Consider the following 72,089-nt stretch of genomic DNA (forward strand, 5'->3'; position numbering starts at 1 on the left):
CAAATAAAAAACAGTGTGTGAGTCCTTTCTAAACACACAACAGCTTTGATATTTCCACAAACAGGTGGACGTACCCCTAGGCTGTAGCTGCTTTCACTGATGTTATTAATGTGTCACAGACAGTAGCTCACAGTCAGCGTGTCCTCCATATTTCCAGCTGCTGGAATGATGTGTGTGTACATACCTGTTGTTGGTAGTGAGTGACGCAGGAACATCCCCTCCACCCACACTGGTCCTTTTTTTACACAGTGGTCACCAGGACTGTTAGCATCACCGCTAACAGGAAGGTTCTGTCATTTTAATGCTTCAGACTTCCACTCCAACCAGCCCGGCTCTCAATTCTGGTGGAAATCAGCTGAGAAGGATGTGACGCCTGCATGAAGCCAGCATTCAGAAAAGAAACAGAACATGTATCAATACCAAAGAAATTAACAGCAAGCGTCTACAGGTGAGCTCTCCTCTGACTGGCATACCTGTGGGTATCTTTGAGTTACATATTTAAGCTAGTTTGCTAACACAGACTAGCACTGGCGTTTCCTTACAGCTCTTGGACAGGTTTTTTTTTTGACGGGGGTGCTTCCTTTGCCAGCAGCTCCTCCATCTCCATGGTTACAGATGTTTCCCTCCTCCTGTCTGTGGAGACACCAGATTTAAAACTTCAGTATTCCTACAGAAAGACTGAAGCTGCACCCCGATTATCTTTCTAGAAACTAAAATAGCAGCACCATACTTTAAATGGAACCTTCCTCCAAAGTGTGAATTATTACTTTATTTAAACCATTTCCTTAGAAGGAACAGACGTGTGGCCCAGAGAGACTCTGCGGTTTACTCCAGAGGAAAGGCTGTTTTTAAATTTTCTCTCACACAGTCTGATCATTTTAATTTACCCTGTATTAATCCAGGAGCCAGCACCTTATCACCCTGCAGACGGCCTGAAAAACAGCACCAACACCTCTGTTCTTTGAATTCCTGTCTCCCTGCACAGCTTACTGCAGAGGAGACAGCAGCATCACAAAGCTGTGAGTAAAACACACAAGATCTTTACGTATTTTCCACTTGTTGACAGCAAGCCTGAAGCTCTGAAGAAGAAGAAGAAGTTAACAAACCAAATAAACACTGGAAACATGGAGGACAGAAACACAGACGGGAACAGGCGCAAAGAGGAGCGCAAGACCTAAATACATGATACAGATGAACAAGGGTTAACAGGACACAGGTGAAACAATGCAGGGTGGGAGGAAGGAGGGAAAACACCAGGAAGTAAAACAGACAAGGATACACAAGGAAGCAGGACAAATTTTAGTGTTTGAATGAATTTTATTTTTTCAGGTGAACAAAACTTATGACCCCGATTTGGCGCCATAGGAGGCGGTCCTTGAACACACCATGAGAACCGCGGAGACTCAATCCAAGGCAGCTCCTCTGCAGGCTGAATGTTCCGCTCGTGTTTTCTGTGTGTGGATGAAAGAGTCCAGATGAGTGTGGGAGCAGCGCTGCAGGCCGACAGTGAAGGAGCTGCTAGCGGACTGTGTCTCTTCCAGTGACCAGTGTCAGTCCATCTGGAGATGGACTGACACTGGTCTACGGACTATCCGGACCAGAACTCAATGAGCTGTAAGAGAAAAACAAGGTGAGAGGTGAACTGGTTATAGGAGGGACCACTGTAATGCAAACATGTGATTTGCTGATTCTGGTGTTTTTAGGTTTTGATTTAAATTCCACAAAATCATTTATTTGCATTCAGTTATTTTTGATTGTAACCATATATAATTCATACTTCTGTCTGTGTTCTAAGAGTCTTAAAATATGTGGTTTCCTTTTTATTTACAGTGTGCATGTCATGTGACTTATGAACGTACAGTTTGTGCATATATATAAACAGTTTGATTTCCAGGTTGATGCAGCAACAGCTGCTGCTCTGACACCATTGTTCATGTCTTCCTCTCTCTGCACTGTGTTAACACACCTGAATGCTGCAGAGCATCTTCTTCTTTCCTGCTAAATAAATAATGGCCCTGTGGTCTGGTGGTGTCGGTTCACCTTGGACAGCGATGGACAGGAGGACAGGAAGGTCCGGCTGCTCTCAGCTGGGACCTGTGTGTGTCTGGGTGCACACACACCTGCAGTCTGCCCACAGTTACTGACGTAGCCACTCCGTCACACCCCAGCTGACACATGACCGCACCAGGTGGCTGCTGCTATGACAGATGGTGGTTGTCAGCGATCCTCGTTAGTATAGTGGATAGTATCTCCGCCTGTCACGCGGAAGACCGGGGTTCGATTCCCCGACGGGGAGAAAGACTTTTACCAGCAGATAGGATGATACTGACCCTGTACATTGCTGCTGCAATAGAAAACATTTCCCAGTTTGGGATAAATAAAGTATTTGTTCTGTTCTGTTCTGTTCGTCTTGTGTCTTGTGAGCTTTAGATTATATTATTTCTTGGGCTCTGTGCTCTAAGTGTCTTAAAAATATGTGGTTTCCTTTATTTACAGTGGTGCATGTCATGTGACTTTACTTATGCAACATGTATGATAATGTTCTGTCTCCTCTCATTTCCAGACGTGCAGCCAAAAACATGTGCAGTGATGATATGTGACGGTATCATCATGGTCTCAGAGAGAAGAGCTGAGTGTGTCTGTTCTGATCTTTGTTGTGTCTCTTCTCCTCTGTAGTTTCTGCTTGTTGCTCCGTCACACGCCCTCTGCTGGTGAGCCGCGTCATTACACACAACCTCTGCTGCTGTCAGACTGTATAATAACCACTTCTGATAGGAGCAATATTCACACACCACAGTGTACAACACATTATTTATTTAGTTTCTGATGCACTATGTACAGTTTTCTTACAGACCACTTCTCCCTCCACTCACCTGTGCAATAACTGTTCATATGTAAACTGTTGATGATTCTATTCTATATTTTATTGGTAGTTTATTTTATCATATATATCTTTTCTTAACTTATCCTTTGCTGTCTGTACCTGCTGTTGCAAAAATGCAATTTCCCCATTGTGGGACTAATAAAGGTTTCTTAATCTTAATCTTAAGACTGTCTGGAGGACACACAGAGTGGACATGGGTCACAGAGTGCTGCTGCTGTTTGTGTCTCTGCAGCATGGGCAGCTGCTCCTGCTCCACTCGTCACCGGCTGATTGTTCACACCTGTGATCAGTCATCAGCCAATCCTGCTGCAGCTTCCATCTAGTATATGTGTCCAATGGAAGCTGAGCAACACGTCAGCTACACACATAGAAACACTACACATAGTTTGTCATATAAATAACATGGATTGAATCATGTTGTACAGTCAATGGAAACAAAAAGCACTGAGAGTGGTGCTGGTAGTGCAGCAGTGGATGGAGGCTGAAGTGCTGCCACCTAGTGTCAATATTTGGTATTAACTCTGACTACATATTCCACCTTTAACTCTCTGCCATATATACTGTGCCATGTGTGAAGTGATAATAAAATGTGAATGTGAATTTATTGTAAAGAACTTTACTTATTATCCCTGTTACAAGCAGTGTGTGTTGACCTATTACATACATATTTTATAGCTTTTCATATTTTAAGCTGTTTGGAAGCCGCTCTGTTGAAGTTACTCCCTCTCTCCCTCTCTCTCTCTCTCTCTCCCTCTCTCTCTTTCTCCTCTCCCTCCCTCTCCAGCCTCATCTCCTCCGTTATCTGCTCCTCCTACAACAAAATGACAACAGGCAGAATGACCGTTTGATATAATAACCATAATATTGCTCCTCACGTGAACTATACTTTATACTATACTACAGTAAACAACAAGAAACAACATTCAATCAAAGCGTTTAGTTTACAGCGCCTCGTGTCAACAGGACATCATGTTTGTAAATATAAAACTCATTTTTTTTATTGCCACTGTCACTACTAGCATTTTAAAAATCCCTCGAATTACTGCCCTTTACTTACATTTAAATGTGAATTCGGCACTCCTGCCGGTGCCGGTGCCGCTGCTGCTCGCTTGGTCCGTCATTGTACTATTGGACAAAAAGTAGATCCTCCAAATTCAGGCAAAAGGAGGACGCATTTGGAGGACGCATTTGAAGGACCCAGCCTTTGCGCAGCGTTGTGACGTACGTGGCCTTAAAATGTGTCCCTTAATTGGGACACAGCTTATGAAACCTGTAGTAATATACAAATGGTCCACCAGAGGGAGCCAGCGTGAGTATATATATATATAGTGTCCACCAGAGGGAGCTACATATTAATTCTATGAGAAGGGCCTACTATGAAACCTGTAGTAATATACAAATGGTCCACCAGATGGAGCCAGCGTGAGTACCGTATTTTCGCGACCATCAGATTTATAAGGCGCAGTGTCTGTTACAGGGTCTATTTCTGTCCTCAGCACATACACAAGGCACATCGTATTATAAGGCGCATGCTACGCTAAAACATACCAGTACGTAAATAAAAAGGTAACAGGAGCAAAACAGTGAGTTAAGTTGAACTTTATTGTTGTGAAGGAACAACTTTGTATATAGTTTGATTACTCGCTGCATATAGCGCTGTAGCTCGCAATAATCACATAATACAGATGCAGCGGTTTGTTACTCACACGTTATTCTGCATAACAATTTGAAATGTGTATGTACAATTTTCTGTTTCACATGCCGCGCCTGTGTGTTTTTCTTGTTGTGCTCTGAGCTGCAGTGACGTACGCTCGGACCCTCACATCTCAGCTTTTAGACAGAGAGTTACGCTGTGCTGACTCATTTGCATACGGACGCTGACAGAGCCGTTGCTTGACACTATAGGGGCCCTAGGCAAGAAGGTAACACTGGGGCCCTACGGGCTACTAGATTCTATAGAAATGCCGCCCCAAACACAAAGACATGTACAGTGATGATTATATAAGCAACCTTTTATTTAAATAATGTGGAACACACATATGAAAATATTATCTTAAGGAAACATAACAAATAATCAAACATAAAAAACAATCAAAATACATCATAGAAATATGTACTCTCTGAAGACTGTCCACAGTGGTGGAAAGTAACTAAGTATTTGTACTTTGTTACTGTACATAGGTAATTTTTCATGTATTTTTTATGTATCCCCAAGTTAAAAAAAACAATCCTTGAGTCCCGTTGCCTTGTTTTAAACTCTTGGAAATTGAAAGTAAGTACTTACGACTTTGGTTAAGTAGGATCATTGATGTAGCACATCTACTTTTACTTGAGTATATATTTGGCTGGGTAATTGTACTTTCACTTAAGTACTAAACATCAGTACTTCCTCCACCACTGACAACACAAGATATGATGACTAGTATTGTTATTATTAAGTTTGTCCACAGTGCAGGATCATCAGTGAGACCTGGACACCTTGGAACCTTCCTCTGTTACCAGGTCAGGTGCTGGAGGAGCAGAGGAAGGAGTGGAGGCTCTCAGGTGTTGGACTGCTGCTGGGACGTCCTCTGGAGTTTCCTCACAGGGCTCCACATGACCTGTGTGGTATAAGACCATAATGATCAGCCTGATAACTAACACTGTAAATAATCCAGATTATACCTTCATCTGTGGAGGCTGTGGCATCTTCATGAGGAGACACAGACAGGTGTTTAAGCACAGCACCTGATGAAAAACATTTAAAAAAGCCATAAAATAACACAACTATATGACAATAATTCACTAGCTTGTCCTTTACAGAGAAACACCTGAGCATTAATAAACACTAAATAGACTAAATACATACATTAGTTTTTCCTGCTGTGGTTTAGAGCTCATTAACTCTAACAGTAAGTTGTAACAGCAGCACTTAGCTTAATGCTAAACAAGCTAAAGTAGCATTAGCATAGCAGCTACACACTGTTGCTGCATGAGCTAACAAGCTACTTTACAGCTTCATTCACGTTTTTATACGTTTACGTTTTATATCACGTCATTATATTGACGTTTGTAACTCATTTAGCAGACGTTTGTACGCAGAGCGACTCAGTGAACATTCAGGCTGCAGCATGAAGGAGGCTGTAGTGACGTGAAGCCTGCGTCTCTAAAAGTGTTCTGTGATACAATGTGAAAAAGACAAACAGTGGTGCAGTAAGATGAGGCTGAGCTGTGTCACAGACTCTTCCCTCTCTTGTTTTGTCCTCTGCTTCTTTCCTTGCAGCCTGCAGAGTGTGTGCTTCCTCCTTTATTTTGAACAGCCGCTCCGCTTCTGACTTTATGTGGAGGAGGATTGATTTTGGAATGAGGAAGCTGCAGCCTGCAATTCCACCACTAGATGTCAGCATTGCACAGCATTGGTGGTTCAGTTCAGATTGAGAGAATGCAAAGAGTGTGCAAAGCTGTCATCAAAGCAAAAGCTGGCTGCTTGGAAGAATGTCAAACATCAAACATATTCTGCTTGGTTTAACACTGTTTGTTCACTACATCATTCCACATGTGTTCCTTCATAGCTCTGATGTCTTCAGGATGAATCTACAATGTAGAAAGTCATAAAAACAAAGACAAACCACTGAGTGACTTTTGACTGGTACATTTAAAATGTCATCATATGTCCTAACCAGCAGGGGGAGCACTGATCATAAACTCTCTGTCTCACATGTTATTGTCATGTGTTTTTATGGAAGATGATGCTGACTGTTGTTTTCTTGCTTCTCTCTGTAAACAGCTTGTAAACAGCAGCTTCCCTGAGGGGAAACTCAGCTAATAAATGATGCTGTAACCTCTGGGACTTGATCTGCTGGGTGGGAGTCCACTACATTATCCATCCATCCTCATCCATCCAGCTACACCCTCCCTCCTAAAATGCAGGCTGGAGGATGCAGGCATCGATCCCGCTACCTCTCACATGCTAAGCGAGCGCTCTACCATTTGAGCTAATCCCCCTTGTATAAAGGGTCAATTGCAAGTCAATCAGGACTCACTGCACTACATGAAGTGTACTAGTGAAGTATTGGAAGCATCAGACTTTTAATCTGAGGGTCCAGGGTTCAAGTCCCTGTTTGGGCAGAACACTTTGTACTCCCTCTTGCTTGTACACCCCTTCCCTCTCTGTTAATGTGCTTGGACAGAGCTCTGTGAACAGCCAGCCTCTTTGTGTCTTGCCCTCCTCGTGCAAGGTGTCAATGGTCGTCTTTTGGGCAACTGTCAAGTCAGCAGTCTTCCTGTGGTTGTGCAGCCTACAGAACTAGACTGAGACCATTTAAAGGCCTTTGCAGGTGTTTTGAGTTCATTATCTGGTTAGAGTGGCTCCAGGTGTCTTCAATATTGAACCTTTTCACATATTCTCATTTCCTGAGATACTGAATGTGGGTTTTCATTGGTTGTCCGTTATAACCATCAAAATTAAAAGAAATAAACACTTGAAATATTTCAGTCTGTGTGGAATGAATGTTTGCATTATACAGCTTTCACCTTTTGAATGGAATTACTGAAATAAATCAACCTTCTGATGATATTCTAATTATATGACCAGCACCTGTAGTGGTGTTTTGTTGCAGCCTGTGGGGTCACCATAGAAACCAAGCTATTTTTTATTTTGCTTAGAGAGCACTTGAGAGCACTCCCTAATACTTGTTCTAGTTTCCTGAGTAATGAGAGAGTAATGAGTACCCTAATTAAGACACCTGTGTGATTCTCCTTTCACTCCTGTCAGGGCAGATCCCATGTATTTTAATGGGGGTTGCACCCTCCGAACAACTTCTCTTTTTGTCCAAACCGAAGCCTTCATACCAAAAATAAGAACACCGTCAGAATCACAAGAAGTTGCTCTAAACACAGTATAATTTTTATGTGTGTGATGTCAAAGATGTGGAGATGGTGGTGAGTTACACAATATGGCTGCTCTGCTTCTCTGTTTTTGGTTTTACATGATGTCTTAATGGAAGAATGACCGGCACTCTTGCCAAATAACTGGATCTACAGGCAAAACGGTTTGGTGTTCAGTTTTAAGAGTGACACCATCAGAAAGCTAACTAGTGTTCCTTCGAGCCGATATACAAATTATCCCAGTTATCTCCACATTGAGGGAGAGGTTGTGGTCTCTGCACCACTCGGCCAGAAGGTGCATCTCATTCCTGTAGTTTGTTTCATCTCCACTGGAGATGTCGTCCACAAACTTTAACGTGCAGTCATGGGTCAGCAGAGTGAAGAGGAGGGGGCTCAGCACACATCCTTGGGGAGTCCCGGTGTTCATTGTGATGGTGCTGGATGTGTTTCTGCCGACCCGCACTGTCTGAGGTCTCCCGGTGAGGAAGTCCAGCAGCCAGTTGCACAGCAAGGAGTTCAGCCCCAGCTGGTTCAGTTTGTTGATGAGCTGCTGTGGGATTGTATTCAGACTTAAAATTACGCATAATTATGAGCGTTGGCGCTTGAGCGACAGACGGTTGCCATATCACAGCACGAGTTTCTTGCCCGCCCCCCCCCTAAACTCAGCTAGTGCTACCCCTCTTTGTCCGTGAGTTTGAGTTTTGGCGGACACAACGCTGCCAACATGGCAGCGATCAGAGTGTCCCGGAGCCTCCCACCGAACAAACGGGTGATGTCACGGAAGCTCTGTCCATAGTTTTTACTGTTGAACTTAAAAGACAACACATGCGTCTATATGTGTGTGTGTGTGTGTGTGTAAGAATGTGTTATGTGTGTGTTTCTGTATGTATGTTTGTGTGGTGTGTCTGTAAGAGCGTGTGTGTGTCTATATGTTTGTGTTATGTATGTGCGTGTGTGTCTGTGTGTGTTATGTGTGTGTGTGTGTGTGTGTGGTCAGCCTTCATCCTTCCTGTCAGCAGAGCAAAGCTGTATCAGTGTCTCATCCAGGTCTCAGCTCCTCAGGCTTTCTTCAGAAGAGCTGTCACTGTTGGAGTATCTGTTGCACAAGTGCTGCACATATCTGATCTAAGTTCTTTCTGAATCCTCACATTTAAAGTTACAGAGAACTTTTACAAACTCCCTTCTTGTTGGCTGCTACAAGCCTCCACACATCAGAGGCCTGCACACCATGAGCTTCCTGCACTTCCTGCTGTTGATGACAGCTCTCTCTCCGATTGGGAGATTAGACTGATGTGACTGTGACATCATGACGTCACTATTCAGAGCCTGCTGTTTAACATGGTGCTCACAGAGAGACAGAGACAGCAGCAGCACTCTGTGAGCCAGGTCCACTCTACTTGGAGGAAGTAAAACAGCCTCATTTCATCAAGATGGAGACACTGAAAGAACACAACCAGCAGCTGTGACACATCAGCTTTTCCTCTTAATCTACTCAGTTCATGGATGTTCTGACACACGTCCTGCCTCGTGCTTCAACAGGAAGACTCATCAAGTTGATAGCAGCTTCAAAATAAGTGTGTATAAGTATTAAAACACTAAACTGTGACTTCAGTGAGTCTCCTTTATTTGAGCTGATTCATAAAATGATCATAAACACATGACAAATGAAATCTATTCAAACTCTGAAGTTCACCTCATCATATCCCAGTGGCAGACAGAACAGGCCCCCTGAGTGACAGCAAAGCAGTGAGCCCTCTGCTGGTGATCAGCTGCATGTACCAGAAGCAGACAGAGATTTCTGATATGATGTTAAAGGTGTCACAGAGGAGGATCCGACTGTCTGACCTCTGATTCTTCTGTCAGCATCAGACACATCACAGTTTGATCAGTTTTCAGATCACACACAGCAGCATCAGTAACACTGAGCAGACATTACACACTCCATCAAACACACACACACACTGCTCACTTATAACAGGGATAATAAGTAAAGTTCTTTACAATAAATTCACATTCACATGTTATCATCACTTCACACATGGCACAGTATATATGGCAGAGAGTTAAAGGTGGAATATGTAGTCAGAGTTAATACCAAATATTGACACTAGGTGGCAGCACTTCAGCCTCCATCCACTGCTGCACTACCAGCACCACTCTCAGTGCTTTTTGTTTCCATTGACTGTACAACATGATTCAATCCATGTTATTTATATGACAAACTATGTGTAGTGTTTCTATGTGTGTAGCTGACATGTTGCTCAGCTTCCATTGGACACATATACTAGATGGAAGCTGCAGCAGGATTGGCTGATGACTGATCACAGGTGTGAACAATCAAACCTGCGAATGAAATGGAAAACAAGTAAAGGAGCACCAACACCAAACTGGACAGGACAAACTGGACAAGACCATGCACTCATGGACAGAACCAACCTGGGTCGTCAGACTCTTCATCGTTACCTTTTGCCGGTTGTTGTGGCCGAGTGGTTAAGGCGATGGACTAGAAATCCATTGGGGTTTCCCCGCGCAGGTTCGAATCCTGCCAACAACGGTTCTTTTCATCTCCAAGATCACTTTATGCCCCTCCATCGTTTACACTTAACAAGTCTGATGTGTTAACAACGAGCTCTATGAAAAAGGTCATCTTGACCAGTCAGAGTGCTGCCATTTATATTGACTGTCTGAGGACCAAACCCTGGCACAGTCCATCTGACACTTCCAAAAACTATCATTTTAAAAACGCTGGACCGAGAGCAACTGGTGTGCAGTGAGGAGGCAAAGGATAAAACGTCCCAGCACATTTCAAACCCAGTTTCACCCTGAGGCAGAGACTGCTTCACCTTAAGGACAAAACACCTGGGAAAGGCAGATCTCAAGGTACTACAATAGTCAGAATGATTCATCATGTGGTGACCAGATGAAAAATCTCATCTCTGGCTCAAGACTTGTTGAGATAGCATAGACAGACACACTCTGAGTCTGTCCACATCAGTGTCAGTGAAGATTCAGATTGTTTATTAAGTATTCATCCTTGAGATTTTCCAAACTTGTTGTGGACAGCACGCTTTTCATGTCAGGATGGCCGAGCGGTCCAAGGCGCTGCGTTCAGGTCGCAGTCTCCACTGGAGGCGTGGGTTCAAATCCCACTCCTGACAGTTCTGTTTATTTCCTCTGGAGGGGAAATAAGTAATCATTTAAGACATTGACTGACTTAGATTCTAACCCAGACCACAGAAGCCAATTGGATGATTTCATCTGATATGATGAGACATTACACCAAACCTACAGGGGTTCTTCCTGTTTTTTCTTGCCACTGTTGCCCCTAAGGAGGTTCAGTCTCTGGCTCTGATTGGATGACGTCACAGGCTGCTGTCAGGTTAGGGATTTAAGTCCGGAATTTTGTCTACCATTCTGGAATCCTGTCTACCATTCTGGCATGGATGGATGTCTATTCTGGTATGCTGCCGCTCGTTCTAGATTTCTGCCTTTCAATCTGGAATGCTTTTCATTCCAGAATGCTGTCTTGCTGACTTTTGTCCCGGAATGTTGCCTTCCATGTCGGAATGCTGACTTCCATGACGTCACAGGCCGCTGTCGGGTTAGGGGTTTAACTCCGGAATTTTGTCTACCATTCCTTAATCCTGCCTATTATTCTGGAGTGGGTGGATGTCTATTATGGTATGCTGCCACTCATTCTAGATTTCTGCCTTTCATTTGGGAATACTTCTTTTATTCTGGAATGCTTTTCATCCAGAATGCTGTCTTGCTGACTTCTGTTACGGAATACTGACCTCTGTTCCAGAATACTGACTGTTATTCGGGAATTCTGCCTATCCTTCCGGAATACTGATGTCTATTCTGGTATGCTGCCACTTATTCTAGATTTCTGCCTTTCATTGCGGAATTTTGACTTTCATTCCGGAATGCTGTCTTTCATTCTGCAAATGTGCTCTTCATTCTGTTATGCCGATGTTTGTCCCGGAATGTTGCCTTCCATTCTGGAATGGTAACTTCCATTCCAGAATACTGGACCTCATCTCAGGGCATCACAATAGTCAGAATGATTCATTATGGGTGACCATGAATGCAGATGAAAACTCTCATCTCTGGCTCAAGACTTGTTGAGATAGCACAGAGACACTCTCAGTCTGTCCACATCAGTGTCAGTGAAGATTTCAGATTGTTTAAATAGAGAAGCAAGAAAACAAGTCAGCCTTATCTTTCACAAAAACACATGACAATAACATGTGAGAAAGAGAGTTTTATGTTCAGTGCTCCCCCTGCTTGTTGGGACAATTGTAGAGCACCTTCCTAATAAAGTAAACAGCGTAGAATGGACAGTGAAGGCTTGTAGTCTCAAACGACCATGTGATCGTGAACACAGCCGCTTGGAAGCAATTCAACTTGTGCCATGTTGGCACGTGAGTACTTGCTCAGCTGTCGGCAACTTCTGTGATAGCTGTCTGTCAAACGGAGACTCTGGTCGGCGCAGATTTACCTGCGAATGAAATGGAAAACAAGTAAAGGAGCACCAACACCAAACTGACAGGACAAACTGGACAAGACCATGCACTCATGGACAGAACCAACCTGGGTCGTCAGACTCTTCATCGTTACCTTTTGCCGGTTGTTGTGGCCGAGTGGTTAAGGCGATGGACTAGAAATCCATTGGGGTTTCCCCGCGCAGGTTCGAATCCTGCCAACAACGGTTCTTTTCATCTCCAAGATCACTTTATGCCCCTCCATCGTTTACACTTAACAAGTCTGATGTGTTAACAACGAGCTCTATGAAAAAGGTCATCTTGACCAGTCAGAGTGCTGCCATTTATATTGACTGTCTGAGGACCAAACCCTGGCACAGTCCATCTGACACTTCCAAAAACTATCATTTTAAAAACGCTGGACCGAGAGCAACTGGTGTGCAGTGAGGAGGCAAAGGATAAAACGTCCCAGCACATTTCAAACCCAGTTTCACCCTGAGGCAGAGACTGCTTCACCTTAAGGACAAAACACCTGGGAAAGGCAGATCTCAAGGTACTACAATAGTCAGAATGATTCATCATGTGGTGACCAGATGAAAAAATCTCATCTCTGGCTCAAGACTTGTTGAGATAGCATAGACAGACACACTCTGAGTCTGTCCACATCAGTGTCAGTGAAGATTTCAGATTGTTTATTAAGTATTCATCCTTGAGATTTTCCAAACTTGTTGTGGACAGCACGCTTTTCATGTCAGGATGGCCGAGCGGTCCAAGGCGCTGCGTTCAGGTCGCAGTCTCCACTGGAGGCGTGGGTTCAAATCCCACTCCTGACAGTTCTGTTTATTTCCTCTGGAGGGGAAATAAGTAATCATTTAAGACATTGACTGACTTAGATTCTAACCCAGACCACAGAAGCCAATTGGATGATTTCATCTGATATGATGAGACATTACACCAAACCTACAGGGGTTCTTCCTGTTTTTTCTTGCCACTGTTGCCCCTAAGGAGGTTCAGTCTCTGGCTCTGATTGGATGACGTCACAGGCTGCTGTCAGGTTAGGGATTTAAGTCCGGAATTTGTCTACCATTCTGGAATCCTGTCTACCATTCTGGCATGGATGGATGTCTATTCTGGTATGCTGCCGCTCGTTCTAGATTTCTGCCTTTCAATCTGGAATGCTTTTCATTCCAGAATGCTGTCTTGCTGACTTTTGTCCCGGAATGTTGCCTTCCATGTCGGAATGCTGACTTCCATGACGTCACAGGCCGCTGTCGGGTTAGGGGTTTAACTCCGGAATTTTGTCTACCATTCCTTAATCCTGCCTATTATTCTGGAGTGGGTGGATGTCTATTATGGTATGCTGCCACTCATTCTAGATTTCTGCCTTTCATTTGGGAATACTTTCTTTTATTCTGGAATGCTTTTCATTCCAGAATGCTGTCTTGCTGACTTCTGTTACGGAATACTGACCTCTGTTCCAGAATACTGACTGTTATTCGGGAATTCTGCCTATCCTTCCGGAATACTGATGTCTATTCTGGTATGCTGCCACTTATTCTAGATTTCTGCCTTTCATTGCGGAATTTTGACTTTCATTCCGGAATGCTGTCTTTCATTCTGCAAATGTGCTCTTCATTCTGTTATGCCGATGTTTGTCCCCGGAATGTTGCCTTCCATTCTGGAATGGTAACTTCCATTCCAGAATACTGGACCTCATCTCAGGGCATCACAATAGTCAGAATGATTCATTATGTGGTGACCATGAATGCAGATGAAAACTCTCATCTCTGGCTCAAGACTTGTTGAGATAGCACAGAGACACTCTCAGTCTGTCCACATCAGTGTCAGTGAAGATTTCAGATTGTTTAAATAGAGAAGCAAGAAAACAAGTCAGCCTTATCTTTCACAAAAACACATGACAATAACATGTGAGAAAGAGAGTTTTATGTTCAGTGCTCCCCCTGCTTGTTGGGACAATTGTAGAGCACCTTCCTAATAAAGTAAACAGCGTAGAATGGACAGTGAAGGCTTGTAGTCTCAAACGACCATGTGATCGTGAACACAGCCGGCTTGGAAGCAATTCAACTTGTGCCATGTTGGCACGTGAGTACTTGCTCAGCTGTCGGCAACTTTCTGTGATAGCTGTCTGTCAAACGGAGACTCTGGTCGGCGCAGATTTACCTGCGAATGAAATGGAAAACAAGTAAAGGAGCACCAACACCAACTGGACAGGACAAACTGGACAAGACCATGCACTCATGGACAGAACCAACCTGGGTCGTCAGACTCTTCATCGTTACCTTTGCCGGTTGTTGTGGCCGAGTGGTTAAGGCGATGGACTAGAAATCCATTGGGGTTTCCCCGCGCAGGTTCGAATCCTGCCAACAACGGTTCTTTTCATCTCCAAGATCACTTTATGCCCCTCCATCGTTTACACTTAACAAGTCTGATGTGTTAACAACGAGCTCTATGAAAAAGGTCATCTTGACCAGTCAGAGTGCTGCCATTTATATTGACTGTCTGAGGACCAAACCCTGGCACAGTCCATCTGACACTTCCAAAACTATCATTTTAAAAACGCTGGACCGAGAGCAACTGGTGTGCAGTGAGGAGGCAAAGGATAAAACGTCCCAGCACATTTCAAACCCAGTTTCACCCTGAGGCAGAGACTGCTTCACCTTAAGGACAAAACACCTGGGAAAGGCAGATCTCAAGGTACTACAATAGTCAGAATGATTCATCATGTGGTGACCAGATGAAAATCTCATCTCTGGCTCAAGACTTGTTGAGATAGCATAGACAGACACACTCTGAGTCTGTCCACATCAGTGTCAGTGAAGATTTCAGATTGTTTATTAAGTATTCATCCTTGAGATTTTCCAAACTTGTTGTGGACAGCACGCTTTTCATGTCAGGATGGCCGAGCGGTCCAAGGCGCTGCGTTCAGGTCGCAGTCTCCACTGGAGGCGTGGGTTCAAATCCCACTCCTGACAGTTCTGTTTATTTCCTCTGGAGGGGAAATAAGTAATCATTTAAGACATTGACTGACTTAGATTCTAACCCAGACCACAGAAGCCAATTGGATGATTTCATCTGATATGATGAGACATTACACCAAACCTACAGGGGTTCTTCCTGTTTTTCTTTGCCACTGTTGCCCCTAAGGAGGTTCAGTCTCTGGCTCTGATTGGATGACGTCACAGGCTGCTGTCAGGTTAGGGATTTAAGTCCGGAATTTTGTCTACCATTCTGGAATCCTGTCTACCATTCTGGCATGGATGGATGTCTATTCTGGTATGCTGCCGCTCGTTCTAGATTTCTGCCTTTCAATCTGGAATGCTTTTCATTCCAGAATGCTGTCTTGCTGACTTTTGTCCCGGAATGTTGCCTTCCATGTCGGAATGCTGACTTCCATGACGTCACAGGCCGCTGTCGGGTTAGGGGTTTAACTCCGGAATTTTGTCTACCATTCCTTAATCCTGCCTATTATTCTGGAGTGGGTGGATGTCTATTATGGTATGCTGCCACTCATTCTAGATTTCTGCCTTTCATTTGGGAATACTTTCTTTTATTCTGGAATGCTTTTCATTCCAGAATGCTGTCTTGCTGACTTCTGTTACGGAATACTGACCTCTGTTCCAGAATACTGACTGTTATTCGGGAATTCTGCCTATCCTTCCGGAATACTGATGTCTATTCTGGTATGCTGCCACTTATTCTAGATTTCTGCCTTTCATTGCGGAATTTTGACTTTCATTCCGGAATGCTGTCTTTCATTCTGCAAATGTGCTCTTCATTCTGTTATGCCGATGTTTGTCCCGGAATGTTGCCTTCCATTCTGGAATGGTAACTTCCATTCCAGAATACTGGACCTCATCTCAGGGCATCACAATAGTCAGAATGATTCATTATGTGGTGACCATGAATGCAGATGAAAACTCTCATCTCTGGCTCAAGACTTGTTGAGATAGCACAGAGACACTCTCAGTCTGTCCACATCAGTGTCAGTGAAGATTTCAGATTGTTTAAATAGAGAAGCAAGAAAACAAGTCAGCCTTATCTTTCACAAAAACACATGACAATACATGTGAGAAAGAGAGTTTTATGTTCAGTGCTCCCCCTGCTTGTTGGGACAATTGTAGAGCACCTTCCTAATAAAGTAAACAGCGTAGAATGGACAGTGAAGGCTTGTAGTCTCAAACGACCATGTGATCGTGAACACAGCCGGCTTGGAAGCAATTCAACTTGTGCCATGTTGGCACGTGAGTACTTGCTCAGCTGTCGGCAACTTTCTGTGATAGCTGTCTGTCAAACGGAGACTCTGGTCGGCGCAGATTTACCTGCGAATGAAATGGAAAACAAGTAAAGGAGCACCAACACCAAACTGGACAGGACAAACTGGACAAGACCATGCACTCATGGACAGAACCAACCTGGGTCGTCAGACTCTTCATCGTTACCTTTTGCCGGTTGTTGTGGCCGAGTGGTTAAGGCGATGGACTAGAAATCCATTGGGGTTTCCCCGCGCAGGTTCGAATCCTGCCAACAACGGTTCTTTTCATCTCCAAGATCACTTTATGCCCCTCCATCGTTTACACTTAACAAGTCTGATGTGTTAACAACGAGCTCTATGAAAAAGGTCATCTTGACCAGTCAGACTGCTGCCATTTATATTGACTGTCTGAGGACCAAACCCTGGCACAGTCCATCTGACACTTCCAAAAACTATCATTTTAAAAACGCTGGACCGAGAGCAACTGGTGTGCAGTGAGGAGGCAAAGGATAAAACGTCCCAGCACATTTCAAACCCAGTTTCACCCTGAGGCAGAGACTGCTTCACCTTAAGGACAAACACCTGGGAAAGGCAGATCTCAAGGTACTACAATAGTCAGAATGATTCATCATGTGGTGACCAGATGAAAAATCTCATCTCTGGCTCAAGACTTGTTGAGATAGCATAGACAGACACACTCTGAGTCTGTCCACATCAGTGTCAGTGAAGATTTCAGATTGTTTATTAAGTATTCATCCTTGAGATTTTCCAAACTTGTTGTGGACAGCACGCTTTTCATGTCAGGATGGCCGAGCGGTCCAAGGCGCTGCGTTCAAGCTGGGGAACATTCGTCCGTCTAAGATGGGGAAGAAGGGGGGAGAAGAAAAGAAGAGGAAAAAGAGGGGAAAAAGGGAAAAATGAAAAAAGAAAGGAAAGCTGTGGAAACATATCTAATTTATGTACGTATTTCAAACTTTTGAAATACTTAGGATTTTACTTTGGACCACAGCTTGGATTCGAACCGGCGACCACAGGAATGCTAGTGTTGATCTGCATCTGCTACATTTTTGGCATCATTTTTACAAATGGACATATGGATAAACGTTTTAACAGTCTGCCTAAAGTAAATGGAGTGTTGCTATTAAGCAGGGACTCTCCTGTGTTGTACTCTATTTACCCTTGTTGCATAATACAGACCACAGACACATGAAATGAGACTGTTTCGGGTTTATTAACTCAAAATCATATTTTCTTACATCCCAAATAACGCTGTAATCCGACCCATATTTACAAATAAATGTCCCTTCAGTCCCGATCAAAAAGTAACAGGCAAACAAACAAAAAACTCCTCCTGGTGAACCCCACACAGGATCCTCTCTCTCCCTGGGCGATCCTTGTCCATAAAAACAAATGGTTATTGTCCGTATTTTTTTTTTCGAATCACGGGTCCCTCTTACTCTCCCCGTTTTCCCGTTTTCCTTCTCCTGTCTGCCACCGCTGTCCTTCACGTCTCTCTCCTTTCACCCACAGCATGTCAGCTGGCAAAATAGATCACCCAACCCCCCGCTGTCCTCTGACACGCCGTGTACCACAACATATAATATAAAATATAAAATAAAATATTACAAAGAATGCCGTAGCTTTAAGCAGCATTAAGGGACAATGTTTATTTACAGGAAGACATTTCTATATGGCCATACACCATAAAAATCTAAATAACTTATGTGGTAGTGCTGTGGTAGTGCTTAAACGGTGCTGTGGTAGTGCTTAAACGTGGGTGGAAATACTTTGATTCTCAGGTTTGGTGTTTAAACACTGCACCTTAAATAACATTAGTAAGCACCGAGTGGCAAAAACAAAATCCACTTTGTGTAACGACCGTAACTCAACAAATCTATCAATCTATAAAAACGTCAACACAGTACAAGAGTTTACATGACACACAAACGTAAAATAGTGTCACACGGCACTGTAGCAAGTGTTTAATTACCGTACCGACTGTTTTTCTCGCTAGCTAGTGCAGAATGAATGATGACCGGTATGCGCCATACTGATTCTCTGCTCCAACATTTGTCCACCGTGATTGGTCAAATGTTGGAAATGTTGGACAGTGGGGAAGAAATCCGCTAGCTGATTGGGCGCACCTCCAGCAATTGAAGGCTTGTGATTGGCTCTTGTGTCCAACATTTTCCAACATTGTACGGACGATCCTTCGCCAGCTGGCGTTCAGGTCGCAGTCTCCACTGGAGGCGTGGGTTCAAATCCCACTCCTGACAGTTCCTCCTCTGGAGGAGAAATAAGTTTTCATTTAAAACGCTGACTGATCTAACCCAGACCACAAAATCCAATTGAATGATTTCATCTGTTATGATAATATTAAAGGTAACAGCTGAGACGTTGGACAAAACTTTCAGGGGTTCTTCCTGTTTTTTCTTGCCACTGTTGCTCTTAAGGAGGGTCAGTCTCTGGCTCCAATCGGATGACATCACAGGTCACTGTCGGGTTAGGGGTTTAATTCCAGAATTTTGTCTACCATTCCGGAATCCTGCCTATCATTCTGGAATGGGTGGATGGATGTCTATTCCAGAATGCTGCCTCTCATTCTAGATTTCTGCCTTTCATTTGGGAATGCTTTCTTTCATTCTGGAATGCTTTTCATTCTAGTCGTTTCGCCACTCTATATTGGTGAAACCAAACAACCACTACACAGAAGGATGGCACAGCACAGGAGAGCCACCTCCTCAGGACAAGACTCAGCAGTTCACCTCCACCTCAAAGACAGTGGTCATTCCTTTGAGGATAATAATGTCCAAATCCTAGACAGGGGGGACAGATGGTATGAAAGAGGAGTCAAAGAAGCATCTATGTGAAATTGGAAAAACCCTCTCTAAACAGAGGGGGAGGGCTGAGGCATCAGCTCTCACCTGTTTACAACTCTTCCTAGCAGACTTCACTCCCACTCAAACTCTAACGATGGGCCGTCAACTACTGAGGCAACAGCTCTCACCTGATCACAACCCTGTCCCTTCATCCCAGAGTTTCTGGTCGTTAACTGGCCATTAACCAACTATAGCAGGGGTCGGTAACCCGCGGCTCTAGAGCCGCATGTAGCTCTTTAGCGCTGTCCTAGTGGCTCCCTGGAGCTTTTTCAAAAATGTTTGAAAATGGAAAAAGATGGGGGAGGGAAATATAATTTTTTGTTTTAATATGGTTTCTGTAGGAGGACAAACATGACACAAACATTCTTAACGTTTTCCAATGCTGTAAAAATGTTTAGAATAAATATTCAATTTCAACATTTCTGTCAACGAAGATTTGCGTCATAGCCTGCGATACACGTTTCTATCAGCAGGGCGGGATGCCAGGCAGGTGGCTGTTGTAAACAAACCGGTGGCTGTGTGATGGGCCATGGATCCCAAAGGACCGAATCATTTGCATTCATTGCCAATGCGGAAGGATTGCCTGAATGTTTGCTCTGTAGCGAGAAGTTGTCAAATAACAAAAAGAGTAGAAGTGGAAGCCAGTGGAAAATGTCTTTCCACTTCCTAAGCCAGTGGAAAGACATTTCCAGGGAAGGCATGTTACATTTGCAGCCGAGTACCCAGTTGGGAGTGAGAGAAAAAGTGCGATTGCATTACTTCTGGAGAAATTAGAGCAGCGCAAAAATAGATTTAAGAAGTGGATTGCATCTCCAAACATGAACTACATCAAATCAAAATATCGCACCCGCCTCAGAGCTTGCAGTCCTGCGTCAAGATTAAAGTTACATCTTACATGCCCGATGTTGAGAAGCTGACCATTGATCCGAAAACAGACGTCACATTAAACGGGTAAGAACACAATCCTGTCATAGGCACATATTTAGTAACGAAGTGGCTGTTTCTATAAAGTGATTTCTGATTTTCGTCAGTATATATGTGGAATGACACTTAGGGATATTATTGTGTTTTGTTGCTCAGGTCCGAGGATAGCTGCGTTGGTTGCGTGCCAAAAGAGAAGAGGATGCTGCTTCGTTTTACCCTTGCACTGACTTGCTTGGTATTTGCACAGAAATCAAACTTAAACTGTATGAATTAGATTTTATATACTTTACCTTTTCAAAAGGCTGCTGTTTTATTTTTATAAATGCAGGCTGCGTTTTATTGCACTCTGTTTGTTGCCCAGATAAGGGGCACGTTATGCACGTTCCATTTTGTTGTTGTTTTTTCGAATCCTCAAAATAAAAATGACATCAAAAATCGGATTTCTTCATTGCATTTCTTTAATTTCATCAAAGCAATGAAACATAATTCATTAATATTGTAATGGAGTTGTCGTACAACAGAGCAGTCACGTGGTGCGTCATTCCCTACAGGATGCGCTGCAGGGAAAATAAACATGTAATCATGAAGGTTCATTATGTATTTGTAGCCAACTTAGTCATTTTGATAGTAGGCTAATATAGCTAATATAGATACATACAGCATGTGTTGCCTTTATTATAAGGCTTATATAAGGATTTTAATTTTTGGTGGCTCCAGACATATTTGTTTTTTGTTTTTTTGGTCCAATATGGCTCTTTCAACATTTTGGGTTGCCGAACCCTGAACTATAGGGATCGTAGTCATGTGAGCTCCTGCAAGATCCACCCACAGAGGTCCTGAACACATAAAACTCAGATTCCCAACCAGAAAAGTAGCAGAACTGAAGAAGCCACTTGGGGAAGTGGCGAAACGTCTTCAAAAAACAATCCTTGATTGACTTTGTGGCTGTGGCATTAGCTCAACATTGAATCATAAAGTGTATTTGTTGCATAACAGGAAGTGGTCAGTGGAAACTGAATTGAATTGAATTGAGAAGCAGAACCTCTCCTTTATAGGGGTTGGTAATTGTCTCGCATTGGACAGAAATGAAAACTGTGTTTAGATAAGCAAAGATGCTAGCAGGTTAACAGTACTGCAGTGGTTAAACCCGATGGGCCGCTGAAGGGCTGAAAACGTGCAGGCACTATTACTTCAAATTCTGACACGGCCATGTTTGTAGTCCAATGAAAGAGGACAAGCTACTGAATTGAATGGTATAAAAATCTCCTGGACTACAATACCCAGCTGACATAAAATCCCTGCGTAAAGACTAGATGCAACAACACTAACGCTAGTGCGCGTAGGTGTTTGTGGAGGTTGTAGTTGCTTTAGTGTGCTTCAGTGACTTTTGGTGAATTTCAGTGAGTTTCAGTGAGTGTCAGAGGTTTTTTTAGGTTGTTAGCTAGCTTATCTCTTCTTCTTACTGCGTCGAGAGGGGCATGGAGCAGAATTTCAATGGCAGGGATTTCCGGATTTGTTTGACCCCGTTGCCAGCCAGTTGAATGTTGGAAAAGATGGACCCAGTTTATGAGTAAGTTTTGTACATTTATTTTGAAGTGTAAACTATTTGTTGCTAATAAAAATGATTTATTATATATATACATATACACAGTATAGTATACAGCAGGGTGGTAGTTGGGGTGAGAGAGGAGGATGCAGAGGATAGTGGTGATGATTCAGTGTGGCAACCCCTAAGGGAAGAGCTGAGCAGAGATGAAGGATGATTCAATCCTATTCAATACTGTCTTTACATATTTTTTACATAATGTGTATATTTCAATATGTATGCAATTACAGATAAAAATAAGTGTTATTATTTTCATAGCCAATAAGAGGGAAGAGCCCAGATGGGCCTGGGACCTGGCTTTCCTCTTCAGCGAGGTCCCAGGCCCATCTGGGCTCAACGCTGAGGCATCACCTCTCCTTGTTGTTATTGTATTTTTCTTACTTTACATTTGGTTGGACTTTCATTATTTTACATTAGTTATTAGTTATGATAATAAAAACTGCTCTATTTGGAGACAAAATTATACATTTTGATGTTTTTGATTTTACACTGTGCATAATGGTAGAAGTTGATGAAGTACAAGGTAAAATTCATACCCAAAAGCTCCAGTAGATGGCAATAGACTAGTGAAATGGATATAAGTTGTATTTTTCAGCCACTTCCCATTGGAAATGATAAGTAACCTATTTGGCAATGTGGTGCCAAATTGTGCCAGAGTGTCCGCCTGGTGATATCCTTACTAAAACCTTTGTGAAGACTTTGCTCTTTGTTCAAATTCTATCAAATTTGGTATATTTGTAGCCAAGGGATAGCTGAATGTGATCAATGGCATCTGTGTACATAGAATCATTGTTAGCATACTGTTTTCTGCTGTCAAACAGGAAAAAAACTTGAGGATAGAAATGTTACATTTCTCATTCAGTTTATTGTAATTCACTCAGGCATACTAATAGACACAATATTTTAAACACTGGAAATGCATTTTCCGAGGTCCCTGGATGTTCCTAGACACCAAGAACATGCATAATGCACATTATTATTGTCTTTTTAGGTGATTTTTTTTTTCTTTTAGGGTTTAAAGGGTTAACATCTGAATGTGGTGTAACAAGAGTACAAAGCTTGCCGCCCAAACAGGGACTTGAACCCTGGACCCTCAGATTAAAAGTCTGATGCTCTACCGACTGAGCTATCTGGGCTCTACATGTCATTTCAGGGACTAATTCCGTGCAGACAGGTTAACTGAAACAGAGAGCATTGATTGGCTACATTCAAACATATAAGAAATTCGCTGAATGCTTCTTTAAGGGTGAACTTCCTGTGTGTGCAGACAGTGGAGGTGGTTTCAGGTGTTATAAATTGGCATCTCCATGGTTCAGATGAAGAAGTGGTTCCAGTTCCTCACATGCTCACATCTGCTAGTCCACAGAGGACAGTGGTCCTATACACATAAAGAACACATACTTAATGAATGTATGTGTTTTTATAGAGGACTTCATATTGTCTGAACCTGAGGAGGAGGAGGAGGAAGTCCTGTTCATATCAGCTGACAGGACTGATTCTGGTGTAAGCACATGTTGCTTTAATCTACAAAGTGAAATTGTTATTTGTTGCCAGTCATACACTCTCAGACTCTGGATTCCATTACAGGACAATGTGGACCTCATGTCAGTGTTGTATGGAAAGCCAGTTCAGTTCATTTCTTGATATTAAATATTTTATTTCTCGCACTAGTAAGGCAAAACGTTGCACTAGTTAACTAGTGAATGCATTTAGACCTGGTTAGTGTTGGGTGTATGAGCTTCAGGGATGTTATTTTAGGTTTGTTGTTTGTATTCATGTTAGTAAACTTGATTAGTTTTTGTGTTGTGTCTCCTTTCTATTGGCTGTTGGCAACACGTGTTTGCAGATGGGTTAAGGGTGAGCCTATTAGAATATGAGAGAGCCTGTTCATGAAGAAGGTCATGACTGAACAGTGTATGAACGTTCAGGGAGAGCAGCTCACTGTTCACTGGTGCTTTTGTTCTTTTGTGAAAAGGTAACGGCAATTAAATAAAGAGATGTTTGTTTCAAATAACAAAAGTTAAAGCTGTGCCTGTTTTTATTGCACAGTCAAACTAATTTCATGACAAATAGCCTATATCATAGAATTTTAGTCGATTTTTAGTCGTTAAATATGTTGATGACTAAAATGTTTCTAAAATCAAATGACATTTTAGTCACAAGACTAAAATAAAAACTAAATCAAAAATTGCTGCCAAAATTAACACTGATATGACTACACATACTTATAGGTATGCTTACAATGAAGGGTTAACTACCAAATAATGTAATTGTCAGAAACAGAACTCAGCCTCATAAATATCCATTTTTACAGTGAGCTCCCAAGGAGCCATGCACAATCACTACCTTCACATGAAATAAACCACATCATGAAGTGCTGCTTACCTTTCAGAGGAATCAAACTTCTGAAAGCAATATGGCGCCCTGCACAAACTTCTCTCAGCAACTACGGTGTCCCTGAAGAAAAGTGCAGCATGTGAGCTGTCACTCCAACCAAACCAACCGTGCCTCTGCGCCACCTGCTGGCCAACCGGAACAGACTTACATGTATATCTGCATATCTAATGGTTGTTCTGTATCGTCTTTATTTTTACTTTATCTGTTGTTATGCTGCTCAGGACCTTGTTTTGATGCTGCTGCAATGGCTTCATGTTCCTCGGCCACACTTGGAGGAGCTGTTCACGTCCACAGGGAGGAAAGGAGACAGCGTGCTGATGGAGCAAACTCTGTTTACCATGTGGGGTAACATCGGCTTACAAGGATTCAACCTCCAATCTCAAAAACACATTATGGTAAGAAGTCTTATGTCTGTATTTGTGTATTTGTAAATATTAATAAAACAGTTTTACAAATATTTGATTTCACGCCTTTGCGTCTAGATCAATTGATGCGAAAATCGAAGCAAGTAAACCTGTGACTAATTAATCTGGGTCTACGCTGCGTCTTCTGCTGCTGTCCAACAACACTCCGCCGCATCCGTGTCCGGCTGCCGTTAAAAGAAAACAAGCGGTCGCTGCAGCAGTCATACAGCTAACATCAGGAGGAACATGCTAAACAAACAGTGACACATTCAACAGAAGGAACTCTATAGTACGAGAGCAGGTAGGAGTTTTCTCTGACACATAGAAAGTGTCATCTAAGAACTTCCCGTTTGTGAGCCCAGAGATAGCGAGTAGGATGTCAAAATGAGTGACAGCATGTAGCTCAGTCAGCAGGATAAAACCTGTTTGTAGTGCCTTTCACTGAACATGGAGGCCTTTCTTCATGGCTGTTCACTTTAATGAAGATGTGTTAAAGCACCAGAGCTGCTGAACTCCTTGTGTGTGAGAGCCTGTTTATGTCATTTGAAATTGAACATGATCAAAGTGTCGTGCGTTCACATTAACTTTATTAATACCCATGGAGTCATTGGGTTGTGTTAGCAGCATATACAAGAACTGACAGTAAACACAATGCATGTGTTGATGATTTTCTGTGTCCTCTTCACAGATACTGTGTGTTGATACCCCAGTATTTTCTGAGCCAGTCATCTACAAAGTAAGTTACTAACACAGCCACAACTGTTATGTTGTGTTATTTTAAATGATACAATGATTCTGTACATGGTTTGTAAACCTTCAGCTGTAATGGAAACAGTAGTGCTTTTTATATTGTTTGAATGGAAATGTAACCGTGCCCTGACAGATTTGTTTTCTTCTTTTCTTCTTAGAATTCTTTTCTTCTTTCACATTAAAAAGAAGAAAATTAATCATAATATTAATTAATAATAATTAAGAAGGAGAGGTTGGTGTCTTTAGATAAGCATGTGTTTCAGAGATTCAGTGTAGTTTTGAGTGTGAGTACCAGTATGTGTTTGGCATGGTGTGCTGCTGATTTTGATTGAGCTTTGTATTCTTTCAGGTCTTGTATACATTCAAAATGAGTACTGTGATTAAGTTTGTGCGGCATTATTATCAATACGTAGGGAGTGGCAGAGATGCCTGATTGTCAGGGCTCCTTGTACAAACAGAGCACAGTGTTGAGTAATAGGGCATAGAAACTTCACGGTCCGCCAAAGAAACTGTTATTACTAACAGCAGCGTTACAGTGAGGAAACATACAATAATTATTCTATAACCCTATTCCCAGTTTGTTTGGGTGTTGTCAGAGCTTATTGCCTTTGATTAGGTGGTTGTTGTTGCAAAGAGCGTAAGGGAACCACACAGCCTCTGCTCTCTTGTTTCTGTGCTCCTGTAATACCTTTCATTCTGCTCTGTAGCCACTTAAGGTTTATATCCATTTTGATGTTGTTGTTGTCACATACACACTGTCACAAATGTTTAATTGAACGCTGGCTATCATACACAGGAAGAGGGATGCGATAGACATGTATCCAGTGATTAGCCTGGCTGCCTCTCTAAACCCCTCTGGAAATGGTAAAAGCATTTTTGTGACTTCTATACAGATCCACAGTTTACTAAACATTGCAGATTGACACTAAGAGGCAAGAGATGGTGTAAACTAGCACACAGAAAGATGTTTTATATAGGCTACTATGAATGAGCTGAGACACTCCATAAATCATGTGTACAGGTGTACCTGAAGGGGCAGATGAAAGCTACAGACAGCAGGTCATCAGCTCTAACAGAAGAGACGACTCAACAAAAAGGCACGAGACGTCGTACAATATGTGGTCTTAATAATACAGTTACATTGTTCTAAGTGTTTTGTTGTTGGATTTCAGTTACCACCCCCATGTACGTTGGTATCAGACGGTCAACTGTGCAGTTGCAAGAGTGATCTTGGTGAACCCAGAAAGTCAGCGCTGTGATTTCTTCTCTGACAGAGTCATCTACAGGTCTGTCAGGACCAGACCACCAGTGTTTGCTCACTCACTTTCATCACATCCAACATTCAGTGGAACTTTCTGTCCAGAGCATTTTACACTGGTGGTAGTGGGTACATGTTCGGCATGCCAGTCTGTAAATTAGACAAACAAACGGTGTCACACAGTTCCGGGTTACAGTTTAATGTAAAGGGCATCTCATTCAGTCACTTTCCTTTGGTGCTACTGTGATTGTTCTGTATTCTGTTGTTTCTGAATAATACAGCTGTCTCATAATTGGATTAAAGGAAATCTACATTTAATTTGTGATTACATTATCATGAAATTTGATTGGCCTAACATTATACTAATTTAGCAAAGATATCTTTACTCTGCTGCAGTTACATTCATTCATGTCAGGGAACAAACTTCTTTGTTTGCACAGACTCAATATACCCGCCCTCATTTGTGTCAGATTTTCATTGTATACATTACATAACAGTAGAATAAAGCTTGCCCATCTGATTCCTAAGACCTTCTATCAGCAGCAAATATGTAACTTGGTTGTTGGTGCATTTCTTGACTGTCAGTATACATGATTCCTTGTGGTTGCTCACCTGAGGGAAGCTTCCAAGGAATTATAGTGGTTTATTGGTTCACCCTGACAAAGAATGAGGAGGGATATAGGGGGAGATTATAGAGTTTGAGAGATGATCATGAAACAATGTAGAATATTAATGTTCCCTTTTGTGTTTTTGCAAATTGAAATCGTAAATTGCCTTAAATGCTTCCGAATTGCAAACAAGTGACCTGGTATGGAGGAAACTTGGAGTGTGTTGATGCCCTCTTTTTGTTCTGCAGTGGCAGAGTGAATGGTCGTCAGTACAGAGCCGACCTGGAGCTTTACCAGAATATTGTTGCTGAACAGTGCTGCTGGGAAATGAAGTCCAACCAACCCGTTCTCAAACTAGTCAAACAGCAGCAGGGACACTGGGAAAGACTTGTCAGGACTAAGGTACTCAACTTGTGTTCAGTCTACAGCAGAAATATAGAATTTTTCCACATCATCTTCTGATTGATTTAACAGGTGATTTATCTATATATATATATCTAATATTTTTGTGAGTCACGACATGGATCACCTTGACGACGAGGAAGAAACACCAAACGGTAAGCTGCTGGAGACTGACTTAATTTTTGTGATAATACCTACTTTCAGTGAGAATGATTCGCCCTCTTGTGGTTTTGTGGTTTATAGGGAACACAGGAGAGGACAACTGCTATGTGAATTCAGAGAGCGGTAGTGAAAGTGACTGAACATCTAGCTGTGCATGCATTCATACTTATTCATCATAGGATCACAGGACTGTTATAAAGTTTACACAGTTAAGTGATCTGATTTATACTATAGAAAGAGATTTTTGCTCTGAGATGCAGAGAGCCGTTTGTGTTTCATGCAAATATTTTACATCAGACAATGTTACTTTTGAATTATTAGTCTGTTGGAAAAAAATATTCTCCCTTGCTGTCATCAAAGTAAATAGTGTTCAGTACAGAGTAAGTAATAAGAGTAATCAGAGTAATTAATTCTCACCAAGTGGCATCAAAAAGTATGGAAGAAAATCATATAAAACAAATAACATAAAAAAACTATGAAACCTGTAGTAATATACAAATGCTCCACCATAGTATAAAGTATAGTTCACGTGAGGAGCAATATTGTGGTTATTATATCAAACGGTCATTCTGCCTGTTGGCATTTTGGAGAGAGAGAGAGAGAGAGAGAGACACAGTTTGAACATTTCTAACTATTTACCAGTGGGCATTATGAAAATGTACAGTTTATTATTTATAAAGATCAGCAGAAAATACTATTCTGACTGCACACACACACACACACACACACACTCTGACTGCACACACACACACTCTGTCTGCTCTCTGACTGCAGACACGCACACGCGCACACTCCGACTGCTCGCACACGCACGCACGCACTCCCGACTGCTCTCTGACTGCACACACACACTCCCGACCTCACGCACACACACTGACTGCACTCCGACTGCACACACACACTCTGACTGCTCTCTGACTGCAGACGCACACATACACTCTGACTGCACACACACACACACACACTCTGACTACACACACACTCTGACTACACACACACTCTGACTGCGCACACACACACACACACTCTGACTGCTCTCCGACTGCAGACACGCACGCGCGCACACTCCGACTGCACACGCGCGCACACACACTCTGACTGCGCACACACACACTCTGACTGCGCACACACACACTCTGACTGCTGTCGTGACCTTCCCTGGTCACCCCGGATTGTCAGACTCCGTCTTCTGTAATCAGAACATTGAGTGAAAGACAATACCCTGGGTTTGTAGTTTCGCCTTTGCAAAGGGAGAACACAGTGAACACAGGCCTTTCAGTCTGCTTCACTCCCCTCCATAAGTGTTCTGCCCCTCCCTGGACACAGGCTCGTGGAGGTACATTTGCATAATCTATTTGCATAATAGATCAACAGTTTTTCAAGACCTTCGTTGGTATTACCATATTGGGACATGTTGCCCTGTTATTCCCACCTACCAATTATAATAATTGGTCTAACATATTTATGACTGTGAAACACTCTGTATCCCTCCTATGTTGGATGACTTATCTTACGTCCGATGCCTCCCAGTGCTTCGCCTTCACCGCATCAAAAGGGTTCCAGGAATGATAACATCCTCGCGAACTCCCTGTAACGGAGGATGTGTTTGTGTGAAAGAGTGTGAAAACCTCCCTTTTTCTCTGAGTGAAAGCATACATACAGGTAAATATGTGCTCTGTATCATGTCAGTGCATAGGTACCCTTATATAATTCCACACTGCGCACACACACACACACACACACTCTGACTGCTCTCTGACTGCACACACACACACACTGACTGCACTCTGACTGCACACACACACACACACACACTGACTGCACTCTGACTGCACACACACACACTGACTGCACTCTGACTGCAGACACACACACACACACTCTGACTGCTCTCTGACTGCACACACACACACACACTGACTGCTCTCTGACTGCACACACACACACACTGACTGCACTCTGACTGCAGACACACACACACACACACTGACTGCACACACACACACTGACTGCACTCTGACTGCAGACACACGCACACGCTGACTGCTCACTGACACACACACACTCACTGACACACAGACACACGCACACTCTGACCTCCTGACGGACTGTGACTAACCTGTCACCTTCTCTCTCTCTGTGTGTTCAGAGTCGGATCCTGTCCATGTTGCTCTGCTTGTCATCTTCCTCTTCATCCTCCCAGGTACAGCTGGACTTGCAGGTCCTGGTCTGGGGTCCATGTAGAGTCAGTGACTGTTCACACCTGGGATTAGCGTGTGAGGTGACCACATCACATGGCACAGCTGTGATTGGATCACATGCTACAGGCAACCTTGCCTGTTTGACCTTTGACCTCTGTGCAGCTCTGTCACTCTGTCTCTGCTTCCTGTTTTCTCTCCTGTCAGGTTCATGACAGACCTGCTCCTCCCACTAAGCCACTCCCCCCTGATCCCGCTCTAAAACCTCAGCCACTGGTAACCTTGCCTGCCGGTGTCCATGTGCTGTTTCCGTGTTAATGTGTGATTATTAGAATAGTTAGGTAATAGTGTATCATTTATGAAGTCCTCTCTATCTACACACTGCCACCATCAGGGCAGACTGAGAGCTACAGCACTGGCCTGTGGCAGATCAGTAAAGATGGAGAATTCTGTAATGTCACTCTCTTTCCTGGTCATCACTGACTCGTGTGACTCGTCTGACCCCTGCACAACTGGACAGGTACGACCTGCCTCTGGCTGCAGCCTCTGATAGTGCTGAGTAGAGAAGCCGCTTGATTGATCAGTGTAATGTGATCAGGTGGTTGATCACTGTGATTATTGAACTCACCTGAAATCTGGTGTAAGCTGATTGGTCAGGGACACAGGTGAGCATCAGGTCCTGGATTTATGTAGATTCTGATAACATTCCCTGAACTACAAATTCTCAGGGTTAGTTCGACCCATTTAATCAATCAACAAAACTAATCAGCTATTTGAACGACTAATCATGGTTGATGACATTTGATGAAGATTCCACTTTAGATATAGCGTAAACATATAAATTCTTCAGGTATCAGGTTCCACTCAGACCGGTGCTGCCCAAGAAGCCTCCCCCGGCCTGCTACCCCGACCTCCTACAGCCCCCCGACTACGCCTCTGACATCAAACCCCAGCGGCACAGAAGTGTTGCACCAGCTGCCTCTCCTAACAGGTACAGTTCAGTGGTTCATTCCAGACCAGGAGAGAAAGACGTTTTAAAGCTCAAACTGTAACTGTGTGTCTCTGCAGACGGCCTCCTCTTCCTCCCATTCCACCGTCTAGCGCCTAAGATGGAGGCCATGAAGATGAAGATGATGCTTGGTCATTGGATTTAATCCTCCTCAACGCTGCTCTGTAAACAATGGTGCCTTGCTAAGCAGCCCCTCAGCACTGATCATGTCACTTCAAAGCCTGGAGCTACGCCTTGGGTCAGTGCCTTGCTCACAGATGGAGTCATGTGATGACTCACAGAGAGCTGCCCACACTCTCTGAAGACGGACTAGAACTTGAGGGACAAAGTCCTTCAGATCGTAATCAGATTACTTTACAGACTGAGTCTTCATCAGATTGTAATCAGATTATTATTTCTATGGTTCAGGCTGAAAGGTGAAAAATCTTTAGTCTGAAGTTTTGATTTTAGAATGAATGGGAGAAGTTGAGCTGCTGAAATGAATAGACGTTATTGAAAGTGAGATGTTTTAGATGTTTTCTTTTTCTCTGAGCCTTTTCAGTTAGAAGGACCTTTCCCCACCTTTGCTGAGGTGGCCAGTGAGTTTGTGGAAGCTGACACACTTCCTGGATCTGTGCTGGACTCTGAAGTTAACTGAAAGCCTTACCAGCAGCACCTGTCTGTCTCTGTGTCTCTACAGTCTTCATCTGTCTAATGTGTCTTCAGCTGCCAGAATGTACTCAGTGAGTTGTCTGCTGTTGTATTGTTATGCCAAAGAGGATCAATCATTCTGAATTAAAATATTGATCTGTTGAGAGCAGAAATCACTGAGAATGCTGTTTCAGCCCTGATTCTTCATCTGAGTTCTGCTAAAGTTATGTGAGGCAGAGCACTGATATCTGAACAAAACCTGGTCTGAAAAGGTCTCACGCGGTTTGGTCTTCAAAGAGGACCAGGAGTAAATCAACTCTGCTGGGTCAGCTTTAAATCACACAATCGGTCCTTTTGTCAACACCTGCCCAGCAGCTTTCACCCCATCCAAACCCTAACACAATGGGGCCGTCAACTAGTCCTGCACAGTGTCTGGTCCTTAACTGACCATTAACCAACAACAGGGATCTTAGTCATGTGAGTCAAGATCCCCCCACAGAGGTCCTGAACACATAAAAACTCAGATTCCACACCAGAACAGCAGCAGGACCGAAGAAGTGACGCGGGGGACGAAACGTCTTCAAAACACCATCCTTGAGTCCAGCTGCCGCCATCAGACTCCTGGACACAGCGGCTCTGTTCCACCTTCACTCAAACCAAGTGTGATGTGAAATAGGAGCAGCCAGGTAGCCGTTCTTAGCTAACCTGCACAAAGGGGAGGGACGGAACTTTTGTAACAGTTTGTCTCAGCTCAGTGTGAGAGAGCGGCCTCATCACTCGGTCGTCAACACAGAAATATGAAACAATGGAAACACTCATGTCACATCTTTGACTTCAAGCCACAGAACAGTGACTCACTTCCTCTGAGTCTGAACGTTCTACTAGTCTTCTTACAGATATCAGATCTATCATCTGATACCATCAGTTCATTGTTCACTGACACTGATTGAGACAGTTTGGTTCTGTAAAGAAAATGTATCCTGTCCACTCAGCTGAGTCAGCTGATCACATGCTCTCACATCTCTTTTCTCTGTATTCTGACCACATGACACTTCCTTTCATCACTTCCTGTATTTCAGACCCATCGTTTGTCGGCTCGTCTCTGGACCAAGCCGAGAAGAAACTCTACTTCTTCTTTAGTGAAATTGGGAAAGAGTTTAACTTCCTGGACGAACTGCAGATCTCCCGTGTGTCTCAAGTCTGCAAGGTAACATAAAAAGTGACAGCAGGATGTGATGTCATCTGATGCTACAGTCTGATGCCTGTGTGTGCAATTACAGGACGATGTGGGAGGACAGAGGACTCTGCAGAGGAAGTGGACGTCCTTTGCCAAAGCAAAGTCCCCCAAACAGCTTCCCTTCAACATCCTCCAGGATGTGTTCACACATGGTGGCTGTCTCCTTCCTGCTGGTGCTCTGCATCTGTGCCCTGATGATTGCTGCACTTTACGTGTGGCAACAAAGACAAGCCGACCGCAAATCACACCGTCTGGTCTGTCCAGAGGAGGGCAGCAAAAACAACAACTGTCTAGAGATCTGCTCTCTGAGCAGCCCAGAGGACCCTGGACCAGACCTGAAGGTGGTCGAGTGAAAACGTGTTGGTCCATACACCTCTCCTCTTCCTCCCAACCTGTGTGGCCTTACACTCTGTGTAATGTGCAAAGTGGACTTTAGCCTGTAGTTGTTGAACACACTGTTCTGCTTCGTTTTCACAGACGACGGGATTATTGTTTGATTGTAATGATGGCTGGGAGATCAGTTATCAAGTGATCAATATTTGCACATTTGTAATGTTAGTTTAATTGATTGTGTACAGAGCTGTTGTGTTTGTTTACAATAATGCAGGGATTGACTGTTTATTGTTTTGAATTGATCTCTGACCTCATGTGAATCTGCAGCTTTAATAAATCTTCCTCAACAGCTGGTCTCCTGTTGGTGGAAACACTGCCACCAAAATTTATGACGTCGCGCCACAATCAGGAAGTGCTTTGAAGGCCAGACCGTCCCATTTACCAACGGTTGAGGATCCTCCAGTTTTCCTGGTTACCACAGCGCTGCAATACCGTTACTATAGTAACAGACCTAACAAAGCCAGTGGTTTCTTCGGGCGAGCGTAAAACACAGTGAAGAGAACCGTCGGTGCTGGTCGAAGCTGGAGGAGGTGACGTCAGTGTCATCCCACAAAGTCCAGCTCATGCTGAAGCCTGACTGTTTGTCACATGGCCCCAGGTGACGTTAGGTTGATGTTAAAGAAACTTAGAAAAGTTGGGAGGAAGCTGCTGTTTACTTTCAGTTACAGTAGACGGTTTTATGTGTCTGACGACATGTTGTTGCCTTTTCTGCTCCCTCCCCACACACAATGGACATGAGGAGATTCCCAACAAAAACACAGAGAGTTAGAGTTGTTTTCAGCTTTAACCCATATTGTAATAAGGCCAGGTTAGCTCCTGTTAGCCTGCTAGCTTCAGCCTCGCTGTGCCAGTGCACATAGCCACCTGCTCCTATTCTTATCTGCAAGAATAAAACACATGTGATGGACCGTCAGGACACAGTGGAGCATTATATGAACAGGAAACACTGATGCAGCAGATGAGGCAGTGAATCATTATAAACACATCCACAAGGTTTGTTGTGAATTCAGCCGTTTTATAAGCAAATAAAAATAAAGACATGCATCTTTTTGAAAGTTAGTATTTTTAGTGTTTCTGTATTATCTGCATTAAGCAGAGTTTGGTTCATGGTCCAACAACTTTTTGAAACTCAGATGAAGAGAACTGTGTTAAATCAACATGCTGATGTTATTTCATTGATGATATATATATTTAAAGCTCACTTATATTGGTTGTTAATTCAAAAGTATGCTTGCTGAGGTGAGTGATGACGGGGAAACTCTATCAGGTGGACATGAGGGAGATTTGCCAGTGTTTTGTCTCTGTAAATGAGAGAAGGCCTCAGATATGGAGGCTTTGTATCATCTGTTAGTGTAGTGCCACCAGTGTGTTTGACAAAACTGTTGTTTCACTTGGAATTAGTTTCTGTCACCGTGTTTTAAAATCAATGAGTGTTTATTGAATCTGTCTCTGAAATAGTCAGTGTTTACTTCTGTAGCTAAAATAGTTTAACAACCTGTTAAAATCTGCAGGAAATCTCAACTACTTCATATTATTATATTTCATAATATACTAATGTACTTTTTTTCCCCACCAACCCACAGAAGGTGTCCCCCCCGTAATGAAGGGCCTCTTCATTACTGTTAGCAGTGGTTGCTAGCACAGTTAATCTTTTTTTAGTTCACCTTTAACCCATGTAGGGAGCATGATTTTTGTTTGTGTAGTGGCAGTGGGATGATTGATAAAATAAAAACACAGCAACATGGAGTAATTATTTATTGTTGTAATCGCTTGGTGGGACCGGGTGTGTTCAGGGATATGACTATATATCAATATATAGTAATAGATCAATCAGTTAGATGGTGAAATATATTAGCTACATTGATACATTTATCAGTTTGAGATTCTTTAAATACGAGTTAAATATATTACTTGGATGCAAATGATGCACATTTATTTTTTATTATTTATATCTAAGAATTTCATAGCATTAAACGCAGTTAATCGCAATTTGTCATTGTGTACATTTTAGTAGAAGAAAAGTTATTGATCACGTTTCTCTTGCATGTGTGTGTGTGGAGGACATCTTGCTGATTCGCGTATCATAAGTTTTGAACCCGGACCCTCTCGCACCCAAACCGACGATGATTCCCCTACACCAGCATCCAGCTTGTTCTCTGCCGCAAATGCTTTAATTGTGTTAAACATTTTAATCGGATTCATCATGATGTTTGATTAGCCCTAATTATTATGTATCCACTTCAAATGTAACTTTGTAACAATTGCGTGCAGTGAAACTGAAAGTTTAATGTATTTTATTGTGTCAGCCATGTAGTGTAGTCGAACGAGACTGCACGGAGATTCAAATGCCAAACGATCCATGAACCAATAACACACACCGCAATTCATTTTATTCACCACTAGATGTCCTACTCAAGCACTGTGTCATTGAAGCCTCGAGTAATGAACCTTTTTCTTGAATCAGGTGTCGAAGCTTCAACAAAGCCTTGAAAACCCATCACTAGCTGTAGGTATTATCTGTAAGACACAAGAACCAGATGCTGAATTAACTATACAATGATCGGATTGTGGGTTTTTAATGATTGTTTATTGTTAATGTGTGATGGTGTGTGAGCTCTTACCTTTTGTTGTGGCCAGGGGTGACAGTCAAAAGAGTCCCTCTTGGAACAAGCAGGCATTTATGGTTCCGGACCAGTCCACTCAGGAAATAGGTGCAGGGGGAAGGACAATTTTAGTTATGAGTTTTAAACCAACTTTTAGCTTTTAATAAAAAGGAATTCCATGTATTTATTGTACATATGTATTGTATTTGGTGTGAGGTGTATGGTGGGGTAAGTGTAATGGAGGGAGAAGGAGATCACCTATCTGGGGATGGGAGAGGACTCCAGGTGTGGCAGCAGCTATTTAAAGCGGCCATTTTGTACGTATGGTGGTTTTTCTGTTGTGTGCTGTCAGGACCACATGCTGCCTGTGGTTCCCAGCATGTGGGTACATTTATTGATGTTTGTTATGTGCTTGCTAAAAAACATCTACATAGATGGTACATTCAACTCTGTCTCCTTCTTGTGAAGTTGAACTGCTACATGGCCATCGTAGAACTGTGTCACTGGAGTACAAAGCTTTCCACCTGAACAGGGACTTGAACCCTGGACCCTCAGATTAAAAGTCTGATGCTCTACCGACTGAGCTATCCAGGCTCTACATGTTGTGTCAGAGACTAATTCTGTGCGGACAGGTTAACTGAAACAGAGAGCATTGATTAAGGGTGAACTTCCTGTGTGTGCAGACAGTGGAGGGGGTGGAGGAGGAAGTCCTGTTCATATCAGCTGACAGGACCAATTCTGGTGTAAACACATGTTACTTTAATCTACAAAGTGAAATTGTTATTTGTTACATGTCAGTTTTCTCTTCCAAGGACTCAGTTTAGCATGACATGATCAGCTTGATGTTCATATATGTGTTACACATTATTACTAGATGAGCTGCAGTGAAACATCCAAGCGACCACGTCCCAGCACATGTCAGAGATGCAGAACAGATGGAACAGTCTTATGGAGTGATGGAGGCCATGAAGCCTCCTAAAGCTTTGAATGGAGCTGAAGTCATGATGCACTGGTCTTTCTTATATAATGTCTCATAAGTATTTGTTATAATATTGTGTCATTGAGCACTTTGCATATCACTGTCCTCCATGAGGAGACTGTCCTCCATGTCTAGATAAGGCTTGCTGTCTAGCAACTATTGCCCTGCACACTGGCTCCCAACAATGCCCAGCTTCAGCCTTGCTTCAGTGGTCTCTATGAATATGACCTGGATGACATGTAAATATACAGTGTGCTCTTTGTGATCTGTATTCTGGCTCTAAAACAAGTGCCCCTTGTGAGGGTTGAAGTCACAATCTACAGATGATGAGACTGACTCGCTGCCTACTGCACTAACGAGGCTCAGAAAGAGGTGAAACATGGTCTTTTCTCTTTTTCTTCTTTAAATAAAGACATCTACAGGGCTCATGCTGGCTACTGCACCAACAAACATTCTTAATTTAAATCAAATGAATGTGTTCTATAAAAAGGCTCTAAAGGTAAAACATCACAGTAATTCTTCCTGTGACACCTTCACTACCAGTGATGGTAAGTGCTCTTGTTTCAAATGTGATGTGCACTGTACCACTGAAGCTCGTCTGTGAAGTGTAGTGCCTCTGTGTGTGTGTCACAGTGATGTTAACAGAAGTCAGATAGGTCTGTTAACACATATAAAAACAACATGCTGAACAACAGCATAGATGTGAAGGTGAATATATGTCCCCTCACATGTTCCTCAGTTAAAATCAATCCCTCCTCCACATAAAGTCAAAAGTTATAAATTCGCCTCATTACATGAGCGGTTGTGTGTAATGACGCGGCTCACCAGCAGAGGGCGTGTGACGGAGCAACAAGCAGGAAACTACAGGGGAGAAGAGACACAAGCATCCACAGATCAGAACAGACACTCAGCTCTTCTCTCTGAGACCATGATGATACCGTCACATATCATCACTGCACATGTTTTTGGCTGCACGTCTGGAAATGAGAGGAGACAGAACATTATCATACATGTTGCATAAGTAAAGTCACATGACATGCACCACTGTAAATAAAGGAAACCACATATTCTCAGACTCTTAGAACACAGAGCTGAAGGATGGATGTAAGACAGCAGTTTGTTGCTCTCTGACTTTTCTGCCATGTTCAGTTCGTAGCTGCAACACAAGCACAGTCAGAGTGTAGTTATGATCAGCTGAGAGCGGGAGGCGGTCCTTGAACACACCATGAGAACCGCGGAGACTCAATCCAAGGCAGCTTCTCTGCAGGCTGAATGTTCCGCTCGTGTTTTCTGTGTGTGGATGAAAGAGTCCAGATGAGTGTGGGAGCAGCGCTGCAGGCCGACAGTGAAGGAGCTGCTAGCGGACTGTGTCTCTTCATGTTCAGCCCATGTGGAGCTCTGATGATCTCTGCACTTTGCTGCTGGAGAGAGTCCGCGCGCTGCGCAGCGGCTTCTCCCTCTTCTTCCTCTCAGAGATGAAGTCAGACTATCAGAGCTCCATCAGAAGCTGTTTTCCAGCTGAGCCGCATGTTGCTTCAGAGACTCAGAGGACAACCCGACATCTGCTGACGTCACTTTGTCCCAGAGTCCGGCTGTTGCAGCAGCATCAGACCCTGATGATGGTGCAGACAGACTTCATCAGAGCTGCTCGCTGCTTCTCTCGCTGAGCAGGTTGAATAAAGTCCATCACTGTTCTGTTTGTGTCACAGCTGTTATCATGTAAACAGACACAGACAGAGCAACAACAGGGAGGCTGCTGTAAAAATCAGCTTCATGTTTCCAGTGTGAGGGCGCCCCCTGCTGGAGACGTGTCCTGGTTTAAAGGCGTGGCTTCTGTGGACTTACTTTCGTTTTTGAGCTCCTGTCAGACAGACTGCAGCAGAACCAGCAGCTCCACACACGAAGGTGGAAACTTCTGGAAGTCAGGACTGATTCAGCAGGTGAGTCTGTCGATATCTGATCAATCATCAGTGTGATCACCTCATTGATCTTTGCTGCCTGTAACTGATGGATCTTTATTGTAGTAAGTCCCTGAAACGCGGAACCAACAACAAGCGTCTCTGTTGATCGTTCTCTCTGTAAAGTTCAGCAGCTTCATTTGCTCTGAAACTCAGATCGACTCGTTCAAAGCTTCAAGCGGAGAAAAGGTCGCTTTATTCTGACTTTATCAGATCAGTCTGTTTCCGGTTTGACGCGCCTGTGCTGCGCAACAGCCGCGCGCCACGTTACGTAAGTTTGGTTGGTTTAAAGTTCATGGTGCGTTCAGGTGCATCTGGTTGAATTGAGTTCAGATGATTCTTATTACTAAAACTAAAACATTTATAAATGCATCAATTTGTCATGTTTTATTTTTCATGAATTCATATCGATGATTGAAACTCATCAGAAGAAACATTTTCTCTTCAAGGGTTCATAAATATGTGAATCTAATATTTGCCATGAGGAGAAGTGTGTCAGTCCTCAGAGCTCAGACAGTAGCTGCTCATGTGTTTGTCCTTTCTATAGAAAACAGTCCACAGACTGTTACAGAGGAAGGTCTCAGTGCTTCACTCAGTCTGTTCACACTGTGACAGAAACACACATGAACACATGTTCATTTATTCACATGTTCACACATGGAGAGAAGTGACAGAATTCTGAAGCAAACACTGAATGTGTGTGTGCACTGTTCCACTTACAGCATGTGACATCAATAATAACAGCATCAGAGATGTTGGTGTGTTTACAGACTCACCAAAATAAAAGCCTGAGAACCAAACCTGGTCTGAGGCTCTGATGCTAAGCTAACAGCATGATTAGCCTGTTAGCATCTACATGAAGGATCAATAACAACATGCTGACTGTGTGTTTCTGTGTCATGTTGCTGTGTTTGTGTGAAGGTGTGAGCTCTGCTATGAGTCAGTGTGAGGACAGAGAGGAGGGAGTCCCTCCCTCTAAAAGCCCTCTGTGTGGGGACCATGAGAGCCGGACCAAAGCTCAGAGGTAAGAGGACCGTCTCTGACTGTCCATGACTCTTCTCCATGTCAGAGCTCACACTCACATTATTCACACATCTGTGTGTTCAAGAACAAAGCAGCAGCACACTGCACACTCTGCTGGACCTGGACCTGGACCTGGACCTGGACCTGGACCTGGACCTGGGCCTGGACCTGGGCCTGGACCTGGACCTGGACCTGGACCTGGACCTGCCAGCTGTGTGTCCATGAAGAGTGATCGGTCAAAGGATCGGCCCCCTGAGTTCAAAGCTGTTGATCCATCTGAGGGTCAAAGGTCAGAGTTAATGTCACAGCTGCAGTTTGTTTCCATCATTATTAAACATTTAAAGTGTAACATGATGTTCAGCATCATTTTTCCAGAAGAAGCTCAGAGTCAGTGTTTGTGATTCTATCAGGATCCAGGATGTGAGAGCAGACTCTGCTGGACCTGGACCCAGCTGTGTGTCCATGAAAAGTGATTGGTCGATGGGTAGGCCCATTAATTTCAAAGCTGATCAGCCATCTGATGATCAAAGGTAAGAATCACTCTGGAAGTGTCTCCATGCTGTGATGAGCTCTGCTGGACTCTTGGGGTTGTATGTGTCTGTTTGCTCTGCAGGTGGTTGATGGTTTGGAGCATCTGTAGCACAGAGTAATGCATATTTACAGTGCTGCTTCAAAGTGTATGAATCATTTAAAATCTTCTATATGTCTGCATAAACATGACTTAAACATCTGCCTCACTGTACTAGAAAGGCAGCCCACTGAAACAAAGTATGGAAAGACATTTCAGTAATAAAACATTTAAATAAATGATAGATTCATACACTGTATGTAAATATTATTGTGCTGCCCCCTATAGTCAGCCAAAATCCTATGTTTGAGTTGAGATTGTCCTACGAGGCTTCCGTAGTAGCATAATGGTTCCAGAGCCAAGTGGAAAGTTTCTGCTGTGTTTTTTCATCCTGCTACATGTTTTTTAGTCGTCTGAGAATATCTGTCTGTAAGTATTATGTTTCATAAGCCCTTACCTTACGTCATGCGCTCATAGGAGGCACTTTAAGTTATTTAAGTTTAAGAAAACGGGTTAAAAGTGTGACGCTAATAGCGCTAGCGACCTTATGGGTTTTTCAATGCAAATTAGCATTGTGCTAATCGCTAGCGGTTTATGCATTTTTCTGTTGTCTAGCTCAGCTATGTTTTGTCGGCCTGCAGAATTCAGCATTGATCGTGTTTCGGGTCATATTTATGCAGAAATATAGAAAGTTTGACCAACTTCCCAAAACGACTGTAGCTGTCAGCCTATATGTAGCTAGGAGCTAGTCTCCTCCTCCTCAGATTCCCAGGGTCCTGGTTTGGATTTTTGCACGTACCTCACACTGCTGATTATTCTGACTTGAACACAGCCTGTGCAGAACTTTAAGGTGGCTTCTGTTCTTCGGTGTTTTTGGTTGAATTTGGTCAAATTGTGATCAAATAAATTGTGTGATAACAGTTTTTCAGTCTCTTGTAGTGGCCATCATGGACACTGATCCAGCTCTGTGTCCATGAAAAGTGAACATTTCAAAAATGTTGATACCACTTTAAGTCCTGTTTCTGTAACTTAGCAGTAGGGATGTCCCGATCCGATCACATGATCGGAAATCGGCCCGATTACGTGATTTCAGACTCGATCGGAATCGGACATTACCTCCCGATCAGGACTCGGATATTTTTTAGGGCTCTCAAAGTTAACGCCTTCTGTGCAGGGTGGCTCTGTGTCTTGTAGTGCAGGGGTATGACAGCTGCTTTTGGTGCGACAGGTCCTGGTTCGAGACCTCGATGTGCTGCGTGTGTGAAATCTCCCAGTGTGGCGGCACACACAGGCCTGTCGCTAAACAATAAATCAATTAATTGCACGATAACTTTAAATGGGCTCTAAGTTTTTCGGCCGCGATAAATTACATTTGCACGCTGGTTTGTTTTCCTCTCTCTCTCTCGCTGCCAAAGAGGCTGGATGACAAAAGGCGTCACTCGGTGCGTCGTAGCGTATAAAGTGTGCAAAGTCCGGCCGTCAGATTTAATATGTCCCGCGGCTTCTGTCTTAAAATGTGTCGAATCAACAGGTAGTTCTTATTTTTTAACTCATTGTGTGACGTTTACAGGATGTTCTGAGCAGACCGCTGTCAGCTCGCTGTCTGCGTCGCCACGGTGCGTCACAGCGCTGCAGGGCTTGGACGTTACAGCAACACAGAGAGCTGTGAAGCTGCTCAACACTGGTTCAACACTTCGACACAATTCACCACAAGACTAAACATGCTTATGAATACAACGTGCCATCAGAGAGAGTCTGCGTTGTACGAGTGAAGTTCTCTGCCTTCTCACTGGCGGCACTCGCGGCAGCGCCACCCAGTCTAGTCCTCTTGCCCAGTCCTCTTGTGCCAGCTCTGCTATTTTATGTGTTTCTGTCTACATAGTGGCGTTTGTAAAATTCGCTGATGCGCATACACACACGCATACGCGTGCGCACACAAACACATGTGCGCACAGGTGAGCCCACTCCCAGCAGCAGGTAGAGTGCGTGTTGTTTGGCTCTGTTGCTCATGACGTGCTAGTTGGTTTGACTTAACTCCATTGACTATGCTCAGATAAGCCATGGTAATAGGCCTACCAATATCATTAATAATAACAATAATAATAATAGTGTTGATGATTGGGGGCCTTTCCAGTGTTAAATGTTCTTTAGAAATCGTGACAGGCCTGCACACACACACACACACACACACACACAGGTTTTGCCGCAATGAGTGCCTTTATAGAAAGTATCGGATCGGGACTCGGTATCGGCAGATACTCAAAATCAAATGACTCAGACTCGGACTCGAGGGCAAAAAAACCTGATCGGGACATCCCTACTTTGCAGAGTTCTTCAATGATCATGTGGGTCTGCTTGGCTCTGTAAAAGACCCATAAGCAGGTCTGTGTTTGTAGATGTATAATAGAAAGTATCAGTATGTATTTATGTTGTCATGTTATCATCTCATGGTGGTTTCTGAAGGCTTTAAGTAAAGGAAATAACAAAGGTCTGCAGTGTCATGTGTTACAACCGGCCAATTCAGAGTGGTTGCGATTCTTTCAAAGGCACTAAAATAGCAATCCACCTCAGACTCTCTGAATGGTGGCACTAAAGCAATGTGCTTGCTCACATCAAATGTGTCACGAGGAGAATGAGGAACCTGTCGTGAGGCAGATGGGTGTGGAGTCGCAGAGGGGAGACGCTCTAGCTCTAAGGCCCTCACCTTCAGGTGCATGGCCTCCACCTCTAACTCGCGATTTCTCAAATCAATTTCTTTTATTCTGAGAGTTAGCTGCATCTCCTCTGCCGTCATAGCAGGCGTAACAGACGGACCAGAGGGAGCGGTTGGGCTGGGCCGCACCGTGTCACGGGAGCTCACGTCAGCTTTCGCCGCCTCCTCTACAGAGGGCACAGACACACACAGACCTTCCTCCACCAGCTTTTCCTGCAAAAGCTCTTTCAGTTCCTCCTTTTTAACGTTTTGAGGCACTCTGACCTGAAAACGCGCAGCAATCATTAATAAATCCACCTTCCTACACTTGTCCAACTGCTGGACTGTAGGATTCTTCACAAAATACTCTAGATCAAACTCCATATTCAGAGCAAAACTGTCAACCAGTATTATGCAGAGTAATATGAAAAATACAATATTCCAAAAAAACGACGAATTGCCAATTACTTACTGACACGAATCAAAACACGAACGAGCCAAATTTAACTTACCGATAACAAACGTTTTACTTACCAACACGCTTTCAAAAGAATCGACGAGCCCCCAATTTATGTTACAACCGGCCTAGGGGAAACCTAGTTGTAGCATAAAGTGACTCTTCCCTCCTGTTCCGACTCCCAAGGTAGATATGAAAAAATATCAACGACGAATGGAATTTATATAAATGTATTTATAAACGAACCGAGACAACAGAAACCTTCAGGCTGAGCAATGCCAAAATAACAAACAAAACAACTAAGGTTCTCAGCTCCTGTCTTTCCTGAACAAAAGAAAAGAGATTCAAACAAAAATACAGGTGACTTCCCTGACTTCCTAACAAAAGACAGGAGAAAACGAATAAACAAAAACGGCTTCTCACCCCTACTCAAATGTGCCTGGTATGTAATAATAACTTAAATTCAATTACTCTAGGTAAAGCCAAAATCAAACGACGAGTCTAAATTACATAAATTAATATTCACAGTCTAATGTCCAATATACAAGCAAAAATCGAGTGCAGTCTTCTCGAGATGTGGAGAGGAGGGCAAGAGCATCGGGTGGCTGATGTGGAGGGTTTTTAAATTCAGAGCCCATCTGTGTCCTCCAATCCTCGAGCTCCATGTCATCCAGCTGTAGAACCAATAGTATGCTCCCCCCTGTTGGCGGGGAGGGAGAACACTCACACACACAAAATATGACTTAGTCATAACACATGATATAGACTCTATATCATGACACTGCAACATTGTCTGACTGCGATTCATTACAAACCCATCCTGCTGCACATCGCTTAATGTTAAAGAAAGAGAAACATGGTGAGTGGAAGATTTAACTGAACTCTTACAGCTGTGCTGGCAGCCATTAAAGCAGAATATGTGAAGAAGAACAAATTACAAACCTGCTGGATGCAGCTGAACAGTGTGGAGTCAGGATAGTTTTCATTTTTAATACACACATTTTGTGTATTAATTAATTTTCTTCACCAGTCCATTGACTGTTGCACTTTGTATTTATTTCAGTCTGAGGTTTCAGTTTCTTTCATCTGAAATAAAGGCCTTCAATGTATTTGCCTGGGACTACTTTTATTCATGGTAACAGAGCTAGCTGTGCCCCAGGTAAACATTTCCTGCATTGAAAACTGACAATAGATATTACTGAAACATATGAACATGTGGACATAGGGGAAGCTAATAAGACACAAGCTAGACATCAGTTCAGACCTTTGACTTGGAGGAAATGTGAACAGCTGGACCTCAGGGACTTTAATTGAACCCCCCTGGTCTAAATCAATGTGAACATATGATGACAGTGGAAGTGGAATGGAACTCTTAAAGCTGTGCTTCAGTCATTAAAGCAGCAGCAACAGGTTCAACATGAGCTGGATGTGTGGAGTTGGGATAGTTTTCATTTTTAATACAACAATGCTTGTTTGTCACCAGTCTGTTGACTGTTGTGTGTCTGTTTAAAGTGAAAACACATCAAAACACTTAGTGAAGTGATTGTGTTGTTAAATGCTGATGTTTCTGTCACAGACTGCAGCAACCCAGTGTTCAGACTCCTGCTCAGGACGCCATATTTATGGTGAGTACAAACAGCTTCTAACTACAACACAACAGTCCTGGTGCTCTACAGAGACCCAGAGCCTGACCCCTGAGCAAGGCGAAGAGTGGAGGGGATGTGCGTCCATGTCTTCTTTGGTTGAAATATGGTGAAACATACAACCAGCACACACAGTGCAGAGCAGCTCAGGTGATGTGAAGACACATTTACAGCATCGTCACATAGCATTGTTAAAATGTAGACAGCATGACTGTGTCTCTGCAAAGATGTTACCATAATGTGATGAGCCACTCGGCAGAACTGAGGAAGCCACTCGGGGGAGTGGCCAAACGTCTTCAAACACAATCCTTGAGTCCAGTTGCCTCAATTAAAACTATATATACACAGAGTGGGTGCAGGAAGTATTCAGACCCCCTTAAATGTTTCACTTTGTTATATTGCAGCCATTTGCTAAAATCATTGAAGTTCATTTTTCCTCATTAATGTCCACACAGCTCCCCATACTGACAGAAACACACAGAGTTGTTGACATGTTTGCAGATGTATTAAAAAGACAAAGTGAAATATGACATGGTCCTAAGTATCAGAGCCTTTGCTGTGACTCTCATATATTGAACTCAGGTGCGTCCATTTCTTCTGATCATCCTTCAGATGGTTCTACACCTTCATCTGAGTCCAGCTGTCTTTGATGATACTGATTGGACTTGATGAGGACAGACACACACCTGTCTGTATAAGACCTTACAGCTCACAGTGCATGTTAGAGCACATGAGGATCATGAGGTCAGAGGAGCTGCCTGAAGAGCTCAGAGACAGAACTGTGGTAGTAATACTTATAACTACAGCAGCTGTGCATACACAACACTTCATATCTAATGTTGTAGATTCAAGTAATACATGTATGAACATAAGCTGTAATATCATGAAACACTAAACTGTTATTCTGCTCCTCAAAGTCTGAGAGTTTATACTCTGTTGTTCTGTTCCAGCTGCTGGAGGAGAACATTGTCAGGTTTGTGAAGGATGAGCTGAAGAAGATCCAGAAGCTCCTGAGTCCAGATTACCCAGAATGCTCAGAGAGTCAGAGGGAGGATGAGGAGGATGAAGAGCAGAGGAGCAGCAGAGAGTCATTAGTGCAGATCACAGTGCACTTCCTGAGGAGGATGAAGCAGGAGGAGCTGGCTGAGCGTCTGCAGAGCAGTAAGAGGATTTAAGAGCTTTAACATGATGGAAAGAGGAAATGAAGTTTACATTTACACACTCTGCTGTTAATATGATGCAGACATCTGTGAATTCTTCTGACTGAAAACACAAACTGTTTGTCTACAACTAATGAACAGATTTCATGGAGACAGAAAATATTTATTTGACACATTTATTGTAGCGTTCACTTATTAATGACATTTATTGTTTGTTCAGGAACTCCTGCTGCAGAGTGTGGACGTAAACTCAAGTCTAACCTGAAGAAGAAGTTCCAGTGTGTGTTTGAGGGGATCGCTAAAGCAGGAGAGCCGACCCTTCTGAACCAGATCTACACAGAGCTCTACATCACAGAGGGAGGGACTGCAGAGGTCAATGAGGAACATGAGGTCAGACAGATTGAAGCAGCATCCAGGAAAGCACACAGACCAGAAACAAGCATCAGACCAGAAGGCATCTTTAAAGGCTCACCTGGAAGACAGGAACCAATCAGAACAGTGATGACAAAGGGAGTGGCTGGCATCGGGAAAACAGTCCTAACACAGAAGTTCACTCTGGACTGGGCCGAAGACAAAGCCAACCAGGACATCCAGTTCACATTTCCATTCACTTTCAGAGAGCTGAATGTGCTGAGAGAGAGAAAGTTCAGCTTGGTGGAACTTGTTCATCACTTCTTCACTGAAACCAAAGAGGCAGGAATCTGCAGCTTTCAGCACCTCCAGGTGGTCTTCATCTTTGATGGTCTGGATGAGTGTCGACTTCCTCTGGACTTCCAGAACAATGAGACCCTGACTGATGTCACAGAGTCCACCTCAGTGGATGTGCTGCTGACAAACCTCATCAGGGGGAAGCTGCTTCCCTCTGCTCGCCTCTGGATAACCACACGACCTGCAGCAGCCAATCAGATCCCTCCTGACTGTGTGGACGTGGTGACAGAGGTCAGAGGGTTCACTGACCCACAGAAGGAGGAGTACTTCAGGAAGAGGTTCAGAGAGGAGGAGCAGGCCAGCAGGATCATCTCCCACATCAAGACATCACGAAGCCTCCACATCATGTGCCACATCCCAGTCTTCTGCTGGATCACTGCTACAGTTCTGGAGGACATGTTGGAAACCAGAGAGAGAGCAGAGCTGCCCAAGACCCTGACTGAGATGTACATCCACTTCCTGGTGGTTCAGACCAAAGTGAAGATGATCAAGTATGATGGAGGAGCTGAAACAGATCCACAGTGGAGTCCAGAGAGCAGGAAGATGATCCAGTCTCTGGGAAAACTGGCTTTTGATCAGCTGCAGAAAGGAAACCTGATCTTCTATGAGTCAGACCTGACAGAGTGTGGCATCGATATCAGAGCAGCCTCAGTGTACTCAGGAGTGTTCACACAGATCTTTAAAGAGGAGAGAGGCCTGTACCAGGACAAGGTGTTCTGCTTCATCCATCTGAGCGTTCAGGAGTTTCTGGCTGCTTTCCACCTCATACGCTGTTTCATTGATGGGGACGATGAAGAGCTGGTGAACTTCCTGGGAAAGAAAAGTTGGTCATCTCTGGATGACATCCTGGACAGAGTCATGGAGAAATCTCTGAACAGTGAAACTGGCCACCTGGACCTGATGGTTCGCTTCCTTCATGGTCTCTCCCTGCAGTCAAACCAGAGACTTTTAAAAGACCTGCTGGGTCAGACAGAGATCAGTTCAGAGGCCATCCAGAGAGCCATCAACAACCTGAAACAGAGACGCACTCATACAGTGTCCCCTGACAGAAGCATCAACATCTTCCACTGTCTGATGGAGATGAACGACCTCTCAGTGCATCAGGAGATCCAAGAGTTCCTGCAGTCAGAGACCAGATCAGAGAAGGAACTCTCTGAGATCCACTGCTCAGCTCTGGCCTACATGCTGCAGATGTCAGAGGAGGTTCTTGATGAGCTAGACCTGATGAAGTACAACACAACAACAGAAGGACGATTGAGACTGCTTCCAGCTGTGAGGAACTGCAGAAAGTTCAGGTGAGTCCAGATGTGACCAATCAGTGTAGATTACTGGTTTAGTTCTTAGACACATTCACACTGTGTGTTTCTCTCTAACAGAGCTCCTTGTGTTCATTGACACATCACATCAGCTGTGTTTTTGTCTCAGATGTTCTTCTACTGTGAAAACATTGTTTTGTATGTTTCTGTTTGAAGCTGTTAAATGAATGGACAATAAATGTGTCTTTATTTGTAGTTAAAACAGCTGCATGTGGCCAAAGAGCTGCACAAACTACATAGATACAAAGACTGCAAAAACTGCAGCACAACATCATGGTATGCAAACATGCAGACACATACCATTACACAAACAGTTCAATCAGGATGTCACACAACAGAATAACTCTTTAAAGTCTCTGCATGAAAGAGAAGAATTTATCTTTCAGCAATATCAGCTGGAAGAACCTACAACAGAGGAATAAAGTGAAATACACTGTCAAAATGAGACGATGAGAATGATCAGAACTATTGTTACATGTCAAACAGTCAGATCAAATGAGATCACTGCTACTACTTAAAGTGTCCCTTTCATAATGTTCTGATATTTCTGTCATCACAGACTTTCTGACTGTGAACTCTCAGAGACTCACTGGGAAGTTGTGGCCTCAGCTCTGAAGTCCGACCCCTCCCATCTGACAGAGCTCGACATGAACCGGAACAGGCTGCAGGATTCAGGACTGAAGCAGCTATGTGCTGGACTGGACAGTCCTCACTGCATACTGCAGGTTCTCAGGTCAGTTAATGTTATTATTAGGCTGAGGTCCAGTTTTTAAATCATCTGTCAGGACTGACAGACAGAAAAGGACCACAGACATGTGTATAAGGTGTAAGGTTTGGGTTTACTGAAGCTCTTTGAGATGCAGCATGGTTTTGTTTTCAGTTGTATATCAGCATGAGTTGTAGATATAACTAGTACAAATGAGTTCCAAAATAAAATTGTTGGAACTTTCTGGTGTAAAATATTTCCGACAAACATGTGTGAATATAGAAAACACTTCAACAACATGTAGCGCTCCCCTCTGTAGTCATATTGATGATGTTATGTGCGATCACAGATGGAGATCCAGAAGCAGGTACATTTACTCACTTTAATAGAGAAAACAAAAAACTACCACTGAGGAGAAAACTGAGCTGAGTCCAAAATATAACCAAAAACAACCACAAGGGCGAACTACGAGGTAACTTGAAGGAGGAACGAAAAACAACCACGAGGGCGAAGCACAACTCAGGTCCAGGGCGAGAAACAACCAGGTGGCGTGGCTGGAGGCCTAGGCAAAAAACAAGGTAAGTCACTGGTCACTTGGAACGGACAGAAAGGTGGCTGGTTGCTTAGTACGAAAATAGCAGTGAAGAACTGGCGCCGAGGAGAAGGGAGGCGGCGCTTAAGTAGCCGGCGGAATGACGGGAAACGGAACCCAGGTGAGAAGAAGCCACGACTCCACCCAGCTGGACCATAGCGCCTGGAAAGAACAAAAACAAGGAAACGAGCAAGAAATGAAAAACACAGGAAGTGCCAGAGGAGCAACTCTCACCACATTACAGATGAGGGCAGGCTTTTAGGTTCTTTTAAAGTATTTATCCAATGTTTCTTAACCCTGATTAACTCAGTTTTAATTATTATCTTGGATGTCCCTTTAATACACACAAGTGCAGTGTTTGACCCATCAATCAAATGGCCATCTTTAAATTATATTTTTAATGAAGATCTTAACTACGTCTGCATATGTCTCTGCAATTGAATCCCTGCCCTTTCTCAGGTGAGTAATAAGTAACACAACACAAGGTTTTAGAAAAATAATTCTCTGTTATTTAAGAAAAGGTTAATGCTGGTGAACTAAGACATGAAAATAAAATTAGAATATTGTTTTGGAGCCTTAAACATCAAATGTCACTTTTTTAAAGAAAAACACTCCAGCTGTTTGGAGGCAAAAACACAATATAACCTTTTTTCTTAACCCTCTAATGAATTCAGAAACTCAGTTTACCAACCTCAAGGTCACTTAAACAAAAGTTGTGGCCCCCACACCTTAATACACTCTATAAAGCAGCAACTTAAATGATTACAGACTGACATATACCGCAGCAGGCCTGATGCGGTGCTTGTGTTCGTGGACGCCCAAAACTTAATGGCCGCTTCACTCTGTGAGCAAAATAAAACAAGCACCTGAGGTGTTCCAGTCCCGTCCTCCAACAGTCACAGGAGCAGGCTCAGCATCAGCATCTCACCACAGACTCCGTCTACTGTCTCTATCCTCTCTTCTTGCCGGAAGAAACTCCCAAGTCCTAGTGGCTCCAACCTCCGTCCGCGTCTCTTCTCTGTCCTCAGGTGGAAAACAGCAGATGAGCTCCTCAAACAGTCGACTGAGTGAGTCCAACTAGAGCTAGAAAAAGTCCCTTCACTTGTCATCAACTGACTTGAATCTATTCTTCCAGGTGGCTAACAGCTAGCTTTAGCTTTAGCACCAAACATAAACCGTCTGAACTTCGTGCTGAAAGTCTTCCCGCCTCTCAGTATGCTGCTAGACTTCTTCTCACAGATTGTCCTGTCAACAACCTTAAGACACAAGTTACACACTGTTTTGTGCACTGCTAACTTAGAAATGAAGACAGAAAATCTCTGTGTTACACATGTTTCTCCGACACACCTCTCCTAGTCTGTGTCTCACTGTGCTCACGGTCCTGTCACTTGTTATTAACCCCATCTATGCTGGTGGGACATCTTTCAGCAACATTCTTTAACATAACACAACAAACATGTAACACTTTTTTACCCTTTGAAATCACATTTTAAATGCTTACACATTTAAACTTGAACTGAAATGATCAACACTCATTAAAACATGTGGGGATTTTAAACTGGGTTACAAACAAAACACATTTAGGAATGAAACCTTCTAGATGTAGGCTTCACTCAAGAGATTAAATGATGATGGATTGTGCAAGTACATCTATAACATTAAACTGCAGCTCATTAAACAAGACGAAAATATGAATTGACACACTATGAACACAAAGTTAACTAGAAAGCATTTCCTGCAGAAAATGTGAGTTTGGTTGCTGCAGCTGAAGCATTGCTCTGAATGATGTGAAGGATTGCTCTGAATTGCTGGAGAATCTGCAGTCTGAATTTAAGTTGCTGAAACACTTTGAATAGATGAAGCTGTTTTATTGTGAAAAGTAGAAAACCTTTGAACATTAGGAAGTTATGAAACAGAAACTGCTGAAGATGAACAATATGAAGTCACTGACCTTAAAGAATAGCCTGGAAATACACCATAAAGGTCTGAGGCTGGAATCATATCTAAAGCTAATAAGGACAGGCTGTATGGTTTTAATGTGGAAAAGTATCAGAGTTACCTCCCCCAGAATATTTTGGATGAAGTAGAAGCCATTTCCTGCATTCTGGTGGATTTCAACAGCTATTATACTGACAGAAGTAAAGGGTTAACTCAACAACTATTACTGAGAGATTCAATAACTCCTTATTTATTTTAAGCCATGATGACAAATATAAAACCAACTGAAAATGAAACAGTTCTGTCAGCCTCATGGTGGCACTACACTAACAGGTTATTAGAACAAAATGTTTACATCTGTTACTGTCTACCTCTGTGCCACCATGACTTTAACCACAAAAACCACATTTCTGTTTCACTGTATTCCCAATGAGGCCATCAGCTGCACTGTCAGGTTTTAGAGACTTCACAGAACAGATCAGATTAAACAGATTAGAAACAGATTACCCAAAGCCTCCAAAAAAAGCTGCACAACAGGTAACTTAGTTCACATGAATCTGTGCTGATGTGTCTGCTTGTGTTGATCAGCACACAATCAGTTCACATGAAGTGACTGAAACACAGAGGGAGGATCAATATAGAAGGAAACCCGCTCCCTGTCTCTCACTCCTGGCCTGCCCTATATGCCATAACGTCTGCTGCACCGTGTGCTTGCAGCTGAATCTCAGACCTCACCTGGCAACAATACATTTTTTTCTGATTGGCTGATTCCTGTTCTCTGCCATAGAAATGACAGATGATTAATAATAAAAATGTACAAACATAATTCACAAATTATAACCACTGACATTACTAAGCTTAGACAATAGTGTCCTTTCATGTTGTAGAATTGTTTTTTTCATTGCACTGCTCTACTTCTTACAATTATTCAGTATTGTTAAATGTACACATTTCATTTCTTTCAGGCTGAGCAGCTGTAACCTCTCAGAGAGAAGCTGTGAAGCTCTGTCCTCAGTCCTCAGCTCCCAGTCCTCTAGTCTGAGAGAGCTGGACCTGGATAATAACGACCTGCAGGATTCAGGAGTGAAGCTTCTTTGTGCTGGACTGGAGAGTGCTGACTGTGGTCTGGAATCACTGAGGTCAGGATCTGGTTGTTGATCATTTAAATGCATACCTTAACATTATGTTTGAAGCTTTTCTACATGCAGTTCATGTGTTGACATGTGGAGGCTTTCAGACACTAATGTGCACTGAATTCTACACAAGTAAAAAGATCTTTATTGTCATTATTCACAACAAATTTCCATTCATTCATCAATAACAACTAATTTGCATTTCTTTCAGACTGAGCAGCTGTAACCTCTCAGAGAGAAGCTGTGAAGCTCTGTCCTCAGTCCTCAGCTCCCAGTCCTCTAGTCTGAGAGAGCTGGATCTGAATAATAACGACCTGCAGGATTCAGGAGTGAAGCAGCTGTCTCACGGATTAGGGGGTCCAGACTGCAGACTGGAGACTCTCAGGTCAGGATCCAGCTTGTTGATCATCAGTTAAATTCTGCTTCATGTTCATGTTGAAGATCTGTTGGATTTTCCTTCTTTCTTCTTGAGTTCATGACATGTTTTGTTCCTCCAGTCTGTCAGGTTGTCTGATCACACAGGAGGGCTGTGCTTCTCTGGCCTCGGCTCTGACCTCCAACCCCTCCTATCTGAGAGAGCTGGACCTGAGCTACAATCATCCAGGAGACTCAGGAGTGGAGCTGCTGTCTGCTTTACTCAACAGTCCAGATTGTAGTCTGAAGACTCTCAGGTACACAGAGACCACAGAGCATGAGTCCTCCTCAGTCTGTCAGTTTAGCTCATATATCCACAGCTGTTGATGGATGGACTGAAACTGCAGAGAAGAAATAATCACTGATCCCTGATGTTCATCTTCCTCCATCATTAAGTGTCCATCATGTTAACTTCACTTTTCTTTATACACGTTCTTCATGTCAAAATACAAACAGACTGATTTTCAGTCACACTTAGTGCAGATCAAATACTAAATGATGCCCTACTTATTAATGTCCTCAGCTGTAAAAACCAGTGAATTATTTCCACAAGCAAATGTTCCTGAAACAATCCATATGTGAAGCTTCAGAGGAGACAACAACACAATGGTAGAAGGAGGAGTTCCTTCAGTCAGAGACAGAGAGCAGGGAGACACTACAATATTATCACTGTAAAAACTACACACAGACATGAGTGAATGTATTTATTTGAAGTGTGTCAGAAACTCTTCCATCCATGACACATGTGAACCAGGCTTGTGTTTGCATATAGAGTGAAAGGAACAAACAGTCAGAGACAGTGTGGCTTGTTTGCTGCTTTGGATAAATGCACAATGCTGAGATCAAACCTACACTGTTGCTGCATGAAGAGGATTTTACAGTAAAGCACTGACAGAGAGCAATATTTCACAGAATGGAGGACATGAATAAACACAGAGCAGATCAGGAGAGACTCTTCTGGAGTCGACACAGATGAGTTTCAGTCTGTTTGTGTGTCTCTGACAAACTGAGGAACTCTGCTTCATGTTGATCAGCAGTTTGGACTCATGTTGGTTAGAAAATCATTCTGACTGTGTTTCTTCCTGCAGGGTGGAGCATGGTGGAGAGCAGAGGTTAAAACCTGGGCTGAGGAAGTGTAAGTTTGACTCAGTCTTTCCTCATGTTATTGTGCATGAGTCAGTGTTCTATCAGTCCATCAGAGCTGTTGTAGCGCAGCCTCGGCGGTTGGATTTCTTTCGTGTTTACTGGAGTTTATTACTCCCCAGCAGGAGTTTTAGGTTCCAGCTTTGTCATTGTCACTGCTACAAACGCCAGTCCTAATTTTCAGCACAATGCAGCATTTCCATTCAACCAATCACGGGGCAGCTTTCCAACTGTCATGGCGGAGCCCTGTCAGTAGATAGAAAGTATGTCCAGCCGTCTTTTAAATGAGTGTTTTAGCTGTGTGACATGAATAACTTTGACAGTATCTATGAGGCAGTCCTCTTTTCTTCCATTTGAAAAAAGTGGAAGCCTTCCAAACAGAATCCCGAAACTCAGCTGGAGGGAAAATACCGGCCACTTCCTGTTCACATACTAAAGAGAAAAACTTTTGTCATGCGGATCAACTGACAGCCGGCGAAATAATATTATTAGAAATACATATATAAATACATAAAATGAGTTTTGTGATGAAATGGATTTATAGCTTTTTGGGTGGAAAAAAGATTTGATTGTTTAATAAATGTTTAAAATCAAAATATAGATCAGATTTTTTGATGTTATTACAAACTCATGATGATATATTACAGTTTGAAACATAAACTAGAAGTTTCATATAAACCCTTTTTTGGAAAGAAAACACTTTTTTCTGGATTTATAGCGTTTTGGAAGCAATCTCTTCATTTGTTAGGCGGGACAGCCGAAACCAGTTAAACAAGCTTTTACTGACAGCTCTGAACAGACCACATTAACTTATCATTCATTTTAGTGCAGCCGCCACAACTTCCATTTCACAAACCATTGTTTAATCTTCAGTTATTATATTTCCTTTTATTTTGCTTTGTGCTTTGGTTTCATTCTGTAACACTGGACTTATTTTTATGAAGGTTTGAACTCTGACAGTGTTTGAACAGGAGAGAAAGGAGTATAAAGTGTGTAGTGAGGGGTTCACAGCCTTAAAGCATCTAGGGCAGGGGTGGGCAATTTTTTTGAGGGCCACATAGACTTCCATTAGAAAAGCAAAGGGCCACATTTCTTTCATCAATAATAATATGAATTGAATTGGAGATCACTGGCACAGTGTCTACCTTTATAAATATGCTCTTGTTACATTTTCATCACTGTAAGCAGTGTGTGGGGGCATCTCGGTGTCACATCGGTCGGAGAGTTGGTCATTGGGGTTTATAAAGGTTAAATATACACCTGCATGCTTATCTATGACAGTTTTAAAGCTACAAGAAGCATTTTGAATGGATTCAGTTAAATCTTAATTCCCTCAGTTAGTTCTGAGTGATAAGACGAATAAATACATGCTTACTTGAACCCTGCCTGGACCTTCCCCCACCTCAGCTCCATACATTACAGGCCAGTAGAATGAGTTTGCTCAGACAGACCTGTCCTTTCTCATGTTTCCTGGATGACTCACCGAATTGAAATTAAAGTTCTTACTTTAATTTGAGCCTAGTTTAGTTCTAATCTAAGGAATGGATTCCACAAACATCTGAAGCTGAAGGTTTTTATTTCGCTGTATGAACTCAACACTGACCTCATGTGTCCGCCTGTTCTTCTTCTGTAAAATGAAATTTTCTGCTCAAATAAAGGTTCAAATAAATAATGTGATTTAACCACATAAATACATTAATAGCATAAATACTATAATCAGATATATGGAACTACTAAAGTTACAACAAGGCAACTAACTGATTAATAAATGGGTGCGCGATGTTCCATTATCAATAACGTTGGCCGTCTTCTCTGTGAGCATATCCGCCGGTCCGGGTTTTCCTTCAACAGTCAGTAGGCGTCAGTCATGGTGCATTGAAAGGAGGAGCGGGCGGATCAGCTGCTCTCGGTGTGTGCGCATGCATGTGCGCTTATGTGTGTGTGTGAACGCGGACGGGAGGGAGAGAGAGAGAGTTGCGCGGCGTTGAATGAACGGAATTATAGCTATATTATAAAATCGCATTGGCGGAAAAAAAACACAGAATCAATGTGTGGCGGAGGGAGTTGATGATGTGAACTGGTCTGTGTGTGGGGAACCCTGGTAAGAGTCTTTTGCTGTCATTTAGTGCTCACTCCTCTGTCCTCTGTGTGTGTCCAGCTCTACTCTGAGTGTGTGCTGGTTGTATGTTGAAACACACACACTCCGCACAGAGCAGCAGATGATGTAAAGATATTTTTACAGAAGAAAACCATTAGAGTTCAAACTAGTTTTAAAAACGATCAAATCCCAAAGCTCTGAAAGTTGGACAAGATCTGAGCTTTTTAAGAACAGATGAAGAGGAAATATTTCGGCTGCAGCAGCGCGGTAACATCTGAATGTGCCTTGGAGTTTCTTCACGCTTTACAGTACATTTCAGCATAGTCACGCAGCACCAGGTCTGATCTAGAATAACTGTAAAAAATAAAGCCCATCACTTCACGGATTTCACCTTTTGCGGGTTATTTTTGGAACGTAACCCCGCGATTAACGAGGGACCTCTGATGAGAAGGAAGAGACTGGGCTCTCAGCTGCAGTAAAGGGGGCAGGTCTGGCTCCAACACAGGTTTCAATGTGCAAGATGTCTTGCCCTCACATTCTTCTTCCATTTCCACTTGTCCTGAAACTTCGGCCTTCGCTGTCAACCTTACTTTTCTTACTCACACTTGCCATTTTAGAAATGGGCAATAAAAAAACACAGATCACTGGCAAACAGGGTGAGAGTTTGACCATGTTTGCTGCCATCTTGTGGTGAAATGTTAAATATATATCAATAATAATCATTTTTAAAGGTGTGATTTCATCCTGTGGACAACAGTACTGGTGGCATATTATGACATTATTGATTTTATGCCAGAGGCTTCGGCCCAGTGAACATATGAACTGGACTTTTGGTCTGTTCTACAGGAAAAACCCTCAATGATAATGCACCAACAATCCCAACCAAAGAAAGGAACATAAGGACAGAAGAACCAAACAGGAAAGAAAATAGAAATAACTACTGTATATATAACCTAGAAAATTTCACAAGACATTTTGAGTGGGCCAATGCACGCTCACCCACACTCTGCTGCCGGTCCGCCCCATTATATACCACCAAACCTCATTCCTGATCACCGGCAGATGTGAAAGATGCCACTGATGACATTTCATGCTTTTACAGTGTTTCTGATTGGTTTTATATAAGGTTTAATAGGCCCCATGCTTCTCCATTCATTCTGAATGGAGGAATCCTAAAGATGTGGATGTGACTTTGGCTGCTATTTTATGAAGTTTGGTAAAAGACATGAACATGAGGACTCAATATGATAAAGTCCAACTCCTTATGAGCAGTTTGCAGTTGAAATGAATATTCTGTGTAGAGGCATGCCAGACTGATAGGGTTCCAAAGTTAGCTGGGTTTTGTCAGGGATCTCACCAGTTTCCCATTATTTCCTATGAGGGGGGTTAGGTCAGCTTAAGTGGCTTGCCTGTCAAAACAAAAAGTGGCACAGACATGGGGACTCAATATGTCAGAGGTCTAATGTTTATCTACATTTTACATTTTGAATGAAGGTTCTGTGTGAAAGCATGCCCAAACGCCATGCCTTCAAAGTTTGACAGTGATTTGATGCATGTGGGGAGGGTCGATCGCAGTTTTTCTGGATTTTTTCAAACACCGTTTATCCGATCGCTACCAAACCTCAGAGGGTAGTAGTCCTGACCGAGCCGGTCGATTTGATGTATAATTTGTAGGGGTGGCTAGCGCTAGTTAGCTGTGTAATGAATTAGAGGCTTTTATTTTGAAAATCAGTGTGTGTCTGTGTAAGTGTGTGTGTGTGTGTGTGTGGGGGGGGGGGGGGGGGGTTGGGGACACTCCCTAATGCATGTTAAAACATGTTTAAGTGTTTTATTTTGAAAATCTACACGTCAGCCATATCCTGTTATTGTGCAGGGTCTTTTATTTTGAAAATCCATGTTTGTGTGTCTGTGTGTTGGCAGGTGTGTATAGTGTGTGTCTGCATATTTCTGGGTGGCTTGTGTGTAGTTTACCAGGCCTAGTAAGGTGTGTAATGATTTGGAGGCTTTTATTTTGAAAATCAGTGTGTGTGTGTCTGTGTGTGTAGTTGTGTGTGTTCCTGTATGGAGCTTTTGGATGATGCTCTTTATCCAATGATACAGTTGATGCTGCTGTTCTTCTCATGTTCTAAATGTGTCGTCTGTCTTTACTCACATTGCTGCAAATATCCAGTTTGTGTTTGAACACAAAGCTGATAGTTGTGTGTTTGTTCATTCAAACATTAGTGACAAAAAGTCTGATGATAAACTTTGTATGAATGAACAACACATCAGTCAGTAAAGACAGAATGAAGCCATCAGATGTGTCAGATGATAAACTGCAGCTGTGTCTTTTTCTCTCCATCAGATTTCTGTCAACTTGAAGTCGACACAAACTCAGTGCACACAAAGCTCAAACTGTCTGACAACAACAGGAAGGTGACACATGTGAGAGAGGAGCAGCCATATCCTGATCATCCAGACAGATTTGACTACTGGGATCAGCTGCTGTGTAGAAATGTTCTGACTGGTCGCTGTTACTGGGAGGTCGAGTGGAGAGGAGAGGTTCATATATCAGTGAGTTACAGAAGAATCAGAAGGAAAGGAGACAGTGATGACTGCATGTTTGGAAGAAACAATCAGTCCTGGAGTCTGATCTGCTCTGATCTTGGTTACTCTGTCTGGCACAATAACAGAGGAACATCCATCTCCTCCTCCTCTGTCTCTCACAGAGCAGCAGTGTATGTGGACTGTCCTGCTGGCACTCTGTCCTTCTACAGAGTCTCCTCTGACACACTGATCCACCTCCACACCTTCAGCACCACATTCACTCAGCCTCTACATGCTGGGTTTGGGTTCTGGTTGGGTTCTGGTTCCTCAGTGAGTCTGTGCTGTGTGTAGAAGCAGAGTGTGTGGAAGTGACAGCAGCTTCAACTTTGTGCTTTAAATGTTGATGATGTTTCACTTTCATTTGAATCACTGACTGTGATTTCAGGTCAGAACATGTTTTTGTCTTAGAAGCAGTGAAATGAAGAATGTGAAGCTGAATTTATGATCATGAACTTTGACATGTCCTCACAAATGAAACCCTTACATTAAGAAATGCATGATTCCATGTTTGTTAGGCTCTGATATTAAAATGTAGTATTATAATAGGAGTTAATGGACCTAAGTGGAAAACACCATTTTAAAACTGCTGCAATACAAACACTAATAACTCCAACTCAATATTTTGGATCAACTTTGACCATGACAGATATAAATCATGCCTGAGCCTCCCAACTTGTAACATAACTGTTTTGTGCATGTTTACATGAATATTTGCCTCATGCAATCTAACCTGGCATGTTTAAAGTGTTAAACTCCTCCAATGATGTCATGTTTGGTATTCTGAGCCGTCCGTGAAGTTGTTCCACATATTGATGCCAGAAAAAATATGAATCTGTCTCAGGTTTTTAGGCGCACGTTTTTAGAAGGCGGACCCATTTTGTCCTCGTGATGACACATAAGGGTAGTAAATGTGTTTTCCTCAGGGTTCTGGTGATGGATTCAGAAACCATTTACATTTGAATTCTAAATTTGTAACATAACTTGGTCTGTCCGTTCTTTATCTCGCTCATCGCTCTCTCTTCTCAACTCTCCCTCTCTTCATGTCTCTCTCTCCCTTCTCCTACCCTCCCTTTCCTCTCTTCATTCCTCCCTTCTACTCCCCTCATCTCTCTCTCCCTCTCTCTCTCCCTCTCCTCTCTCTCTCTCCTGTCTCTCCCTCCCTCTCCCCCCTCTCTCTCTCTCTCTCTCTCTCTCCCTCCCTCTCTCCCCCCCTCCCTCCCTCCCTTTCTCTCTCCTCTCCCTCCCTCTCCCTCCCTCTCTCTCTCCCTCTTGCTCTCTCCTCTCTCTCTCTCTCCCTCGCTCTCTCTCTCCCTCCCTCTCTATCTCTCTCTCTCTCTCTCTCTCTCTCTATATATATATATATATATATATATATATATGTGTGTGTGCGCACTCGCGCTGGCTCCCTCTGGTGGACCATTTGTATATTACTACAGGTTTCATAGTTTTTTTTTATGTTATTTATTTTATATGTTTTTTTTTCATACTTCTTGATACCACTTAGTATTTCGTGAGAATTACTTACTCTGATTACTCTTATTACTTACTCTATACTGGCCACTATTTACTTTGACAGCAAGGGAGAATATTTTTTCCAACTGACTAATAATTCAAAAGTAACATTTTCACAAAAATATTCTAGAAAGATAAATCACCTTTGAAATCAATCAAAAGATGATGTGGAAAAATTCTATATTTCTGCTGTAGACTGAACACAAGTTGAGTACCTTAGTCCTGACAAGTCTTTCCCAGTGTCCCTGCTGCTGTTTGACTAGTTTGAGAACGGGTTGGTTGGACTTCATTTCCCAGCAGCACTGTTCAGCAACAATATTCTGGTAAAGCTCCAGGTCGGCTCTGTACTGACGACCATTCACTCTGCCACTGCAGAACAAAAAGAGGGCATCAACACACTCCAAGTTTCCTCCATACCAGGTCACTTGTTTGCAATTCGGAAGCATTTAAGGCAATTTACGATTTCAATTTGCAAAAACACAAAAGGGAACATTAATATTCTACATTGTTTCATGATCATCTCTCAAACTCTATAATCTCCCCCTATATCCCTCCTCATTCTTTGTCAGGGTGAACCAATAAACCACTATAATTCCTTGGAAGCTTCCCACAGGTGAGCAACCACAAGGAATCATGTATACTGACAGTCAAGAAATGCACCAACAACCAAGTTACATATTTGCTGCTGATAGAAGGTCTTAGGAATCAGATGGGCAAGCTGTATTCTACTGTTATGTAATGTATACAATGAAAATCTGACACAAATGAGGGCGGGTATATTGAGTCTGTGCAAACAAAGAAGTTTGTTCCCTGACATGAATGAATGTAACTGCAGCAGAGTAAGATATCTTTGCTAAATTAGTATAATGTTAGGCCAATCAAATTTCATGATAATGTAATCACAAATTAAATGTAGATTTCCTTTAAATCCAATTATGAGACAGCTGTATTATTCAGAAACAACAGAATACAGAACAATCACAGTAGCACCAAAGGAAAGTGACTGAATGAGATGCCCTTTACATTAAACTGTAACCCGGAACTGTGTGACACCGTTTGTTTGTCTAGTTTACAGACTGGCATGCCGAACATGTACCCACTACCACCAGTGTAAAATGCTCTGGACAGAACGTTCCACTGAATGTTGGATGTGATGAAAGTGAGTGAGCAAACACTGGTGGTCTGGTCCTGACAGACCTGTAGATGACTCTGTCAGAGAAGAAATCACAGCGCTGACTTTCTGGGTTCACCAAGATCACTCTTGCAACTGCACAGTTGACCGTCTGATACCAACGTACATGGGGGTGGTAACTGAAATCCAACAACAAAACACTTAGAACAATGTAACTGTATTATTAAGACCACATATTGTACGACGTCTCGTGCCTTTTTGTTGAGTCGTCTCTTCTGTTAGAGCTGATGACCTGCTGTCTGTAGCTTTCATCTGCCCCTTCAGGTACACCTGTACACATGATTTATGGAGTGTCTCAGCTCATTCATAGTAGCCTATATAAAACATCTTTCTGTGTGCTAGTTTACACCATCTCTTGCCTCTTAGTGTCAATCTGCGATGTTTCGCAAACTGTGGATCTGTATAGAAGTTACAAAAATGCTTTTACCATTTCCAGAAGGGTTTAACCCTCTGGGCATCCTAGAGCCAAAACGTGTACATTTTGCTTTTTTTGTATTTTGGTTCTCAATATCTCTGTCAGTTTAAAGGCTAAATGTACAAAACTTGGCCAGGGATATTTTTTTATGATTATTTACAAAAATCAATTGTCCCCATTTTCGCAAGTTGTACAAAATGGGAGATAAAAACTTTTGTTACGTTCAGCACCCTTAGGTACACGTTTGGCCAATTGACTCCCATTATATCAGCAAATCTTTGATATACTCTAATCCTGACATATTATTATGTTTTCCCAACATATCCCTTATAGTTTTGAACGTTTTCCTTTAAAAAAACAAAACAAAACACATTTTAGGTGTTATGACACACAATGGGGGGGGGGGGGGGGGGGCACAGCTCCCTCACAGTTTTTATAAAGACCTAATTTTGCAAAATGCAAGGAAATAAAATAACTGAACTTCATAAAAATGGTTTTGGTGTGTTCAGCTTGATATAAAAGAGACAATAGAGAATCATATTGTGCATGTGAGTGTTTGTGTGAGTGTGTGTGTTAAATCAAAGTCTAAAACAATCAAGTTTGTTGATAAACAAGTGGTGTTAGTGTTGCTGAGAATATATTGTGTGTATGTGTGCGTGCACGTAAATTCAAATGATGAAAAGATAGATCATACAGAGGGTCCGTTCTCCTATTGGATGTGTGCACCATGTTTATGTAGGTGCATCTTTGAAGTCTAGAAGAACATGGTACAGTTTTATCTGGCCAGTCATGCCACCACGCGCAACCATGAAGAGGAGATTAAATTTTGAAGAGGCACTTGCTGCCATTTTGAGGTCCCCCAAGGCCACTGATGAAAACACATCATCCTCTGACAGCCAGGAAGTATCCACATAGGAATTTTCCATTGTCCAGAGGAGGACCTTGGCAGCACCACTGGGGAGGAAGAGGGAGAAGAAGAGCAAGAGGAGGAAGAGGAAGAGGAAGAAGAACAAGCGGAGGAAATGGATGACAGCAACTGGAGATTTCACTGGAGTTCCAAAAATGGTAAAGTGACAAGGGTGTAGATTTGCGTTTGACATTGGTGGGGGCCTAAGATTCCAATGAAATTTAACCCCTCCTGCACCCAATGAGAATCTGTCATTGTTTAGGAGGTGGTCAGATTATTGGTGGGGACATGCCCCCTCCGTCCATGCTACTACACCCTTGCAAAGTGATGCTCCCACTAATGAACAAAGGTGTCTATTTGTCACATTTTGCTCTGAGATCAGGATGATCAGCAGCCTCTAGTGAGCAGCCTCAAATGAGGATCCCGTCAGCTCTCCCTCCTCCAGCGGCTCCCTGCTTCTAGCGGAGGCGAACCCTCGTCAGTGTGCACTATCAAGCAGCCGCCAGAGAAGTGCGTATTGGGATCCGGCTCGAAGGACCAATTTATGTTAGGAATAAAACAGATAGGAAATATCAGCTGTTCATCACTCAAGTGCTTTTATTCCTGCAGGAAGGAGCAGTCACACACACAGACAGCAGCCTCTGTAGGAGTGCTCAAGGTCTTTTCAGAGCAGCTCCCTTCTTATACCCTCTGTTATCTGACAGACACAACTTCTCAGAATACACACATCTTAGAATAGGCACAAGCACAATCATAAAACAGGATCACAGGACTATGATAGTAATGATTAATCACCATACACTATAATTAATTAATAGTAAAAAGCAAATTAAGGTAGAATTCTTCCAACAAGCACCTTTAACTTTTTGTTTTCCTGAGGACATGCATTCCAGTGTGGAGCTACTGTGCCAAATGTGGGGCCCATGTCTGCAAAATGCATCATGATGCACCACCGTGCTGCCGCAGAGGACTGCAAGAGGACAGCAAGAAGGTTCCTGGTTCCATTCTGACTGGGGTGGCGATTTTGTGTGGAATTTGCATGTTCTCCCTGTGCCTGCGTGGGTTCTCTCCGGGTACTCAGGCTTCCTCCACATTCTAAAGACAAGTTAGGTTAATTGGTCACTCTGAACTGCCTGTAGGTGTGAGTGTGAGTGTGAATGGTTGTTTGTCTGTGTTGCCCTGCGATGGACTGGTGACCTGTGCAGGGTGTACCCCGCCTCTCACCCGAAGTTAGCTGGGATAGGCTCCAGAACACCCCCCCCCCCACCATCACCCCCGGGTTAGAGGTTTAAACATGTAGCAACATTATCAGCATGAACATGTTAAGCTAGTAAGCTAACAACAAGCAGGAGGAGCAAACCGCGTCTTACCTCATAAGCTGATGAAGGAGGGTCTGACCGTCGTTCGCGCCACACGGTTTTTATATCAGGTCCAAGGGTCCAATCAGATGTCCCCTTCAGTGACCATGCACCTGGCTGTCATAGGACGGACTGTCTGTCAGTCAGTCAAATGTCAGCCATGTTGGTCAGTTTGTAACTGGTATCTTTATTGGTTAAGAAAAGGCCGGTCATTAGTCAAAATAATAAGTGTACTCAGTAACAAATTGTGATGTTAAAAATAGCGAAGTACATTATTTTGTTACATTTGTACTTAAGTACAAGTAAAAGTACTGGCTTAAAAATAAAGTACAAGTACCCAGAAAAACTACTTAATTACAGTAACTTGAGTATTTGTAATACTGTTACTGCCACCCTTGGATATATGCAGTGCTTCCCCTGGATATGTGCAGTCCACCCCTGGACACATGCAGTCCACCCCTGGATATATGCAGTCCAGTGCAGTGAGGCATGCTCTGATCTGTACAATGGAGAAACCAAACAACTACTCCAAAAACTGGCCTTCAATGTTTGTCAAAGTTTGTCTTCAAACAAGATGCTTATGTTTAAGGCAAAAGCTGTGACCTTGTTCAACATCCTGACACAGGATCATCACTTGATGGTGTCATAAACATTCCAATTTAAGACTAGTGGTTAAGGCCATAAAAACTCAGTGGACAAGACATGTCTCTGGTTCTCTTCCAGGCAGGTTTACACATAGTGGAGGTTCCATGGTGTAATGGTTAGCACTCTGGACTCTGACTCCAGCGATCTGAGTTCAAATCTCAGTGGAACCTTTTGTTTGGACAGTAATCCTGGTGTCCTATCTACACAGATCAGTCTATGGAGAAGTCCACAGTCTGTGCATTGCTCCAGCTGTAGTCATTAATTACTGAAATAAATCAACCTTTTGATGATATTCTACTTTCAAGTGTTTATTTCTTTTAATTTTGATGGTTATAACTGACAACCAATGAAAACCCACATTCAGTAGGTCAGGAAATGAGAATATGTGAAAAGGTTCAATATTGAAGACACCTGGATCCACTCTAACCAGATAATGAACTCAAAACACCTGCAAAGGCCTTTAAATGGTCTCAGTCTAGTTCTGTAGGCTGCACAACCACAGGAAAACTGCTGACTTGACAGTTGCCCAAAAGACGACCATTGACACCTTGCACAAGGAGGGCAAGACACAAAGAGGCTGGCTGTTCACAGAGCTCTGTCCAAGCACATTAACAGAGAGGGAAGGGGAGTACAAGCAAGAGGGAGTACAAAGTGTTCTGCCCAAACAGGGACTTGAACCCTGGACCCTCAGATTAAAAGTCTGATGCTTCCAATACTTCACTAGTACACTTCATGTAGTGCAGTGAGTCCTGATTGACTTGCAATTGACCCTTTATACAAGGGGGATTAGCTCAAATGGTAGAGCGCTCGCTTAGCATAAGAAGGGGTCCGATTTTCTCGCTGTCGCACGCAAGGGAAAAAGTTGAGAAAAATGTGGAGCCCCGCTGTGCGCGGACAAACGTCTCGTGTAGCGGTATTGAGGCAATATTCCTGTTCATTATAAAGGAGTTTAAGTGAAATATGAAACAAATCATCTGCCATGGGCTGGACTCGAACCCGTAGTCTGTGCAACAATGTATAGAGTTGTTGGAATGTTTAAATCCCACAACGTGCGTAAAATAATTAATGATTGATTTAGCTTAGTTTAGATATGTTTAAATATATTACAATATCAACAGATGTTTTTTAGTTTATATGCCCCGTCCAATGACTTGTGATGTTTACCTGTTTATGGTTTAATAATATGAACAATGAGCAGTCAACGTGTTTTTGTGTGGGAGCTTCTTTGATGAAGATCAGAGTGAATCTTAAATGTTTATATGATTTATCAGAACAAATATAAAACAAATACAAGTGAATACACACACACACACTGCATACAGGACTATAAAATACTATTCAGCTCATTCACCCATGTGAAAATATATACAACATATACAGGTCAAATATTAGGTCAAATATTACACAATGTACAATTATACAATAACATTCAACAGCACTGCATAAAGACAGACAGGCTTGTTGATTTAAACATAAGAAAATTGCTTATATACAATATATACAGGCCAAACATTGTACAGTGTTTACTGTGGATGTTTTTGCTGGCGCAGCCACTCATCCAGAGACATTCCACTGGATGAACGCGAGCAAAATGTGGCATTACCATATCTACTGTGGCCAAACTCTGCTGTTTTAGGATGCCCACATTTGCTGCATGTGTTGAAGGTAACCCTTCTCACATACTTCCTTTTTTGGACTCCACTCTCCTCCTCCAGAGCCCGCCGCCGCCTGTTCCTCTGAGTGAAACGGGACACAGTAGGAAGAGGAGCAGCAGACGCAGGAAGAAGCGGGGCTGTGCCTGCACCGGATGCTGCAGTACCAGAAGCTGCCATCACCACTGGCACAGTCATGTTTGGGTTCAGAACTAACGTGCCTAACCCAGCTGCTGAAACAGGCTGTGCAGTTTCTGATGCTGTGGGACCAGGTACTGTGGGCACAGGTGTGATGGGGCGCTCCCTGATGCGCCGGCGACCAGGCCGCAGAGGAGGAGCCTGTCCTTCCTGATTTGGTGGAAGTACCAATGTGTGTCTTGGGCCTGACGTGACTGGTGCTTCATCCAGTGGTTCCCTCAGAGCAGTAAGCCGGGTTTGAGCCACAGGAATTGAGGCAGATGGAGCCGGTCCCTGATTAAGGACACTCAATTCCTGACTCTTCTGCCGCCGTTGAAACCTGAAAATACATCATTTGCAGGATGCTGTCCTTCTCCATTACTGGACGTGGATGGGTGGGGTGGAGCAGAGGCCTGAGGACTGGTTGTCAAAGATCTTTTGAAGATCATGGCAGGGGTCATCCTCACAGAGCACTGACACTGTGATGTCCTCCATGATCTCCTCCTGAAATCCCTCATCTTGCAGGTCCTCGTCATTTATTTGCTCCACCAACCTGTCCTCCTCTTCAGGGTTCTGGAGCACTGGAGTCAATGTTTTGCCTGTCTGGCTGTACAGATACTCCACCCTGTTGTGACCTAATCTGGTCACCCCGGATTCCCAGACTCCGTCCCCGAAGCACAGAACATTGAATGAAAACCAGTACTGATCAGTTTCAGTTTCGCCTTTATAAAGGGAGAATGCACAGCTCAATACAGACCCCTCGATCTGCTCCTGCAGCTGACCATTTGCATTCTGTCCGTCCCATGCATTAGGCTCGTTTTATTAATCTCACAACAAGGTGTGGTTACATTTACATAGAAAGGCATAAAAGGTAATGTTTTTCAGTGAAACATGCATATTCAATAATCACAAGGTGGAAGGCGTATACGAAACTAAAAGACATTGAAGTTCTCCCACTCACATCTCAGATGTGAGGGTGTGTGTGTATTTCACAGATCCTCCTGTTACGGCCTTGAGTATATCTTGTCTCTTTGGTTACATCTCTGGGTCAACTAGGGGTTTGCAGTTCGAATATCTAAACACACCATTAAACATCAGAATGCTTTATGACCTCAGCCAGAGGTCTGGATCTATGCACAACCATACACTTTTACCATATATGCAGACAGACATATATTTTGACCAAGTTTAACCATATATTCCCACAATTCCCCCTTTTGGACTCTACTAAGAGTCCAACACAAAATAAGCAAAAGAAACAACAAACGGTCACATCAGCAAATAGAAAACACTGTGTGTAATCAAACAAAACTATGGGTAAAAGTGACATCTATATGTAACAACACTGTGAGTAAAATCCAAACACCCGGTGTGTGCGTATGTGTGTCAAAACCATTAATGAAGGTGCAAAAAAGAAAAACTCTGTGAAAAATGTAGTGTATTAAAAAACATATCATGTGAGTACATAAAACGAAACGTGATGGCAACGTTTAAATCCCTGCATTGAAAATCAGATCGTCCTCCAAGTCCTCTGCCAACAATGGGATAATATAAGAATAATATAAGTAACAAGTAGAACAGTATAAAGATTAATATAAAAATGAATATGTAGTATTACACCTCTGTCCAGGGAACTCGCAGTGTAACCAATAGATCAAAAAAAAATTATGAACAACCCTAATATAGTTATCCTAACAAGAAAACAAATACATGTTATACATCATAGTATGTGGGGGTATTTTAATCGGTCGGTCTTTCACCGTTCCCGCCCCCAGATACTCCTAACAGCTCAAATATAATGAAAATTATCCTACAGTAAGAATGTTCAAAAATGTGTCATTCAGCCGTCCACGGGTGGGTCTCTGTCCGTCTGCCTCGTCCATCCAGCCCCCGTCAGGTCCTCTGGTCCTCAGGATGCGTCTTCTTTCTTCGGATCCCTGGGGTTAGACTACCCGGGATCCTTGATCTCTGTCAGGGGATTATTCTGCCCCTTTTGTGACAGGATCTGTGTCTGAATCAGCCGATTCAGACTTCTGTGCCCTCAGATCAGTTTGGACGTCCTGTAGAGAGCGTTGAGGCTCCTCTGCGCCTGCGCACTGGCTCCAGTGATACCAGGTGTTCCCCTTTCCTCTCAGCCGAACCGCGTGAGAGGTGCGTTCCGTCACCTGATAGGGACCGGTCCACCTTGTTCTCCGACCACTTCCTTTTATCACCTTCAGGAGGACCCACTCAGCTGTGTGTGGCTCCTTCTGGACTCACCATCTCTCCTTTCTCCTGTAATACAAATTCTAACACCAAAGCTTCAAATTCATTATATTATGGTTTATATTAATACCATACTGCATGCTTCTTCAGTCTCAGCCGGCCAGCTGGTCCAGGAAACTGTCGACCTGTAAGAAGCTCATAGGGTGTGGATTATATGGCGTTATTACCAGAACATCAATACAATAGATAATACTTGAACCCATATAAATTTGGTCTGTGCACAGATTTTAGCCAATTTTTGTTTTAGGTTTGATTCATCCTTTCCACCTTTCCTTGAGATTGTGGATGATAAACAGTACCAAAAGCATGCTTCTTTTTTTTTTTTTTTTCGGAAAACCATGTCTAGGGATGTAGGTGTTAATCAGAAATTTAATAACAGTTTGTCACGACACCCCACATGGCCTACCCCATGCGCTTCCTCCATGGCAGTCTGTCTCAGTCCAGGTGGCAGTATGGGGCGTCCGTCAGGCCCTCTCCATACTCCTCCTGTGTCAGTCGCCCCTCTAGCTTTCCACAGTGTTTTTTCCTGTGGAGAGGCTTTGTTTTGCAATTCCATCAAATCAGTCCAATCAACAGGGGGAGGCAAGTCTGTTTCTGAACACATAAAAATCATTCGCTCCACATAGCCTGCTGCCTGTTTTGCTGCCTGATCTGCTGCATTGTTTCCTCTTGTGACCCTGTCAGTTCCTGCTCCATGACCTTTGCACTTAATCACAGCCACTTTGCTAGGCAACAACAGAGCTTCAGCAAGCTCTCTCATTTCAGCCTCATGCCGTATAGGTTTGTTAGTTGCAGTGAGAAAACCTGCTCTCAGCCATTGTCCTAATTCCACATGCACTGCTCCTGTCGCATATGCTGAGTCAGTAAAAACATTGATGTCCTGTCCTCGACCTATCTTTAGTGCCTCAATCACTGCCCTCACCTCGGCTCTCTGCGCTGACTGCTGTCCCTCTAATCTTTCTGCTTTCAGTGTTCTCATTTCTTCCCCTGTGTCTTCAACAACTGCGTATGCTGCTCTGAGTCCTTCTGTGTCATGTCTAAAACAGCACCCATCTGTGAACAGATTTCTGGCCTCTGTTAGTGGTGTGGCCTGTAAATCCATTCTGACTTTTTCTTCTCTGGTTACCCTCTCTACACATGTGTGTGGCTCTCCAGCTCCTATCTGCTCTGCCATGTTGATGCCCTCATGTGTGAAGGTGATGTTTGGTGCTTCTAAAATCTTGCTCAACCTCCTCTGTCTCAATGAGGTGAGTGTGAATGTCTCTGAGTTCACGTATGCCACTACACTATGTGTTGTCAGTACATACAGCTGGTGTCCCATGACCATGTGTGCGGTTTTTTGAATTAGCTTAGCTATTCCTGCTGCATGTTGTGTGCACTGAGGATGTTTTTTTTCCATGTATCAGTATTACTCTCTCTCCCCCTATTACTCTCTCTCCCCCTTTTCTCTGGAACAGGATGCCATTGATGCAGGCATCCGTTCCAGAGACATCCAAATAGAAAGGTAAAGTGTAGTCAGGTGAGGCTAGTTCTGCTGCAGTGGCCAAAGATTGTTTAAGAGCAATGAATGCTTGTTCCGCGGCCTGCGTCCAATTTAGGCGAGCTGACACATTACGCATGCCATGTTCTTTGACAAGGTCTCTGAGAGGTTGTGTGAGGCCAGTGTAGTTAGCAACAAAGTTTCTACTGTAGCCAGTCAGACCGAGAAATGAGAGCATGTCCTTCACTTTATCAGGACGCGGATGATGCAAAATGGTAGATTTGTGCGAAGGCGATATGCTGACCCCCTTTTGTGAAACAATGCGTCCTAAGAAAGCAACTTGTTTCCTGACTAATTGGAGTTTAGATTTGCTGACCTTAAAACCAGCTGTGGCCAGATGTTGCAAAACAGCCTGCGTGGCATCCAGGCAGATTGCTGCCGTTGGAGCTGCGATAAGAAGGTCATCAACGTACTGAATGAGTGTAGTGTTTTCTGGGAGGGTGCAGTGACTGAGTATCTGTTTCAAAACCTGATTAAAAAGACCGGGGGAGAGCGCAAAACCTTGAGGTAGCCTGGTGTAGCGATACTGTGTTCCCTGATATGTGAATGAGAAAATGTCTCTGCATTCAGGTGCCAGAGGGAGACAAAAGAAAGCATTAGCTAAATCTATGCAGGTGAACCAGCTCTGTGAAGGATCCAGTTGGGCCAATGCCACGTATGGATTCGGAACTGGTACCGTGGGGGTTGACAGTACAGCGTTAATGTCCCTCAGATCATGTGCCATGCGATATTTACCTGTCCCTTTCTTTTCTACAGGTAGGATGGGAGTATTCCAGTCTGAGTGAGAGAGTTCCAGCATGCCATTTTCAAAAAGTCCATGAATAGTATCTGCAATGCCAGCTCCGGCTGCTGGCTTGTGTGGATACTGTGGTATCCACAAAGGGCCTGGTGTGTTAATCTGAAACGTCACAGGTTCACAGTCCACCAGACCCACATCAGTGGGTCCGTCTGCCCATAAATGTGGTGGCAAGCTGTCAATCACAGCCTGTGCCAGAGGATGATCAGTTTTCCCTCTACCATGATGTCTAGCAAGCAGTTCATGTGCCAGAGTGACAGTGTTCATAGTTGAAACAGTTATTTTGTATGCTTTAGCAGATGGAGAATACATGATTTGAGGTAAAGGTGTGGGTTGCCAGTCTGATTGCCCCATGGCACGTTTAACCATGCCACCTAGTTCTTTGGCCTGGTGGTTTGGATGTACAGCTAATGAGACGTGGGGATGCCCTTCGTCACTCATCATGTACCAAGACATTTGTTCTGGAGTGAGGTCCACACCGGCTGCCACGCCCTCAGATGCCACAAAAATGTCTCGGACTGTAATAGACCAGTCCTGTCCCTCTAGGGA

General features: G+C 43.1%; 1 long non-coding RNA gene and 11 other non-coding genes across 12 annotated transcripts; 10 read left to right on the forward strand and 2 right to left on the reverse strand.

The window, feature by feature from the left end:
• Positions 1 to 2,224: 2,224 nt before the first annotated feature.
• trnad-guc (transfer RNA aspartic acid (anticodon GUC)) lies at positions 2,225 to 2,296 on the forward strand. The gene has a single exon. It is a non-coding gene; the product is annotated as a tRNA-Asp (tRNA).
• Positions 2,297 to 10,222: 7,926 nt separating this feature from the next.
• On the forward strand, positions 10,223 to 10,304 carry trnas-aga (transfer RNA serine (anticodon AGA)). The gene has a single exon. It is a non-coding gene; the product is annotated as a tRNA-Ser (tRNA).
• A 521-nt stretch (positions 10,305 to 10,825) lies between these two features.
• On the forward strand, positions 10,826 to 10,908 carry trnal-cag (transfer RNA leucine (anticodon CAG)). The gene has a single exon. It is a non-coding gene; the product is annotated as a tRNA-Leu (tRNA).
• A 1,471-nt stretch (positions 10,909 to 12,379) lies between these two features.
• trnas-aga (transfer RNA serine (anticodon AGA)) lies at positions 12,380 to 12,461 on the forward strand. The gene has a single exon. It is a non-coding gene; the product is annotated as a tRNA-Ser (tRNA).
• A 523-nt stretch (positions 12,462 to 12,984) lies between these two features.
• Positions 12,985 to 13,067, forward strand: trnal-cag (transfer RNA leucine (anticodon CAG)). The gene has a single exon. It is a non-coding gene; the product is annotated as a tRNA-Leu (tRNA).
• A 1,475-nt stretch (positions 13,068 to 14,542) lies between these two features.
• On the forward strand, positions 14,543 to 14,624 carry trnas-aga (transfer RNA serine (anticodon AGA)). The gene has a single exon. It is a non-coding gene; the product is annotated as a tRNA-Ser (tRNA).
• A 520-nt stretch (positions 14,625 to 15,144) lies between these two features.
• On the forward strand, positions 15,145 to 15,227 carry trnal-cag (transfer RNA leucine (anticodon CAG)). The gene has a single exon. It is a non-coding gene; the product is annotated as a tRNA-Leu (tRNA).
• A 1,476-nt stretch (positions 15,228 to 16,703) lies between these two features.
• Positions 16,704 to 16,785, forward strand: trnas-aga (transfer RNA serine (anticodon AGA)). Its single transcript has one exon. It is a non-coding gene; the product is annotated as a tRNA-Ser (tRNA).
• A 6,194-nt stretch (positions 16,786 to 22,979) lies between these two features.
• trnak-uuu (transfer RNA lysine (anticodon UUU)) lies at positions 22,980 to 23,052 on the reverse strand. The gene has a single exon. It is a non-coding gene; the product is annotated as a tRNA-Lys (tRNA).
• A 4,783-nt stretch (positions 23,053 to 27,835) lies between these two features.
• LOC114430737 (uncharacterized) lies at positions 27,836 to 30,125 on the forward strand. Its single transcript, XR_003670012.1, has 3 exons — positions 27,836 to 27,890; positions 27,979 to 28,105; positions 30,047 to 30,125. It is a non-coding gene; the product is annotated as an uncharacterized LOC114430737 (long non-coding RNA).
• A 6,363-nt stretch (positions 30,126 to 36,488) lies between these two features.
• trnak-uuu (transfer RNA lysine (anticodon UUU)) lies at positions 36,489 to 36,561 on the reverse strand. Its single transcript has one exon. It is a non-coding gene; the product is annotated as a tRNA-Lys (tRNA).
• Positions 36,562 to 65,208: 28,647 nt separating this feature from the next.
• Positions 65,209 to 65,280, forward strand: trnaq-cug (transfer RNA glutamine (anticodon CUG)). The gene has a single exon. It is a non-coding gene; the product is annotated as a tRNA-Gln (tRNA).
• The last annotated feature ends 6,809 nt before the right edge of the window (positions 65,281 to 72,089 follow it).

The sequence above is a fragment of the Parambassis ranga genome, unplaced genomic scaffold, assembly GCF_900634625.1.
Source record: "Parambassis ranga unplaced genomic scaffold, fParRan2.1 scaffold_27_arrow_ctg1, whole genome shotgun sequence".
Taxonomy (NCBI): domain Eukaryota; kingdom Metazoa; phylum Chordata; class Actinopteri; family Ambassidae; genus Parambassis; species Parambassis ranga.